The 63038-nt window shown below is 27.9% G+C and overlaps 1 pseudogene across 1 annotated transcript; it reads left to right on the top strand.

Moving 5' to 3' along the window:
- Positions 1 to 3700: 3700 nt before the first annotated feature.
- LOC147810029 (voltage-dependent calcium channel subunit alpha-2/delta-3-like) lies at positions 3701 to 51653 on the top strand (annotated as a pseudogene). The gene is made up of 22 exons (XR_015434059.1): positions 3701 to 4801; positions 8501 to 8560; positions 10459 to 10660; positions 13448 to 13578; positions 14322 to 14385; positions 15903 to 16053; positions 16501 to 16572; positions 20719 to 20832; positions 20942 to 21020; positions 22324 to 22373; positions 23510 to 23593; positions 25169 to 25198; positions 27909 to 27959; positions 28083 to 28163; positions 29862 to 29936; positions 33222 to 33283; positions 35439 to 35518; positions 36706 to 36751; positions 38749 to 40828; positions 42322 to 42396; positions 47929 to 48043; positions 51509 to 51653. The product of XR_015434059.1 is annotated as a voltage-dependent calcium channel subunit alpha-2/delta-3-like (transcript).
- The last annotated feature ends 11385 nt before the right edge of the window (positions 51654 to 63038 follow it).

Genomic DNA, 63038 nt, shown 5'->3' with positions numbered 1-63038 from the left:
GAAAAACAAATACATTATTATAAAAGCGTTAATACATAATTAGTATTGAAAGTTTAAGGTAACAGTACTTTTCATGGTTTTTGAGAGTCTTCTGTCACATCATTAAAATTCATTTCCTGCCAGACATCATATTCAATGCTCATGATTGACAAATAATTAAATCTTTTTTAAATCAAAAAAAAAAAGAAGTGTATGAAGAAGAAAATATAAAGGGATAATAGCTCAATGCCCTGAAACCTTTTGTTTTCGAAGCACTACTCAAGTATTTCGTTCAAGCACTTTTTTCACATTGAAAATGAAAATTTAAAAACTAATTGTACTACTGAACTCCAAATTATCTTTTTCAGTTAAAAGTAGAGAGTGAGAAAGAGAAGCTAGATGATTTTTCGTGGGAAAATTAAAAAAAAAAAAATGAAGAATTTGAATCAAGATTGAAGCTTTAATTTTTTATAAAGGATAGGTTGGGATAGAATTTTTGTTGTTTACAATACAAAATTACTTCATAATTTTCTTACAAAAACTAGTTTTTCATTCACCTGTTATACCATCTATTTACATGGAAGTATTTGTTTTAAATTTTTTTTTAGTGTTTCAGTCTCATAATTCCTTCATTATTATTCTTTGAATTTACACTAGGGAGAATTTCATTTAACAATAATAATAATATATTTTCTAAGCAAACAATGTCATCGTAAAGGAATTTTTTTTATTTAATAATAATATATTTATTAGTAGCTATGAATTTTGATTTCATAAATGAATTTTTGCAATATAAATTTAGAATTATCGTTAATATTTTTTTATTCGCTAAATTTAAAAATTTTAAATTTATAATTACATATTCATAATAATTATTTTAATTGTACAAATAATAATTTTGTATTATTTTTATATAAAAGAAAAATATCAATTTACTAATTTCGTTTTTTAAACTTGCTTCTCAAAAAACAGGTGTGGTCAATACATTTAAGAAAACAAGTATTATTAGAAACACATAATTCAAATTTTCTGTCATATAAAAATTTTAATTTTTTAAAAATAAAAAGAAACATAAAGTATGTTCTAGTATGTATGTATAGAAAGAAACATTTGTATTGTTCTACTGTTGTTGGCTGGCATACAAAAATCCCCTTTCCAAGAATTGTATAGCTGGTGCAGTAATTGAGTAAAACAAACCACCCCTTTAGAAATCAAGTTTCGAGTCCCCTTCTACAAGAACGTATTAATTCAATCATTTGCCACATGCCTTGGGCCAGGCCCATCCTTAAAAACGGCTCTGGATTTGTTAATAATGACGGAAAGTGGCGTCGGCTGGCATCACTACAGCTTCGCCAGCGCCAGAGGGTTAATGATTTCTCTCTTGATGGGGAATTAGGGAAACAGAGAGCATCTCTAAATTATCCATATTTCAAGCAAGAACCATATTTCAAGTTTCAATATTATATGTGCAGTTGATTTTTATATATATAAAAAAAAATAGTAAATAAATAAAACGTTATAATATAAAATTTTTTTAACAGTTTGAAATACGTTTTACTGTTCAAGTTACAATGAGTACTATAGATAATGAAAAGAGTAAGCAAAACATTTATCCAAAGTTCCTAAATCAGATTTTTTTCTCAGTTTGCATTATTATAATAGTAAAAAGTAAAATTATGGAAATAAAATCACTATAGACTATTTTAAGAAATTTTTTTCGTGACTCAGCGAATTTCAGTAGAAGAAAGAAGGCAAAAATAAATAAATAAATAAATAAATAAAAACGAAAAAATAATAATGAATAAATAATAAATGAAAGTACTACGTGCAACATCAAATGTTTTCAATTGGAGAAAATTGTGAAATATTTTCTTAAATAAAATAAACAAAAGTTTTAACTCTACGATGAATATTTATGATACACTGATGTGAAACAAACATTTGCTGTGGGTGGACTAATTCTCATGCATGTTAATTAAAAAAGTATAACAAACATAAAGAATAATTTTATTAATAAAAGGTTCATTTTCCAGTTAATGATCCTTTACATCATTATCTATTAATTTTATAACCAAAAGATAATATGCTAGTGCTTTTATTAATGAAAAATCATAGCAAAAATCTAAGGACAGAAACATGTGAAATGAGACATCTTAAAAATTTAGATACAAAAAGTACGAGAAATCATTCTTAATTCTTATATCCTTGCTAAGTGTTCCGAAAGGAGTAAGAGGGAAAAAACGGAGAGAAAAAAAAAGAAGAAAAAACTATTCCCACTAATTTAGGAGCATCCGTCAAACATCCCCTCCCCTCCCACTAGATTTGACAGTACAGACAAAAAGTAAAATTCCAATGTATCTCAGTGCCATCTTTTGGCGATATACGTCTCCACTAACTAAAAAGAAACTATTATTAATTTTAAATAACTGGTGCAGCCATCTATTAACAGAATAAAAAATATATAATCCACACTAGCAAAGACTCTGTTTTATGATTTAATTCAACTAAATCTTTATATTGTAACATATTTTGTTATCAACTGAATGAAAGAGTATAAAAACAAAATATGAAATGAAATTGATAAATTTGAGTAAAAAACAAATGCATTATGAAGATTGAAACATTTTTAAGTACTTGAATTAAAATTTCAAATGTCTCTTAAGAAGTTATATTTTTAGATTAAGGTATTTTTTTTCAATATTTATTTGGATTTTTTGTTTTCGGAATGCTTTTAGTAATAAAGAATGGGAACGTCACCTTAATTGTAATAGCAATAAAAAAAATTGAAGTTTACAGTAAAAATTTTAAAGACATCAATTTGCATATTTTAAAGTTTTATGAAGTAAAATTAATGAAAAAAAAACCCTATATTTTCATATATAAATATTTAATTTCAAACGAATTTTTGGGAATAAGAAATAAACTCTGAAAATTTAATGTTTTTTATAAGAAAATAAAGTATTTTTTTATAACAGTGAGTAGAAGTTCATTATTGCTTAAATAATATATTGCTTTGATGAAATGTTTTTTTATTTATTTTTCTTATGTCATTTATGGCAATCTTATGAATATTCTATTGAGTCAATGAGTGAACAAAAGGGAACACAGTATTATGAGTAGTAAATATATTTTATTCTATATATTTATTGCTGCCTTTTCTCTATATATTATTAAATGCTCGTTAAATACTATTACAAAGGATTGCATAAACATATTTAAATTTAAAAATCATTCTTTATTCGGGTTTCCTCTGGTAATCCACCAGTCATTGCACATTTTGACATCAAATAAAGATTTTCGTTAGTCAAATATTTTAAAGAAATGATCATTCAACTCTTAAGGAGGTATAAATTTCTAGTGAAAAGGCAGATAATAAATATTTTGAATAAAGTATAGTCACATACCCTTTATGTAATCCTTGATTAGTTTTGGATAAATTTGAAGTAGTCACATTTTTGAAATGCCATTTCTCGCCATTTCTATCGCGTAGTCATCTGACTAGGAAGGACAGGGAGGAGGCGTTACTCATTATGATTAGTATACTGCGCATGCTTGAAAACATGCCTTGAGGGATCATCCTGTTTCCTGAGGATTCACAGGCATCCTCACGCTATACACTACCTTTATTTGTTCTCATTTGAATTGCTTCAAATCGATCAAACTTTGAAATTGCTTCAGATATAGTATATAGTATGAGCAAAAGTAATGGTACTTACTAAGGATAATACTAAGAGCATTTATGAAAATGTTCTGATCAAAAAAAAAAAAAAAAAAACATTATAAGACTGTGTTCTAGTGGTCCTTCTAATTTTTTATTTTTGCGTCAATGCTAAATAATTAACGTTAACTAAGTTATAAATTTGACATAAGATGTATTTTTGAAGATGCATTCATTTTTTATAGTTACGATTAAGAATTTCAATAGTTAAAATTTATAAAAAAAATATATTCTATGAAATCTGCACAATTTTTTCTGTTGGGACATTCTAAGTTTGACTCCAATGATATTAACTGTACTCTTCACCTGGAAAACATATTCTTAATTAGTTGTGCCTTATGCTAACCAAGACGTTTTCTGCATAAGTTTTAATCTTTCTTAAATATTTACCTTTACCAGAAAAAAAATATTTTCAACCCTATTTATTAAACATCAAGAATATTTTAAATCATGAAGACATGAATTTATGTTACATTTAGGGGATTCTGTAATCTGTGTCTTAACTATTTTTTTTTAAATCGTTTTAAAAAAAGTATAAGTTAATATTTAATCTTAGAAAAATATAATAATCTTATGAATCACTGTTTAGGAAAACCAAACCTGCTTGCAGGAGAAAGCTGTGAAACTTAAAGCAATTACCAGAAAATGTTTTCATCTAGTAATCAAACTGTTTTATATGTTCTTCCTTATGAGTGATTTATCAAATTTTGATAATATTTTTTTTCTTTGCTTAAATATAAACTTGAGACCCATAATGTATATGCATTTACTTACTTTTGATTAAGATTCCAAAAGTATATACTGGAGGCTGTGCTTATTTAGTGTCTCTAATAATTACTAAATCCTCTAAGAGTTAAATAAAGCAAAATTATTCAAAAATATTTCTGTGGTGCTGTTCTTTTCCATTGAATGACAAAGGGAATTTATTTAAAACAACAACTAATTATTAAGATTGTTAAATTTTACAATACATCCCTTTTTGTGTTATTTAAATATTCATTCTCTCAGAAATTTAATGACCTAGGTGCTACAGTAGATGCTACAAAAATGATTGAAGAAATGCGAGTGGAATTTCAGAACGTCTTATCTTGGAAAAAACTAGCAGTAACTATTTAATATATTTTATAGCACTCCTTTCCTTTATTTCCAAAGCTATATTTGACTACAAACGGGACGGAACTTATGTCGGATTTTTATCATCATATTTTATGCTCTTAATGGAAAAAAGTTTAGAGGAATACTTAATTACTTACCTTTTATTAATTTACATGGATTTCCTTTTTTATTAAAAGAGAAAATTATAAAAAGTATAATTTTTGAATTTTATTTCTATTCCAAAAAATTAAATAATCATTCATTTCTATACCTACATCATCATAACTAGACAGCGGATTATATGCACTAAAAAACGGACAAAATATGCATGCAAATATGCACTAAAAAACTTGAATATATGCTCTCAAAACTAGAAATATGCATTTAAAATAGAAATTAAAAGTTCAACTTATTTAAATACTTCTACCAACAAGTTTTCCAACAAACACAGCTAAAACATTTTTTTGTTAAAAGGAAGAAAATCAAAATATTTCTTACTTGAATCTACACATTTCTGAAGAAAAAGCCTAAAACTGAAGTATGATAAATGAGAGAAGAAAAATCATCGCATTTTCGGGAAAGATTTTATTAAACTGAGTAATTTTTGTTGCAAAACTAAGTGTTTTTCCAAATTTTCAAGGGTGAATTGATGTCGTCGGTCATTTAAGATCATTTTGAAAGTAGAAAATGACCTCTCCACGTCAACCGTTGTTATTGGACGAAACTTGTACAATTCCAGTGCTTGTACAAAAATTTCCAGTGCTGCTGCAGATTTGACCATATACGGAGCGGCATCACTGACAAAAATCAAAACATCTTCAGAACCATCTCTATCAGGCCATAATAATCTGATAGAATCATTGACAAACCATGCTATGGTTGAATGATTGACTTTTTCAAGGGCTTTGCTTGCTAGAAGATGTGGTCGAGTAGGAATATTATCCATTTTTCCACAAATAAAATGAGCAATATAGCGACCGCACTTATCTGTCGTCTCATCGACATCAATCCATATAGGGCCATCTCCAATATCTCGTCGAATATCATCCAGTTCTTCGTTATATATTGGTTGAAGGTAGTTCTTTCTTAAAGTCGATTAATCGGGAATGATCTAATTGGTACAATATTTTTTTTAAAAACTGTCTTAAGTTTGGATTATTTAACTTTTTTAAAGGAATAATGCTGCTTACTAAGGCTTTGCATAAATCGCTAGAAAAATCACTTTCCTTTTTAGCTGCTTGAACAGGAATAGTTAATAAACTTTGAACAAATCCTTTTGAATTCTGCTTTTTCTTCACGGAGTGAGCATTAGTCTTTATATGTTGATCGATTTGGTACTTTTTTTCCCAGGAAATGTGTTTTTGACAAATCACACAAAATACTATTTCCCCATCGGTCGTTCCCCATCGGTCGTAAAGTCCTTCCCATAGTCCGAAATCCATGTCTTCATTAAATTTGATTTAGTCGACTTAATTTTTGGCATATTATAAAGTTCAGCAGTCAAAAATCACGTTCGAAGCTTCACTAACTACGTATTCAACTGATGGATGTCAAAACTGTCTATCTATCGGATGAACTATCGAAATATGTTAGAATAGCAGCTCTCTCCGAAAATGTATTCACTCCACCTTTTAACTAATCAATCACAGGAAAGGGAGGTCATTTTCTACCTACCACAGAAGCCTTATTTTTATCACACAGATTAACAATTATTTATTCCAGGAAAAGACATCCCTTCATAGAATATCTGACCATCCCTTTCTGAGGTTTCTATGACGAATGTCTGTTTGGGTGGGCCCTTTGTACCCTCTTCCTGACACACACCTCATTTCTACATCTTTTGCATGTGATTGCAATCACCCCCAGCAACATCAATCCAGCTGACCCTTTCAGGTGATAAAGAATGACAAAACAAAATTTAAAGCGTTCCTTATGCTAACATAAAAAGAATAGTGATATGGTTTTAGGAGGGAAAAGCCATAAAATGCTGAAAATATGCAGTTATAAGAGCAAATATACCTTTTTATGCATTTATATGCACAAATGGCAAAAAGTGCTAAAATATGCAATTGCATATGCACGTATGCAATTGCATATTATCCGCTGTCTAATCATAACTTTTGAAGCAAACCTACTTATGTCTGAAAAATTGGTTTTGACCTTACATGAGTGGGATTGTTATGTTATGGAAATCTGTGTTTGCAAATAGCAAGTTAATATAAATATGGCTTCATTTGTAAAAAATAAAAATAAATTATTTGGGAACAGTGAACTAGTGAAATACTTAAAGAATGTGTGCATGTTAATGCAATTGAAGGAAACATATTTTACTCTATGGATTCTCATAGTACTTCAGTGTTATGTACTTCATTGTTGTCTCTAATCCTTTTCTGAATTTCATCAAGTTGTTGACATTTAAAAAGTTGATAACAGTCAAAAGATCTGATGTTATGTTCTTTCTTGTAAGTTCAATTTAGTTTTCTAAACCATCATAAATATATGTGAAAATTAAGTTCTCTAGCAAAGTTCATGACACCCGGTGACTGAGTGGTAGCGCTTCGCGCTCCCGCACCACAGGTCCTGGGTTCGATCCTCAGTCCGGCCAAGCATGCTTGGGAACTAAAAACTGGGGGTTCCGCGTTTGGCTGACAACCTGACTGGAACATCTGCTCCTGCACCCCAGAGCCCAAAGTCAAGAAAGCTGAGGTAGTCCTTGGCCCTCTATGGGCTGTCGCGCCACTGAGATTAGCAAAGTTTATTGCCTGAAATAGTGACTGCGTTTCAAACATTGCTAGTAGTCACTCTATTCGGAAGAAAAAAATGACTAGTTAACTACAAAAAAAAAATTAGTTTTTCTGACCACTGATTTTGTTTTATTTATATATGTTCACAGTTTACAGAATTACAATTATTTTTCACTTGTATTTAATATGTACTTAAGTCATTAAGAATAAATTTGTGTAAAATTTGGAGTATTTTACTTTCTTATGAAAATTTAACACTTTAAAGGAAAAGTGAGCTATTATTATACTATCAATCCTGAAAAGATATTATGTCCTTTATTTTAGTTACATGAAAAAGAAAGTTCTATTTATATTAAATTAGTACAATATTAAATTGGCTATTTCAAATAGCTTAGACGATAATATGAAAGTTTTATAAAAAATTTACAAGTTTGTAATTTTCTAATATAATATTTATTATTGCTGTACATCATTCAACTTTCCTATTTAAACCTTTCCAATTGACGTAGTAAAACCTTGATTATCGAAATTGCCAATTAATTTGTAGTTTATAACATTTTATTAAGTGTACAAACTCTGATTTATTATGAAGGTGCTATACCTGAAGCTAATAATAAAAAGAGTCATAAGTATAATTAAATATTGCTTTTTAATACTAAATCACCATTCATATTTTTATGCTTTATAAATTGTAGATGTTAGATGATTTGAACATTGTAATTTATATGAATAATGATTACTGATTAAGCATTGGAACAGTAATTTATGAGTGGAAATCAGAATATAGCTAAAAATAATGGTTGAGTCTTTAGCAAACTTTTCAAGTAGGTTTGGTAGCAAGTCAACAAATGTCTGGAATAATTCGGGTACTACTGTTCTTTTATTTCTTGCAGAAAAAAAATTCAACCTAAAATATATGCATTCATATTTTATGCCTTATGTGGATTTTTTTTCCCTTTCTCAGCGAATTGCAGAAGTGGCAGAACATGCAGCTGCTGGATATCAATTTGATGAAAATATTAAAGTTAGTAATAGTTACATTTTTCATTATTGTTCCATGATTATTTCGAATGTTTATTAGGCTTCTTTCTTGTTTTAAACTTAAGCACATTATTATAAATTCATTGAAAAATTTATAAAAAAAAAAACATGTTAAGAAGTTAGTGTTCACTAACTTTAAATAAAATAAAAACTGATTATAAAGTTTAAATGTTAATTTTCAGCTGACTTACCATTATTTTATCTCCTATATACTTTTAAATGGCCTATTTAAATTTATTACAAATTTTTAAAATCTCCCTTTTATGGCATTTTAAGCATTAAAACTGCTAAGTATATATATATATTTTTTTATCATTTTAAAAGCTTTTAGAGAAATTAGAATTATTTTACTTTAAAAAAAAAGTATTTAATTGAAATTAAAAAAGTATTTTCTGAATCTTAAAAACTTCCTTTTAAAAAAGGAAATGATGATTTTCTCAAGTTTATTTCCCCAGTCACTTTGGTTTTAGATTCTTGGATTAGGCTTCTTTGTATCTTGTTTCAAACTTAAGCTCATTATTATAAATTCTTTGAAAAATTTATGAAAAAAAAACATGTTAAGAAGTTAGTGTTCACTAACTTTAAATAAAATAAAAACTGATTATAAAGTTTAAATGTTAATTTTCAGCTGACTTACCATTGTTTTATCTCCTATATACTTTTAAAAGACCAATTTAAATTTATTAAAAAATTTTAAACTCCCTTTTATGGCATTTTAAGCATCAAAACTGCTAAGTATTTTTTTTATCATTTTAAAAGCTTTTAGAAAAATTAGAATGATTTTACATTTAAAAAAATATATATATTTAATTGAAATTAAAAAAGTATTTTCTGAATCTAAAAGCTTTTTTTTAAAAAAGAAAATAATGATCTTCTTAAGTTTATTTCCCTATTCACTTTGGTTTTAGATTCAATAAATATTTCTTGAAAGTAAGGAGAAAAGTTAATTCAGCTGGTATTAATTTGACACCTTAGGGCAAATAAAAACAAAGCTTCAGCAAATATGCTTAAAAAAATTAAAAAAAACATAAGCTGAGTGGGCTAATATTTTTATCTTGAAAGGATTTAAAGATTAGATCGGAAATGCCTAAAGGCATTGGTAGAAAATTGATGCTACTTTTTATATTAAAGTCCTTGTGTATTTATTATGTAATTAAAATATCGGTTATAAGGAGCTTAATTTTTATACCATGCACATTTGGAACAAAAATGTTAAATAAAAAATATTTCTTGCATTGTCATATTATGATGCTTATGGATATTTTAATAGATAAATCTTTATTTGTGCTTCCTGAAATGAAAAAGCTTTTTTGTTTTATTTTAAAACATTTATTGTATGTTTCTTAAATGTTTCTATCTCTTTTTATTTTCATTAATATTATTTAAGCATTGTTATTCTACATTTAAAAAAAGTGTTGCTTTATTTAACATTAAATTCTATTTAAGGATGATATTTATCAAGCATATATCTCTTTTAACAAACTTTTATTTCGACTTAGGAATGTCTCTGTTTCGCAGTAAAAAAAAATATCCCTCCTATCTTTTATCGGCCTTTGCAAAGCTTGTTCTCTAAATGTTTTGAGATTTACAAGTTAATTTTTAGCAGCTGATTTACGTGTTTGAGGGAATTTTGAGTTAAGATTTTTTTTTTTTTAATTTGACTTTATTTACCTGATATTTTTACTTTATTTTCATGTTAACATATGTGATTAGTTTGATAAAATTTAAGAAGAAAAAAAGAAATCAAATTCGAGAGCTAAACACAGCATTTATGAAGGGTTCAAATATTGTTTTTCCACACATTCTGTTTAATGATGCTTTCTTAAGTTTGTTAAATAAAAAACAAACCATATACAATAAAATAAATTTTTGTCATTTCAGCATGAATATTATAATGCTCGAATGGAAGAGAAAGAGGTTGAAGTAGAAAATAATGAAATTGATTCTAATGATGTAGTAACTAAAAGAAAGCCCAAAAAGAGTATTAGAGATCTAGATATGAAACCGCACAGAAATTTTGCTAATGCTCCTGTAAATTTTAAACATAGCTCTGTTCATGTACCTACAAATGTTTATGATAAAGGTAATATAAACATTCCGCATTTTTTAACTGAAGTTTTTTAAATAAATGTTGTTGTTTTTCCTACACATAATATTGTAGTCATCTCTACTTTATTTTGCATGTAACTAATTATAAATAAAAAACATGTAACTTACATTAAAGAAGTAAAAGTCATTAATAATAATTTTTATTTCTTAGATATAAACAGATTTTACTGCCTGTCCACCATTGGAAGACTATTTATTTTCAAACAACTTTTGTGACTGGAATGTCATTTTGCTAAACTATCCTCATTGGCACAAAGCTTTCTTCCAGCTTACTATCATTTCTTTTATCTTCCTTTGGTTTTAGTTTTTACTAAGGATGTAATTAACGGATATGGGAGAATTTTGATCCTTTTGCGTAATATTCGGTTGGCATTGCCAAATATTCGGCAAAGTATTATCTAGAAATTTATTTTTCAATAAAATGTTTTTTTTTTTTTTTTTTTTTTTTTTGGAAGAGTAAGGTTAATTTGAATAGATTTAATAAAGAATTATCTGAAATCGAATTTTTTACTAAACATTATTTAAAGATATTTTTACGCATATTTGTAAGTTCAAATTAAGTTAATTAGTTAGTATATGTTCTGAAAGACATATGGAAAAACGAAATGTGAAGAATCGCAACTAGATTACTTTATACTGAACCATGAGCTTCGTAATGCAGATTTTTTTTTTTTTTTTAATTTACTTGTTTACATTCAGGCAAATCAGTTTTGCCGTGTTTTAAAAATTTTGTGTCTTAAAAATTGAGAACTTTTTCTTAATTTTTCATTTTTATCTTTTTTTTCTGTATTAACTATAGCAGAGCATTTTAACAGTGCATTTCCAATAGACTTAATTCTTTTATTGTCACTTTTTTTCCTGTACAATAAGACAGATAACCAATGACATGGAAAACTATTATTCTCAACGTTAAAGTTATATTTCAGAATTAAGAAGAAAAAACATTTCTCTTTTGCTAACTTTTATTTTTATCGTCGTTTTTATTATTACAGCATTTTTTAAAGAGCATCTCTAATGAACGTTATTCTTTTATGGTCACTTTTTTGTAAAAAAGTTGAATTGAGATTTTTAGTATTAAATCTTTCATTTAAAAATTAGAAAAATTTTTGTTTTGACTTCTATCTAGCTTTTTCAAAAATATTTTTGTTTTTATTATGGCACGACAATTAAGAGTATTTCTATTAGTCTTTTAAACTTCATTTTTTCTTGAAAATAAGGTAATTGGAAAACTGAGATGCTTAGCTTTGAAATTTTCTTTCAAAAAGTCATCGATTTTTCTTTGAGAAATCATCGAATTTTATTTTTTCGGTTTTGATTTTTTCTATAACCTTTTTTTTATATGGGCATTTTTATGATACTGGTGCTTTTTTAAAAACGTTTCTGATACAGTTTTTTTCTCTTTCAATGTGTTACAGATAATTTTTTCTGGAAAATATTATTTTTAGCATTAAAATTTTGTTTTAAAAATGAAGACAGTATTTTTTTTCTATTTTTTTTTCAACTTTGCAATTTTAGTTTTTTTAATAGCTGTTAGATAGTTTTTTTTATCTTAAATGTTTTTAATTATTTTAATATCTAATTATCTTTATTATCATAAGCATTTTTATTGAAGTTTTTTTTCCTTTACCCCATACTAATAATACGGCTAAATATTGATTATTTTTCAATAAGGACTAAACTTATTTATGTATAAAAACTATAATTTATTAATAATTTTAAAAAAAGGTTACTATTTGGGCGCCGAATATTCGGTATTTGGCCAATATTTTTGCCCGAACATTTGGTATTCTGCCAAATCACTATTCATTACATCCTTAGTTTTTACCTAACCACTACTTTAATTAAATTACTTTAATTAAACGTCTTTTGACTTTCAATTAGCTTATTCTTGTTATAGTAAAGACTGTTGTCATATTGTATTTATTTACCAATTGAACTTACTCAAAAAATTTTGCTACCAATTGTAATGGTATGTTACTGGTACTTTTGAATTTAAAATCTTTTAAACTAAGCTGCCTGTACTCTACTATAATTTAACTTTCAATAATCTTCAAATGGTGGTAGAGAGATTACTTTTGTCATAATTCGTAATTAATTAAACTTACTTGAAAACTTGTACCTCCAATTAAAGTGGTACTTTATTGGTATTTATAAATTAAAAAATAAAAAACTTTTAAACTTCCTTTAAAATTATTTATTCATACCATGATTTAACTTTCATCTGTCTTCTTAGGTACAACGGGCTGTATATTTCTGCCTTATTTTCTTTATGCCCTAATTAAATTTTTACAAAATCTTTTTCTACTAATTTACTACCTAAGGAATAAAAAATTATAACCAAGTTTTTATCAAAACCTGATTAACTTAAGAAACTGTTTTGTCCTATGACTCTATAATAAATTGTAAATGTAAAAAAATACTTTATTATTTCTTTTGTTATAATCTGCAAATTTCCACTTTCACTTAGTTATCTTCAAATGGTTGGACTTGAATAGCCATAAATATTCTTGAATAGCCATAGATAATAAAATGTTACTTCTTGATTAGTTTGTAATTTTTATTTTATTAAACAAAATCATCTCTTTTTTTTTTAAGCTGTGTCTTTTTCAATTTATTTGATTTTTGAAGAATGTTTTAACTATTTTTAAAGCTTCTCAAAAGCTCCTTCTTTTGGAATTTTTTATTTATCTATTTTATTCATAGTAGTTAGAACTATTTTTTTTAGTGGATATTTTTGTTACATTGCTATTTTCATATTTAGATCCCAAGGTTCTCAACTCCATAAATGGTCAGAATATCTCACTCCTGCATTTCGAAATAATCTTGCCGTTGATCCATTCCTTAATTGGCAAAATTTTGGGAGTAATAATGGTTTTTTATGCTTATTTCCTGGTAAGGAAAAATTTATGGTCATTTTTTTAATAAATAAGACTTATTCTTGTTGGGGCAAAAAATATGTAATGTTAACTTTTAGCCAGTTAGGTTTCTGAAAATATGATTTAAAACCTAGCAATAAACTTAGACTTTAAAATAACTATTGTGTGTAAAGCAAAACAATTCCCTTCTCTTATTGGTATTAATTTTTTTTTCATGTGTGTGTATATGTGATTAAAAAGTAATTTTCCCTAAAATTGTCCCTAAATATTTTACTACTATCATATTATATTGATTTTGCATTAAAAAATAGCTGCAATTAGCTATTGTTATAAATAAGACCATGACAAATTATTTTGTTGGATACTTTTTTTTAAGTGCAGAAGCATTTAACTATAGTTATAATTGATGTATTCCTAGTTTAAAAATGGAAATAGTAAACTAGTAAAATTGACCATATTAGTCTCTGATAACTTATATCTAATAATGTCACTCCATGTTTTTTAAATTATCTAATTTTTTTGTGTTTCTTTTATACAAATTATTTTAAATTAATTGTACTCAAATGTAATTAATAAGTGCTTTATATTAGTTAACTAGTTTTTGAGTAATACTGTTTCAATTTATCTTTATTTCATATCCAATCTCTGCAATATAAAAAATTAAAAAAATCTTAAATTTTTCCATTTTGTTAGGCAATTAATTATTGTTACTATTTTTAAGCTACCTTCAGTTTCAAAATTTTTTCTTCATTTTTACAGCAACTACTTGGGTGAAAGAAGGCAGGGAAAAGCCAGACATTTATGATTGTCGAACTCGCTCTTGGTGAGATTTAAAATTTTGATGAGAAATCTAAATATGTATTTTTACAGGGTTCCCAGAGGTCTTAATTTTAATAAGTGGTGATAAAAATTAAATAATGTCACTTAGTAATGGTGTTACTTTATTTAATTATTCTCATAGCATCATTATAAGTTATTTTACATTTCCCATGTTTCAACCTTTAGTATTATGCTTCATGGTTGGGACATAGTCATCATTCCTTCCATGAAGCATATTAGTATAGCACTACATATGAATATTAATATAGGGCAATACCATCCTTTATATATTTGCAGTCTTCAGATGTATAAAACTTTAACCTAGTTTAATAAAATCAAGCAGTTCTACTAATATTTACTAACCTTTAGAAATGTAATTTTTTTAAAAAAAAAAAGAATTAAAACATGGCTTTTACAGTTTTTACATATCATAACATCTGGTTTTTGTTTTGTTTTTTAAACTTATGAAAGATACTATAGATTGGAGTAAATATAAATGATACTAAGAATTGATTTAACAAAAATTACTTAAACTGCTTTTTTTTCTAAACTGAGCTGTATGGTTTTAAAATCCTCAAATCTGATATTTGTATATCGTGAAATTACCCTATTGCAACTAACTATGAAAGAAATGCATTAGTTCGTGAAAAAAATGAAAAGGTTTACAAAACTGTAGCTTGTAATAAGGTATTCGTCGACCACAATTTTCTATTTTTTTTATGAAACTGATATATATATGTATAATTGGAAGAAACCTAATATTTCAAGTATAACTATTTAGATTGCAGATCAAAATGTGTAAAATTTAGGAAGTTTTCCTCAAATGCATTAGCAATTCCTCAAATGCAACACACATACAAATGTAGCTTACAGGGAGTGCCAACTTAAATTTTTCAGTTTTAGTTTGCAACCGACTTAATATCAGTTTGATTCACATTTAACGTATGTTATCTGTCTTTGTTTTAAAGATTAAGTTTCTTTACCTTCATGCAGATCTCTTTATTGCTTTTCGCTATTTAAAAGTTCTTTAAGTAAGATAGTGTTAATTAAACATATTTTGTGCATTTATATAAATGTGTGTATATATATAAATTTTGTTTGTGAATCAGCCTCTCACACTGCCTTTTTTTATGCTATTGTATTGATATATTTTGTTTTTGTTATATTAATGTAATATTAGAAAGCACTAGGTTTGCAGCTATAATTGTTTGAGCTTATTACTAGATTATATCTTTTTATTGTTAAATTTAAATTTACTTTTTTAATTTTCAATAATTTTCACTTTTTTTAATTTACAATAGTTTTTTTCTTTTTTTCCTTAAAATTCTCCCTTTTTTTTGTTTGTTTCCTTGTTCTCTTTGTGTTTTTAACCTACATTATGGGTTCTATGTACTTGCAGCTTATACACAGTTAATAAAATCTTAATTTTTCTTTCAAACTTTCTCTTTTCTTTTATTTGTCTCTTATGTATAAAGTTAACTGTATCCTCTGTTTTCTGATATATTTACTTTGTATTTTCAGGTATGTAAAAGCTGCAGTCTCAGCAAAAGACATAGTTATACTTGTTGATAGTAGTGGATCTATGACAGGAATTAGAAAAGAAATAGCAAGGAATGTTGTGGCTGATATTCTTTTAACATTAACAGAAGATGATTTTGTCACTATTCTTGGTGTAAGACAACTTTGTATATTAATTAGAATTATTAAAAAGTTTATTTCTAGATTTCATTTAATCTTTGTTAATAACTTTTAATCCAAAAATGTACTAATGATAAGTAATGGATCATCTAGAATAATTACTGTGACTAAAAATATATAAAGATTCCAAAAATGCTTTTTAAGTTTTTGCTCATTTGTCTAAATTTATTTTTATCATTTTCTGCGATATTTGAAACATTTATTCTATTATCATAAATGTTTATTATGCTTTAAAAAATAAGTGCTTGTTACTTATGTTGTCAATTTTAAACTTGTCTACTATTTTCTGTTATTGCTATTGGTTCATAAATTTATCTTTATTGTTTAAATTATTTTCATTATGCAAACTAGAAAATTAAGACAAATAAGAATTGTTCCTAAAGTTTTGATTATAATGAATGATAACTATGTTCATCCCTAGTTTTCGGACGAAGTCACTCCTGTTGTTCCTTGCTTTGAAAATGCTTTGGTCCAAGCAAATGAAAATATACGAGTATGAGAGTTAAATTGTTTACATGAAATTTATTTGTACATTTCAATTATAAATCTGTCTTTTTTTTTAAATGAATAATGTTTTGAAACTGTATGTTTTTTAACTGTTCACATTTTATGTATTTGTCATTTCATTGGTCAATTTTGACCTGATTATGCTCACTCTGGTTATTGTTTCCGTTTTTAAAAGCGCTATATGTTGAGCCACCTCATGTGACATTTGCCATGTGACATTTTTAGCAGCAATCATTGGTCGATTTTCTAACGTTGCCATTCGGGGAATTGTAATGAGGCTTTTTTTGGTGCCGTGTAAGAGAAATATATAGATAGATTATCATTTGCTTGCTGAAATTATCATTGAAACTAATATTTTGTGCAGTGATTGATTTGTAATTTTTTTTTCTTCTGAAAACAGATATAAACATGAAATATATGTTTTCAATGGTTGTGAATCTATCAATTCTATAATGAATAAGTGATAAAATATTTTAATTTTATTATACTGGGATATAATAAGTGATATTTTTCCTGAAATTTTTAGCATATTTTCTGTGTGTTTTCTTCTGATCAGAACAATAAATATGTAACTCATATTACTTTTACAAAAACCTCTAAAAAGTTTGATAGAAATTTATGAAAATTGATATTTTAAAAATTAGTGTATCTTTTAGCCTCAATAGTATCATTTCACTCTCTGTTTTATCTTTTTTGTCCATTTAATTCTCCTTGTTTTAACCTAACAGCCTAACATTCTCTGTTCACAAATATATATGACTAAAATTTCATCTATCCCTTTTAACTGTCAATTCTAAACTCCAATCAACATAAGACATAGTTTAATTCCTATCAAACTAGTATCTCACTGCTAGAAATCGTGAAATTAATGCCATGCAAAATAGTGTATCATGTGAAACTTTATTCTCAAATTTTCACGGTGATAAAAAGTTGTCCCTGTGGTTTTAAATTTATCAACAAAAAAAATTTTTATCTCTAAAAATATTATTTATATAATCTATTATATATAATTCTCTTACGTGGCTCCCAAATTTTGGCTGTATTTCTTTTCCGCCGGTGACAACGTTTGCTTTGTTTTGTTTACGTTTTGAAAACACCAAAGCATTCTGCCTTTTAATGATGTGTTTCTGATCTAATATATATAATTCTCTTACGTGGCTCCCAAATTTTGACTGAAGTACTTTGTACAACTAAATAAGGTTCTTTTCACAACACTTAAATATTTACTTTATTTTCTTCATATATCAGTCGGCAAAGAATTCTGTTAGGTTAAAAAACATTTCGCTAAAAAAATAACAAATTCTAAAAGAAATAAAAATAAACAAGTTAAAAAATAAAAATGCTGTTGCCAGCCATAGAATTTTTTGAAAGTTAACTTAGCAACATAAATCAAAATGACATAGAAGCGCAACTAGATCAAAATTATGATACCTGAGCGCTTGACGTAACAAATCCTTCAATTCTATAAGTGTTGTATCGCCAAATGCCCAAATTAACAATTGTGTTTTTAAAGAAATTCTATAAAAAGTTTTAAATAAACAACCTACTTCTACAACTGCTTCTTGAAGAACTTGGCTCATTGATTAAAAATATTGTTTTAATTTTGCAATACTAACTTTACTTCTACTTTCATTATTGCTATGACCCTCTTTCATTACATTTTACAACTTCATGCTAAATTTGAGGACTTTAAGTTGTTTTGTGGTTGAATACTGACGTTTAGAAATGTATACATAGAAAAGTAATATTTAGAGATTAAGAGTTGCCTCAGAAAAATTTGAATTGTTGTCATTGAATTTAACAATGGAAGCAATCGTTTTTGTGAAAAATTGAATTGTATTGTTGACATCAAAACTAAAAATATTGTGTTTCAACTTAACAATACTACCTTAATTTATACTTTAGAATTGCCTCAGAGAAATTTGAATTGTTAGAAATGACTTGAACAAAAAGTTTTATTTTTACTGACAAATACTATATTATAATTTTAACTTTTTCTATGACTATACTCATTTTCTTATTCTTTTCTTTGTTTTTTATACATTTTATATTTTTGTGATAAAATAAAAAACTTATAGTTGTTCTGCTTCTGAACACTGATGAAAACACACAATGATGGGCTTCATCAACAATCAAAAATATCTACATTTATTTCACAAATTCCGTATTAATAGGGTGGCGCCCTTCAGAGAATTAAAAATACAAAATTATCTTCATCAAAGCCGATGCTTTACATCCGGCGTTCAGTGGCAGACTACTATTTCATATTGTTTTACAACACATAGCTTTAGCCCTCTGGTGGGAAAGACTTTGAAACAAAACTTACAACAGTTACTTTTCTCAACAACTGAAATTTAGAATAGTGTGATTAAGAAAAATATGTGAACTGCTTGGATTTTTAAAATAATATTGAAATGTACAGGTTTAGAATTTTCTACAGTGAAAAGTTTTCGAAACTTCAGTATTAAAAAAAGTATGCAAAAGCTAGACGTTAAGAATGTATCCAATGAGCGAGCATTGGATTGCGAAGCAATCCGAAATGAACTACGAAAGCAGTTCCGGGGGTTGGCGAGCGCCAGCGAGCAGGGGGCGAAGCCTCCTAGTCATAAATATAAGACAAATTTTAGTTAATTTATTTAAAAATAATAATAATAAGTCATTTATGAAATGCAATGTTTAAGTTTCTTGGAATTGTTATGAAAACCTCAATCTAACAATTATAGTTTTCAAATATATTCCAAGTTTTAAATATATTTTATTCATCGATATTTTGTTCTGACATTTTCACTCTAAACTTTGGTTTTGAACTTATATACATATTTGAGCTTAAAAACTAAAATGTGTTGTATATTTAGATTTTTTAAACATTAAAAGTTTTTTTTTTTTTTTTAAAGAATAAACTTAAGACTCATTCCACAATAACTAAATGTTTTTGAATTTGACTAAAAAAAATATTGTGAATATGTGAGTATAGAGATCAATCTTTTATCTATTTAAAATTTTGAATTTCAAAAAAAGTCTTGAAAAAAAATTTTTTTTACTATACTTGGAAAATTTTACAGTTGAGAGAAGATTTTATTCGAAGCTGACTAAAATGCCTAGATGGTGTTTAAAAAAATCAATTCCGAAGTTGTTTTAGTATATTGCCTACTATTGTTTCTGATGAAATGATTATGCTATTAGGAAAAATGGTAGTTTGTGGAATTTGGAGGAATTGGCTTTGAAATATACAAAAATATCAAGAATCTGTTTATTAGACATCTTTTTTTAATGATATAATTTAATCATTTAGAAAATAATATTCTATATTTTGTTTTTTTACAAACCACATAATTACAGAAATTTGAGTGTTTTCAAAATATTTAACATGTTTTTCCCCAAAGCTGTGAAATCTGCAATCAAATAATATAGAAAATAATTAATAAGTTAGCGAAACCTGTTTACTTTCTCCAAATGTTTCCTTGTGTTAAGGATCTGTTCTACCAAAACAACTTAATTGTAACCGTCTGTTTACAAACTTTCTCTTTACCTAAATTTAATCCACTGTAACACCTCAACTCCAGTGATCCATAAGGCACTACTAAGAAATCTAATCATGTATGTTACATAATATATTAAATTTCAACACTAAAAAACTTCTTATAGTCGCCTTGACAACAAAAGAATAGGGGCAACCATATTTAGAAATTTAACTAAATTGATATGTTCATGTTGTGAAGAGTAGTGTATTTACTGAGTGTTTGGACTGTTTTCCTGTGGAAAAGAAAAATATGTTTATTGTTTTGTACGTATAATGTGAGAGGCCATAGTAAGATTAGATATTAATCATTAGCAGCCTTGCATTAACAGAGTGGATTTGGATGTTGTAAATAATGGTATTATGGCTTTGAATTTGTTTTGTGCGAATTTTATGATTATTGAATAATTGCTAGCAACTTCACTTGTATCATGATATCTAATTTGCTTTACATTACAAAAAATTTGACTCCAGGAATGCACTATTTTTTTAATGTATTTTTGCATCAACTTTGGTATTGTTAACAGGAACGGATATTTTATCATCATCAAAATATTTTTGTTTTTCAATTGTTTTCAATCAGAACTAAAAATAAATTTTACTTTATTGTTGCAGTACAATCGATCTGGATTGGGCACTCAATGTAACCAAGCCATTATGATAATTACCGATGGAGCTCCTAATACATTTGAAGACATATTTAGGCGTTACAATTACCCAAATTTACCTGTAAGTTTTCTTGTCATTATAAGACAGCAGTTATCATTTAAATATAATGTTTTTTTTATAATTTTATTAAATGGAAGCAATCTTGCTTAATTTTTCTACTAATTTATAGGTCAGAGTATTTACATACCTAATTGGTAAGGAAGTTACTGAATCACATGAAGTAAATTGGATGGCCTGTGCAAATAAAGGTTTGTCTTTTTTTTTTTTTTACACATTTTTTTTTGAACTGTGTTAGTACTTGGTTTTATCCAACCTAGTCAAATAAAATCAGGTTTGCATTGAAATAATGCTTGATTATAGTATTAAATTTACACAATCACCTTGTACACTGCTAAGCAAAAAACTTGAAAATTGAGGAACATAAGTAATTATGAATTTCATATGTTTGTAACTTTTATTAAATTATGTGTAACTGACCTAACAGAAATCATAAATAAAACTTTAATCCTACTTCTCTGCAGTGGTACAAGCTTCATGTGTCCATTATTTACATTTGGGGCTCTGTATCTAACCTTCCTATGATTTTAACTTGGTCTAGCATGTAACTTATAGCCTTTTGTAATACTTGATTTTGTCCAACTGACTAAATCTCAGTTTTATTCTACAGTGCCATTTAACAGAAAGGGAGAGTTATATTATTTTAAACTTGATGCGAAATCTGCTTAAATAATTGCTAAAAAAAGGCATTATCAGGTGATTTTACTGAAAATAAATCTTTAAAGAACAAAAAACTACAGAGTAATATTGATGATGTAAAAATTAAAACTTTTATGATAAATATTTCGAATAATTACTATTGACAGAGAAATAGTCTGCACTCTCTTTCATTCATCTCTGAATAAAATGATGAATACCTACTTCTAGTTTCATGTCATATCTGATAAATGTCAGCAGTAATTTAATCAAAACTGACTGCTCCTTATTTTATTTTTCTTCCCAATTTTGCCCATCTCTCCTATTTACAAAAAATTAGTGATCACGGAAATATTCATTTTCGTAGAAATAATTATTTTCTGAATTTTGAAATAAGTAGCATTAAGAGAACACTGAAATATAATGCAAGTTGTTTTATAGTAATCAATAAATAAAAACTGGAGAACAAATTTTATTTTTTGTCAAAACTAGACTCAGAAAACTTAAGAAATTTGATTGTCACATTGTGTGCTGTCAGATTTTTATTCCTCCTCCTTTTAGTGATTCAAATACCTGTCTAGATATCAATGTTGTTGAAATTTCCATTGCCTATTATGATATTTTGACTGTGGCTTCATTTTGTAATTTATAATAGAATCAATGCAAATGTCTAGTTGCGTTAGTACAAAAATTTTTTTACTCTGGATGTGTTTCAATATAAACATGGCTTTGTGATTATTTAACATTTTCTGAACAAAAATTCATTTTTTTTTCAGTTTTTCATTTTATTCATTATGTATGTGTATGATTTTTAGTCTTCCACTCTCAAGGGCCTTAATATATTTTACTGTTTTCCAGGTTTTTATACACACATGGCTACACTTTCTGAGGTTCGGGATAAAGTTCAGGTCTGTGTATATTTTTTATGCAAACTTATTTAGTCTCTAGATTACTTGGTTCAATGGTCATTTTTTTATTAAAAAATGTATCACTGGTTGTCTTATATTTGTATTGCATAAAATATTTGTAAAGGGAAATAACCTTGCATTATTGTAATCTATGACGAAAGTTTTCTACCATTGGAATGACAAAGTTTATGTACCTCAGAAAAAACCTGAAAAACTCAGGGGGTATAAATTTGCTTTTTAAAACCTGCAGGAGATAGAAACTGGTTACAAAAACCAGCAAAAATTGAAAATTCAGGAAAGTTTGTAAACAACTTTTTCAATAAAAAGTAACAATTTTGTATTAAACCTCCTTTTCACAAAATTTGTAATTTTATAACACAAAGTCTTCACTTCTATTGACATTACAATTTTAGGTTAGAAAATATCTTTTATTTTGATTTAATAAGAAAATATTAACTGTATTATTTAAATTAGTTTTTTAAAGATGCAATATTACTTTAAGAAGGAATTTGATTTGTTTTTTTGAGTTAAAAATAAAAGTTTTTAATTTTTTGTGATTAGGAGCTTCTTTGGAGGTGATTAGGGCTTATTCAAATATTATGAAACCATGTTTTAGACTAACCCTCCCCCTTGTCAAATAACAGTTTATTGTTTAAGGATTACTTATGAAAAATCTGGTTTTACATGCATGAGAAAATAAGTATTTTTTAGTATTTGTGCAATATAGTACATGAATCATGCTTAAAAAAAGTACCTAATTGGGTGTGATTAATTGGAACTCGCTAAAAACATAAAATTTTTTCATATGCATCAATTCATAATCTTAGATTCTAAACCGGAATAAAATTTAAAACAAATGTGCGTGAGATGAGGTGAATATTTTTGATAAGAATTTAATGGTTAATATTTCTTAATATTAAGACTGCAATGTAATCTCTTTTTTTATTATATTCTACAATTTTGTTAAAAATCATGTAATGATTTTTGAAAGACTCATGAAAGCTCTTTTGTCACTCGTATCTTTTTCTGTTATCAACATTTGAAATGCATAAATCTTTTTAAAAATATTTTACCAAAATTTTGGGACAAATTTTGTCGGGTATCAATTTAATGAATTTCTATTCTTACTGTTTCAGAAATATGTGCCAGTTATGAGCAGGCCTGTTGTTTTGTCTGGTACACGACCATTTGTATGGACATCTGTCTATGCAGATGTGCCGGTGAGTTGTTAATTTAATCCTTTTTAGTATTTAAATCTTGATTTTTTACGTACATGTCTGTTTCTATAACACAGATGTTTTTATCAATATATTTAATATGAACTATAATTAATAATTGAATAAATGTTTCTTAATGTCTCATATTTTGCGAATATCCAATATATGAATAATGAATGTCCTCTATATATTGTAATACAAATATAATTTAAGAAGTTTTACTTCACTATCTTTTATTATTATTATTATTATTAAATTAATAATTTTTTATTTAAAGTTCATAAGTTAAATATTTCCACAATATCCAATATATGAATAATGAATGTCCTCTATATATTGTAATACAAATATAATTTAAGAAGTTTTACTTCACTATCTTTTATTATTATTATTATTAAATTAATAATTTTTTATTTAAAGTTCATAAGTTAAATATTTCCACAAGCGTTTGACATATTTTTACATTTTTCTGCTATAAAAATTTATTAAAATAATAGTATTTGAGCATGTATCGGAACATCGTTTTTAAGTAATAAGCTAATAAACTCAGCTATATCATTTTAGCCGCAATTTTTATACCACTTCAGCTATACTACTTTAAAACTTGCATGTTTTTTTGGATTTCTTTTAAAGCTTTAAGGATCTTAAAAATCATTTTTTAAACCTAAATTATTTTATGCATAATGCTTCATGATTAATAATTTTACACTATGCACTAATCTATTTTTTCATTGTTAATTTTGATGAAATTTTATTTGAGTCCTTATTACTATTTTTCTCATCAGTTTAAGAAAAAATTAGAGCCAATCTAATTTTCAAAAATAGTACTTGGTATAATTTCTTATATTTACTGCTTTCAAACAAAATTCATCCAACTGACCTCAACCTAGCAGAATGGAAAGATAGAGAATTTGAACAAATTCGTATCAAACTAAATCAAATGCGAATTCAGCAGTGGCATTCTGCCCAAGAAGATGAAGATTATGCTGATCCTGATAGTACACCTGAGCCCGAACACGAAACAAAAGAGATTAGGGTTTGTGTTTTGTTCTAAAGTTAATGACCCTATGTTTTGCTTGATTCCCAATTCAAATCCTGATGTTTGTTGTTTCTAGTAAATTACTGAACAAGCAAATGACTCCAAATTCCATGAATCCATACCCTGTAATTTTAAAGTTTACCTTAACATTCACTGATTCACTTTAGGGTCTAGAAGAAAACCTTTAATCTCCTTTAGACTGATGAATTAATTTTAAAAAATTAACTATAGCGAAGGAAATTGTGTTTTTTAATAAAAATTATAAAAAATAAAATTAGTTTTGAACTAATCTTATTATTTTAACTTTCTTTGATTTTTTATAACAAGCAATGAAAATTGTGTGTAAAACTAAAATTTGGAATGATGCTTTTTTTTTGTTGCTTTTTTGCATTATTATAACGGAAGATGTCTTTTGTATTACTTGAAATATTAATTGATAACTCTTTAACAGTGTGCATTTGTTATATTTCTCTACATGCTGCATTCTGGAATTTTACATTATCTCATGAAACATTCTGCGTGTGCTATTTATGTATTAGATTCCTCGTAGTAGGTTCAAGAAAAAACAGGTGTGTACCCTATTATGTTCTAATTGTAATTTATACTATTTTTACCCTTAATTTATTCTATTTACCTGTTCGTTACGTAATTTACATAATTACGTAATTTATTCTATACTATTCTATTTATTCTTATTTACCTGTAATTTATTCTATTTTTACCCTTAAAACCTTTTTAAAAATTTTGTTCCATTATTTGGCTTGTATTTTTCCTGAATTTTTAAATGAAATACATCTCTAATATGATTCTGTCTTTAAAAAATGAAGTTATGATTTATTTATATGTATGTTACTGGAAATATATAAAGCATCTACATAATGTAGGATGCCTAGTGTTTTGAGGCAAAGTATGAAACATGAAAATTATTATTACAGGGAAACCTTGGTTAAGCAGACACTCTTGAGACTTAAAAAATCTTCTGTTAATGAGAGTTGCCCATTTACAGGAAAGGTACACTAGCAGCGAAGGCTAAGGCCATTAATTGTTTGGAATAATTGATGGCATTAATTGGATTTGAGATAAAATAATTAAATTATCTATAATAACTATTCACATTGATATTTATTTAAACTTAACATAATTATAACAACAACAAAAAAATAGCATTTAATATATACCTTTGTTTTATATTTATCTAATTGAAAATAAAGATGTGAAGTTTTTTTAAGCTGCTGCATATCACTATTTCTTCGTGATACAGTTTTAAATCATTTAGCATTTTTATATCGATTTCATCAGTTTTGGATAGATAAAAATAGATATATACCCTCTAACACCTCTCCACCACTTGATAGAAAGCATTGCAATACCTCTTTAGAGGTAAACCATTCTATATCTCTTTGAAGATAAAACGTTCTATAGAATACTGGTACATGCCAGAGAATGCCTGAATATTATGTAAAATAATGTTTCATTCTTTGTGGGGCAATTCTAGGTATGATGTAAAATACCGAATTTCATACATTGCTAGTAGCCTGTACAGTAGAACCTCGATTGGTCGTTTCCCGTAGAACAATTCATTACAATGTATAGATATGGGAAAGTGGCGAATGCAGGTCAACAAAAATATTAAATAATGACCTGAAAACACATAAAAAGTTGTAAGGAAATAATAGACTGGAAAATCAATAAATTTAAAATAAGTATTAAAATTTTAATTGAAATTTACTTGCTGCAAAAATATTTAAGATGCAAAGGAAAGAGGAATAACTGATTTATATATTTATTTAAAATATTTGGAACTATTTGATTGAAAACAACACTCCTCTAACAACAACTAACTTTTGACATTTTCGACAGATTGTTCTTCGTCTTCTGTATTTCCGTGTGGCTATGGAAAGTCTCTCATTATTTTGAAAGCATTTCGCAAATGTTGGCAGCGGTTGTGGTTCCATTTCATTCTCATCAGTATCACTTTGCACTTTTTCAGCTTCTGCAACCATTTTTCAAGCTGACAACTCCACAAATGTCACCATTTTTATGAAATGAATTCATAAACATCAAGCGTGATTATTGAGGCGTTTTTTCCAAACTGTAACAAATCCTTATCTTCTCCATCGGTATCATCAGAAATTACTTCTTTTTCTTATTGATATTTTTTTAGTGTTGTAAAATTTCTGAAAAACAGATGTGGGAATCTGCCTGTTTCATAACAAAAACTGATATTATTAACATTATAAGAATAGCATTTGGGATAAAACTGTTCAAACAAGACGATACATGGGGGAACATTGGATTGAGGTTCTACTGTGTCATATTTTATTTTTAAGAGTTTTCAATGTGATTGACAAAGCTCTTAGACAGGAAATTATAATATTACAAAATTATTATAAAAATGATTAATTTTTGAAATCAAAAACATCAATGTCATGTTTATTATTTCTTAAAATAATATGCTAAATATATTAAAATTCCAAACATCATTAAAGCTTGCACTATACTTTCTTTAACTTTGTATGTAACTATTGAGTTTGTAGCAATTAGTCTAAAGTACTGCAATGGTGTATTTTGCTCATCATCCGAATTATTAAATTACTGCAAAAAAATCTGAAAATAAACACCTGTTTTAATGAATTCCATACAATTTGATGTATTTAGTCATCTAGGCTCTTTGTTTATAATGTCTTTTTTTACATTCTGAGTTTTTTTCTTAATTTTAATTCTCATTTTGTAGAATGCATAGCCTTGGATAGAATGTATAAAGTAGTATAAGAAAGCGAAAGTAGATAACATCAAACAACAAACTAAAACAAATGAAAAAAGAATCTTTTGTTTCACATGCCATGCATATCACAGCATGAATTTTTGTTAATAATCAACTGCTTTAATAAGGATTTTATTTTATTATTATTGCATTATCTCAGTCTTTTATTGTATTTATTTATTTTTGCATACCATGAATCTTCCACGAAATTTGATTCTTTTTTTCCTGCAACAAATTTCAAACCCTAGCCTGCACATAGCATTTTAATACATTTAATTTAGAAAATAAAATTAGTTAATTATTATTTAGAGCATCTAAAGACAAGAATGCAAAAAGACAAGTGGTTCAATGAATGTTTGCTTTAACAACGTTTTGGTGTTAATAATTGTTGTTTTTTTTGCAAAAATCTTTATTTAACAAATCAAAAAGTAGTGCCATTAATCTCTGTAATAAAAAAGTTAGGTTATTTTTATGTAAATAAGTTTATAATTCTAATGAAGTGTTGCTCTTTTCAGCTTCTTCAATTAATGACTACAGTTGCCACTCCAGTATTTGATAAACGAAATGTAAGTATACTGGCCTAACGTTGCAAACTGTGAAACTTGCCGCATATTTCCCTTCTGTATTCTTGTAAGAGTTTTTTCATTATTTATTTATTTTTCTGTGAGTTGAAATAAACTTTCTCTTAGATCAAGTCTGCTAGTTTATTGGGAGTGGCTGGTACTGCTGTTCCTATCAGGGAAATTACTAAATTAACAAGAGATTATAAGGTATCTTTCATATTCACTCTATATACATTAGTATAATTATTTGTGTCAAAAAAATCAAATCAGCTTTAAACTTGATTTTCTTTTTACAGTATAGTAAATTAAATATAAAGAATTTTTTAACATTGTTTAAATCAGTATGTTTTTAAAGTATGTACTGATTTTTAATAACTAATTTTTTCCTAAATTTTTTTTACCAAAAGTTTTCAAGTTTAGCTATTGAACCTGAAAAACACTATTGCTTTGAATTGTTGCCCTTATATAGTTTCATTTATTGCGTTTTTATTTTATTTATGCTTTTTTTTTTAATTCAACATTTTTCAGCCAAGAAGCTATTTTTGCACATAGAAACAGTTTTTCATATCAAAATTACAATGAATTACTAAGAATCAAAATTTATTAAAATTGCATAGGGTTCTCATTTTCTGATAAAACTTGATTCAAGTTTTAAAGGCTAGCATTAGTTTTGCATGAAAAAAAGGTCAATATCATCATGATACTAATTGCAACTGATTCTGAACTCTGCATTTTTTTTCATTCAGAATGTCTTTTATATCGATCACTCAGTGCGATAATATTTAATGCGCTGAAGCAAATTTTGACCAATCGCAGAATTGGTTCTGTTCATATAACTTTTTTCTATTTATTTTTTAATTTTGATAATCATGGCAGTAAGATTGCATTTTTCTTCTTATGTGGAATTTTTAGTACTTGATATTAAGTGAGGTTTTTTTTTCTCTGAAGATTAAGGAAAGTATTAGCGTATGGAAAACGGCTGTTATTAATAATTGCTGTTTATTATTTTTGACAATCAAATCTTCTTAATCATATTTTTTTAAGAGAATTTATTTTAGAGCATTAAAATATTCACTACGTGTTTATGAAATTTTTATGCATTGATGGAAGAATATACTTAATCAAGTTATTCACTTCTGCAATATTTACTGTTTGCTTTGCAAGTTCTGTCCTGTACACCACTTCACTGTTTATTTTCTGATTTCACAATGCAGAGCAAACTACAAGTCATTATGTGACTTTCTTTTTCTATTTCTAACTGTCATAGGGTCAATAAAGTTACCTTACAGTTTTTACAATGTATACAATTCAAAACTGTACATTTGAAAAGAAGTTGAAACTATCTTAGAAATCCGATTATCAGCAAAATTAAATTTTTTGAATGATTCTTCTACAGAAAAAAAAATTTAATCTACTTTGTATGCTTGTATTATTTTTGTGGTAGATAATGTTGAGTCTGTCACTCATTCTACTTCTACTACATGTTTGAAATTTGGTGTCTTTAACTATTCTGTAAATTTAAGAAAAAAAAATATCTGTATTTTCCTGTTTGACTTTAAATAAAGTTTCAAATTTTAAAAACATAATAATTTGCTTGCCGTAAAAACACACACACACATCCCCTTATTAACTAAAACAGTTTTACTAATATCTTAAGATTTATATTTAAAATTATCTTAATTTTACTATCGCAAAGTAACATATGCAATTATTTTTATTACATTTATTTAAGAAATTTTAGGGGCAAGAACTAAGTTTCAAACCTATGTTAAACATTTTTACGTTGCTTTTTTTAGACACTTGTTATTTATAATTTCATATGGCGGTTGCAGTGTGTGTCGTATTTTATGTATTGTTAAAAGTTTGTATTATGTGCATAAAAATATTTATTCTTTTTTTTTTTAGATTGGAGTCAATGCTTATTCATTTGCAATTACAAATAATGAGCATGTACTTTTTCATCCGGAGCTTAGACCATTTGTAACTTTTTTTCAATGCTACTTAATATCACTTGTTTATTAAAATGTTTTGAACTAATATCAGCACTTATTTCTTAAATTAAATTCATTTCCTATAACTTTTTCTAAATTTTAATGTAATTTCTTTTGTCTCATTGAATAATTTCTTCTATTACTTTAAAAGAAAATGTTGCGCAGAATTTTTCATTCATATCTTAAACAACTCAAATAATTTCTCAATCATCAATTTATTGATTTCAAATTTTGTAAATATAGCACTTTTCAACGTCCTTCAAATTACTATTCTCTCCTTTCTTTGTTCTTTATTATTTTACGCATTAAGCAAACTGTGTATTTCCTCCTCATATTAGGCACTGTAATAATTATTATATTATAGGCACTAATCTAAATAGGAATGAGAGTTAAAATTTTTGAAGAAAAAAACTTTTGTCTCTTATAGATTAGCTTTATATTTCCTATTTATTGTTTTTATTATTTATTTTCCGACCAATTTTTACTTTTTTTGAGATTTGACAATATAGATTCGAACTTGCATATATGTTATCTATATTAATTCCTTTAGTAGTCTTTTTTTTTTAAAAAAATTATTCTGGAATTAGATATGCTCATAATAAAACATATGATATACGGTAGCAAAATAAGAAAATGGAACGCTTTAATAACTTTTGATCTGAGTTTCGTGTACTACAACATGCCTGCCAAGTCTCCTGTTTTTTTAACGAAGGCTCCTGTATTTTATGACTATCTCCTTTTTACCCGTATAGTTTTCCATATCCAAGTTTCTCCATATATGTTGAAGAAATTTTTTTTTTCAAAAAATGGCGATAAAATATTTGTTGATGTCAAAAATACTTCTTAGTCCTCAACAGATGGTGCTATTGCCAGTAATGCAGTATGTTGAGTGTTAATAGTTTAAGTAATTATAAATCATGATTTAAAAAGATCTTCTTTAGATTAAGATTTATTTACTTATTTTTTACTTCGTTAAATGTAAGTGCTTATATTATTTCCAATTTTTACTTACATGATTATGCTTGATGTATCAAAACTTTACTTGTAGCCTAAAAAAATGTCACTAGTAAAATCTCCGTTATTTTATTTCTCCAATGTTGGCAGGTATGCTACAATGCAATGAGTTGCAATTTGAGGAACTAACTTTAAATACGCTGAAATGCTTGTCAATTTCCTTAAAATTTAAATCAAACACAAAAATATACTTTCTTTGATTAAACCATAACTTTTTACAGCTCATTGGAATTCTTGGCACTCAAAATATGGGGAAAGCTGAAATCTTGAAAAATGGTTTCAATGATTAAGAAAGGAGTGTGATTTAGAATTTGGTCCCTTAATATTAATTTGACTTTTTGAATATTTCACCATATCTCTTCAACTAATTAAAAAGTCAAAAACATTTTACTCACATACACGTCGAGCTCTCGTTTATTCAAAGTAAAATCTATGTAAAACAAAATAATTAAGCGTCCATTGTACGAGAAGCATCTTAATAACCATTATTTTAGCAGTTTTGAGAGAAAAAAATTAAATAAAATACATTGCAGTAAAATACATACATTTTTTATGACATCAAGTAACCAGAGAAGTTTTACAACTTTTTTTTATGTCACTCATTTTTTTTTAGTGTTGTATTCACTTAGTTTCGACATTTCCCCCAGTTTTTGTTGGTGTGCTCAAATTGTTTCCTCAGAAAAATGGAACTTATTTCATTTCAGAGAAACCCTTTTTGTTAGTTACCCTTTTTCTTTTTACAATGACTTAAGACTGGAAGGAATTTGAGATACCCTTGTGTAGTATTTCACCTTATTGTTTTATGCAGCAATGTTATGTTTTATAAAGCAATAGAAGTTAAAATAATACTTTAAAAATGTTTAAATGTCCTTAGATCAGTATTCGTAAAGAGACATACAAAACTACTCCTGTGCAAAACTATTAGATGCCCAATCCTTATCTATACATCTGAAACTTAGACTCTCCCATAGAAAGAAGCTTATGTTAACCATCTGTGGAAAAAAAACATCTTGCAAACCATTTTTGGCAAAGTCAAAGAGGGCACTTTCAACAGAAATTTCATAATTTATGAGAACATAGATATAATAAAATTTGAACAATGAGATTTGTTGGGCACATTTGTTTAGATACAACTAGTCCAACTCATAAGATATTCTTACACAAACCAGTTGTTAGTAAAGCTAGAGGACATCCAAAACTTGAATGACTCAATCATTGGGATTTTAAAATAATCAGCATTTTGAACTAGTAAGATCTGGTGACAAGAAAAATGACACGGAGAAATCTTCTGGAGAAGTCTATGTCCCACCCTGGGCTGTCGTGCCAATGATGATGATGTCATTAACTAAAATTTCTTATGGGGAAAATGTAGCCAGTCCAAGTGTATTGAAATTAGCTCAACTCAAACTAGTGAGCTCAAACTCACTTTTCGAGAGTAATCCCAAAATCTTTTGATTTGCGCAAAAGATTTGATAAGTAAAAACGCTGAGAATTTTTTAAAAGCTATTTATAAGGCCAATATTTACTGACATATAGAATACATTATTTAAAATTAAATATTTTCAGGCCATGATATTAAAAATTTCTAAATTCTTAATGCTCTTTGCATATATTTTATACCAAATAACTTAACTAAACAGATTCTTGTATGTTGAAAAAAAATATATTTAAATTTTATAGGAAGTTCTCCATTAGTTTCTGAAAACTTTTTTTTTGTTTTGTTATAATGCTGGTATCGGGGTTTGGTTGAGCCTGTCTCGTCTGTAATGCATGCAAGTAATGTTATTTGCAATTCGCCTCATCTAAACGAAACTAAAGTTTTCTAGTTGCTTAGCAATTTCTAAGAAACTGTTTACATTTTATTCTGTCACAGATTTATTTGCTGGAGAAAAAAAATTAAAGTAAATTACAATTTTTTGTGAACATGAATTTTTTATTAAAATATTATTCATAACCATATTTAATTATTTAAAAAAAATTTGTAAAGATAATAATGATAACAAATAATGTATTATTTTTCCCAATAGATTTCATAAATTAAATTTTTGCATTCTTTTAATTTGTGATAATGAAGTGATCTAATATGATCTTAGAATTATCTTGCTATTTAGCAATCGATTAAGATTTTAATATAATTCATTTTTATGAATTTTTCTTACCTTTATTACTGCTTTTGTTTATTATACAAATAATTTTGCTGTTTTCTTGGGTTTTTTACTTTGTTACTTATTTTAATGTTCTTTTTTTTTATCTGGAGCAGAAAAGAATTGTTACTCGGAATAATTCTTACTACTATGGACCTATTGATGACACTCCTTTTTCGTAAGTGTTTGAGTCTTCCTTCATATTGTCTCCAGAAATAGTTATTGTCTAGTTTCTATGTTGTTATGTTTCTCATATTTTATTAATATTGTTTATTTTCCTTTAAACTCTTCTATAGTAAAGTTAGCATGCTTCCCTTTATGATATTTTCTTCAAAAGTATTTTATTGTAATTATAATTATAGTATAAGAAATAGTGTAGAATGGCGAAGCAATTCTCCTGGGTAGAGAGCTGGAGCCAGATCACTCCTAAGCTTTATTTTCCGTGGAGCTGTAGCCCTAAATTTCTCCCATTGTGCTAATGCTATCACAGCACCCCCACCCCCACCCACCCCGTTTCAACCTTCTGGCCACTGCCTAATTTTCTTAAATTACTTTTCCCATTGTGCCTAGTACCTACCATTTAACTGTAAAGGTAAACCATAACAAGCTCAAATACCTGGATCGACGCATATTCCATTGTCGATCGTGCTCGAAGTAAGATTTAGCTTAGACTTAAATTTATGCAGCCTAATTCATTTGGATAAGTTAATCACTTTTACACATAATAAGAAATAGATTTATTATATAGCGTGCGTAGAGGGGAGCAGATGCTTCATCTGAGGTTCCCTTTGTCACAATGGAATTTGTGAACATTCCAGTGTCTCTTCCAAAATAATGATAAAAATTGAGAGAATTGTTTTTAAATAAAGTAAGTTCCCTTTGAACGAATCTATTCTCCTTCATCTCCACACATGCAGGGATAGTCTCAACATGGAAGTGGGAATTGACCACTGGTCGTTCCTAGTGTGATGTTTTTTATGATGCGGCCCCCTGTCTTGGGATTTTATAGCCAACAGTGGCTTCCTTGCTACTGCTCCTTTTTGTTAGAATCAAAGCAGTGACAGCTCTATCATACTCATGCATCAATGTTTCAGAAATTTCATCGTGTCCTACAAACATTCAAGAGACCTGCTGCATTGTAACTACATTGTCTGTTACCCAAGTTGTGGTAGAAAAGCTATTCTTATAATTTAATGATTTAAGATCAGTTCTAAATGAAAGTTTATTAGATTCAATTATTTTCTTTAGAATGAACAACTATCTGAACTGGGAATTATATTAAATTTATATTTTAAGTGTGAGCTGATGATTACGTTATTTTTTATTTATTTGCTTATTTTGTTTCTCTTTGTAATAAAAGTTTCAAATCTGAAATTAAAAATCACATATAAATATATATTAAAATTGTTGGAGCCTTAGCGAAGCCATAGCATTAAAAAATTTTCTGTTATGAGTCCCTTTCCTAGCGATTGATGAGTGTTAGAAAACAGGAGGCAGAGTCTTTTACTATATCTGATGCCCCTATATCTATACTAAAAGTTCCATTCAATGTACGCTTCACAATTTTTTTACTCATTTACTGTAATGAAAAGTTTTATTACATTCAATTTCAGAATATCTCTAGACATCGTAAGGTCTTAGGCACAACATTTAGCAGGTCCTGAAGTGTTCTCTTTCTCTGCTGTCCCTAAGAAAATAAATCATTTAGGACCCAAGATTTTTGCCAATATTATCAAAATAAATATGGATATTTTTCTTTTTCAAATTCCAGTCCTGAAAACTAACAGCATTTTATTGTAACATTTATCATACATTTTATCGTAGCATAACATTTTATTGACTTTTATTCTTCAAATTTCATCATTCTCTCTCGTAGAAGTATGGAATTTTGTCTACAAGGGTTTGTTCAAATAATTATGTAAAGATATAGAAATAAAAAATTTCTAATTCTATAATTTTAACTGGGAGTTAAAGCTTAACTTCCTGGAATATGCAGGATAGATGTTTATTCCTGATATTTGAGCACCCAAACATTTTGATTTTCTACATTACTTTATTTCTGGAAAAAAAGAAAAAAAATTCATTATTTTTGCTAGCAATTGTGAAAGTTAATAACAAAATGCTAGTTGTCCATGAAAGTTATTTAAAATAAATATGAAAAATTCTCTTACCAAATGGAAAAAACAAAATAGAAAAATTTGTTTTGAATTCTTAACTTCTATTTTGTTACCATCTGTTTCGATTCTTTCATGCTGAAAATTTAAGTTTTCTATATTACTGTTATTACTTATCAAAGTGTTGACAAAACATTTTTATTTTATTGTATCTTATAGATTAGCTGTTTCTTTGCCTGAACCTTATGGCCATTATAGAGTAATCGGAAAAGTTGAAGTGAAAAGAAAAGAAGAAGATTGTAGGTGTTACTTTTTGTCACCAAAATTATATTTTATTATGTAATTTTTCAATATTTGAAAGCATTTAGATTTTAGGGATAAAAACATTTTGATTATAAAATATTTAGATATTAATTCAATTTTAGAATGTGTTTTAGGATTCTATTTAAACATAAACCCATATGCATATAAGAAGCAAAAATCGAGACATAGTTTATAAGCATTTAGGTAATTTGCTGCTGTTAATAAATTTCATGTTTGCTGTGATGAATGTGATTTTCTGTCCATGCACTAAGAGCAGTATTTATGGTATTGATAGAAACAGCTTTATATTATACTTTAACCTTTTTATTATTTTTGTGCTACTTTTCGTTATGGAAAAACATATGTATATTTATAATGACCAATGCATCAGCAATTTTTACATACAGGATATTACTTCAAATGTATGTATCTATCTCTGTTGAATTAGGATCAAAATTATAAAATATTTGGATAATTGAAAAAATTTAAAACTCACGCAACATGAGCTTCCTTGGATAAAAAGTATGATTAACATAAATAATTCATTTTTTGATTAGTTGTTCTCTCTCAAAAGTTAAAACTTAATATTTAATATTCTATTATACTTAGCATGACCTAATAAGATTTCATTTGTTATTTGCTGAATACCTATTAGATTGTCGCAATAATTTTCTTTTTTAATAGTTCACTATCTGTTATTTTCTACTTTTGACATTTGTTTTCTATTTAAACTCGTATTATCAACAAACAATGCATTTTCATTAATTTGTTATTTTTTAACTATTTTATGAGGATTATGAGTTCAAATTTCTTTAATGTGCACAATCTTGCTGATAGAAAACCTTTTTCGACTTGCATTTAGAAGAAAGAAAGTTATAATTGATCATAGAGATTAATCATTTGTCTAAATAATGTTTGGAGAGTTACTATTATTTTAACACATTGACTAGTTTAAACTAGCTTTCCATAAGTAAAGAAAAGGTGCTAAATTTTTTATACTCCTTTTCTTCATGGTTTATATTTATTTATGTTTAGAAAATCAAAACTAATGTAAAATTCTTCTACTTTTTTTTATGTCTTCATAATTTAACCTTTTTTAATTAAAATTTTCATTTCAAATCATTCTTGTATTTTTATTTTTAATTTGTTTGACTGTTCACATAAATTATTTTCTTTGTTTTAGGGATGGACTATTTTCGTGGTGATAACTGGCGAGTCCATCCTGATTGGTAAGTATCGAGATTCAAACTAAAATTAACATGCTAATACTATTTATTCATTTATTATTATTACTTTCTCTCTGTTTATTAAGTCATTGTGAATAAACTTACCAAAGGCATGTATCCCTTAAAATTTTTAGAAATATTTTTTGAAATTCTTCATGCATTGATAATGAATGCATTAACTCTGCCCATGAATCTTTTTTAAGGATACAAAAATATTTTTAATTTTAGTCATATACTATATCTTTATTTATAAATTTGTGCATTTTGAAGAAAAATTCAATTGATAATTAGATGTTCTTAATTTCTTTGAAAATTACAATAGACTGAGCTCTAATTATTTCATTTTTATTTGTGTTTTATTGAACAATTTTCATTTTTAATAATGCTTTAATTCAATAGTTTTAACCAATCAACTTTTAGGCTAAAGTGTTGTAGTTAAATTTAAAAAACTAAAAGGGTGATAGGTAGCTAATGCACAGCTCTATACTTTGCAAAAGTTTTTATTAATTAACAAGGGGTTTGCAAACCCTGCTCACCATTGCTCTTCAACCCATGCAGGGCCTGTGCTAAGTATTTGCCACCTCGCCAAATGCGATAAAATCGTGAATTTGATTAATTAAATTGTGTTTTGATAAATTATTTTTTCCACTGGAAAGAAAAATTTATATTTAACTCTACCCTCAAAATGAATTTTTCTAAACAAATCAATGTTTTTATTCAATTGCGGTAATTTTAGGGGATGCGCAACATAACCAATTAGAATTGGGTCCAAATAATATAAGCTTAAAACAAATTACCGTAAAATAATTTTCAGTGAGAAAAAAAAATGAATCATGAAAATTTAAGATTTGCATTTGGCAAAGACTTTGAAAAATTGGCAAATACTTAAGATATTTGGTTAATTTACTGGCTAATAATTTGAAATCTTTATCGCAGGCCATGCCATGGAATAATTTTCTCTGTTAATTCTTTTGAATCATCTCACAAACAACTTGTTTAGCTTGCTGACTAGATAATGAAGCATAATAGTATATTATTCTTATTCATGCAGTATTTCAAAGACTATATTCTGGCTGCAAATGTATGCTTGAAAAAAGTTATTTCCTTCCTTTATACAAACATTCTGAATTGAATTTATCAAGTAGTAATAAAAAACTATTGTTGTAATTTTTTTAATAACTTAAACTATTTACTAATAGTTATAAATATTATGGTTATTATGATCAGTTACAAATAATATCATACTGATGTCCGTCACTTAAAACTAACACCTATTGGACATCAGATATTAAAATTCATCTCAATATGATAAAAATGTATACATTTGTGTTTGTATAATTTAAAATTAACAATTCGACACTGGCAACTTATGCTGATTTGCCATTTTTTATTTATTTTGGGAATGACACACTTTAAATTTTTAAAAATTCTACATTTCCACTTAACAAAGGCATAAAACTTTTCTTTCATATGTGTTTAATTTTGTTTAACTTAGATATCCAAAATATAAGTTTGAAAATGACTAGTGCAAGTCATGGAAATGTTTTGCATTTACTTCTGTCTTTCTTGCATATTTCAATCATCTATATTTTACTGGTTTCTTAACTGAATGAAAAGGAACATAATTCCACACATTTAGGCCTAAAAAATTTATTCAAAAATTTTCATTTATGTCGCGATAAATAGTGGCAAAAACTGAATTATTCTATGACTTTCAGTCCTGATCCTCAAATTTCATTAAGTCATTGCTATTTAACTTAGTGCTCGCGATCAGGAATTATTCGTGTTTCGTTTCTTGATGCAATTGAGGCATTGTTGTGGCCAACAGAAAGAAACGAATCCATCCCTTTTTTTAGGGTTATGTTAGCCTTTTATGCGTACAAAGTATTAATTTAGAGATGTATATTTATTCCAATTCTGTATTTTTTTACACTTAATTTTCTACTGTTTACCATTTTTTCATTATGTAATACATTTTTGTTAATTTCTGTTTATATTAGGGTATATTGTGAAAACCCCCCAAAAGAGGATGATGGTTATACAGGGTTCCCACGGTCCTTGAGAGTCCTTGAAAGTCCTTGAATTTTTTTGTTGCTAAATTTAGGTCCTTGAAAGTGCTTGAAAAACGTCTTAGGTCCTTGAAAAACTTGATAGGTCCTTGAATTTGTCCAATACTGCCGGCGGCCCTTTTTATAAAACACCCACGGATCTTTCTGTTTTGTTCCCGAGCTCTCTCACGTGGTTTTTAACGCCACCGTTTCTAACCGGGCCTAGCGTCTTGGTGTCTGCCAAGTGCGCGGAGCTCAGCAGACAATCAATGCGTTCGGGGCGAGACTCCACTTCATCTTCTGTCGCATATGCTTAGATCTTCTTTTTTCTTATCGAAACTAGAATACTCTCGAATTTCGTAACAATATGTACCTTGTAGTTTTCAATAAATTTGCCGTTTTACCATCCGCACTTGTCCTTACGTTTGCGTCATTTCAAAACTTTATTGTAAAGCGTATTCGCAAAGGCACGACTTCGTATTTGTGTTATGTAGTTTAGACTAGTTATGCTTGGGAAGTGCTATTTTAATCCCCAATGGATGGATAATCAAGTTTATAAAGAATGGATTTTATCGATGCCCGAAAAGAAGTTCAGAGCCAAGTGCCGATTATGCATGAAGGAGATCGATATCGCAAAAATGGAAGAATCTGCTCTGAAATCACACATCAGAGAAAGGTAAAGCAAAAAATCAGTCTCATGCCCTGAGTTCTCTTTTTCCAAAGACATGAACATCTAATTCATCTGGTGTAAATACTCCTTCAACATCGTGTGCCCCATGTGAAACAGAAACTTTAGTGGCCGAGGTAACATTGTCTTCTTATCTGGTCAAAAGGAATGTGCTTGATGCTGAAATTCTCTGGAGTCTGAAGCGCATCACTAGTAATTATTCATGTAACTCCTGTGAAGGGATTAGTAAATTGTTCTCCAAAATGTTTACTAATAGCTGTATAGCGAGACAATTTTTTTGTAGTGCCACAAAGTGAGCCTATTTGGGCTCCTTTGGATTGGCACTATACTTCAAAGGGATTCTTATAAGTGAGCTGAAGAATGTTGATTGCTACACTGTACTCTTTGATGAGACGTTAAATCAGTCTCTACAATCTAAGCAGATGGACATTATGGTAAGGAATTGATAATAAAGTTTGCACTAAGTATCTTACCTCCCAATTTATGGGTCATGGAACTGCAGAAAATATTTTGTCCTCTTTTTACAAATGCATGGATGATGGTTAAAAGCTCTCTAAAATACTTCAATTATCCATGGATGGACCCTATGTCAATTGGAAATTCTATTAGAAGCTTCAGTGTGAATTAAAAGAGAAATATTCCCACCAGGTCATATTCATTGGCAGTTGTGGATTACACATAACGAATAATGCTTTTAAACTTGGTGAAAATGGGATATGTTCCTTCTAATTTTTATTTTTAGAAAGAATTGTTGCTGCATAACATTTAGAGAAAGTTGTGTAAATTATGGATGAATAATTTCAGAAACGATGTTTAATGGAGGAGAGGAGGGGGTTATGGAATAGTCATGGAATATGAAATACCTAAGATTTAGCTCTGTCTTTCATGCAGCCTTCACATGGAAATACACAGGATTAAAGGATTACACCATTAACACCTCATTACCATTTGATATAGATTGTGCTGAAAATGATTTTGTGAATTAATATGTAAAACCGGTAGGGTTGTTTTTAAAAAAATATAAATTTTAGTCCATAATACATATACTCTCTTCTCTCTATATAGGCAATGCATTTAGGTATTATATTTGAAATTAATTATTGCCACAACAAGCATTGTTGCCTCTAGTAAAATAGAAGAGAATAATTTTTAAAATTGGTCTTAGATTAAGGTCCTTGAAAAGTCCTGGAAAGTCCTTGAATTTCAATCTCATCATAGAGTGGGAACCCTGTTATACATCTGCTGAAGACAGTATTAGAAGGTTTTTAACTGACTCTCTTGCTAATCAAAATTTTAGATGGAGAACAAGCAGCATCCGTCCCCCAATATTTGACAAACCAATATGTGAGTGTATAAATGTTTCAATGTTTATTTGATTTCGTAGGTATTAAATAATTATTTGTTTGAATAAAACAATTTGCTTTAACTAAAAACTTTTATAAATTTTTAGTTTCTTTGCAATTAAATCTTTATGTATCAATATAACATTGAAAATTTCTCTTTTCGAACCCATTCTTATTTTATATTTATTTAATTTTGTAGATATTAAATAATTATTTATTTTAATAAAACTATTTGCTTTAACTAAAAACTTTTATAAATTTTTAGTTTCTTTGCCATTAAATCTTTATGTATCAATGTAACATTGAAAATTTTTTGTTTTGAACTCATTCTTATTTTATATTTATTTAATTTTGTAGATATTAAATAATTATTTGTTTTAATAAAACAATTTGTTTTAACTAAACATTTTTAAAAATTTTTAGTTTCTTTGCCATTAAATCTTTATGTATCAATATAACAATTGATACATAATATTGATTTATTTGAGAAATAAGCACTTAATTACGTAATACAGTTGTAAAATTTCTCTTTGTTAACCAATTCTAAAACCATAAAAAATGAGGTCATTTTCAAGTAAGAAAACTGTAGTATTTGGAAGAACATTTGTTTTCTATATTGCATAATAGCTCATAACAAGACATAAAAACAAAATCAGGAACATACTAATGTCTTGAGGACAGACATTTATATAATTTAAATAATCACTTCAGGAAAATTAAGACATAATTAATTCAACTGGATAACTGGTTCTTAAACGGGTTAAATGTAAAAAACACTAGCTTAGTAAAGTTATTTGTAGAATCAATAAAAATCAAAGTTTTGAAGAAAAAAATGTCTGGTTTATAAACTTATTGCAAATGTTACATTTTTAAATTTATATCTTTAAAATTAACTATTATACCTGCATTGATTGTTGAAACGATGGATGGATGAATATATTTTTTTCTGATTGGAAGATATAGCAAAAACAATTATTTAATATTAAATTTAAAATTATGGAACACTAGAGCTCTGTTTATTCCTTTTGAGCTCATACTATATTTTAATTAAAAAACTTAAATAAAGTTTGTTATTTATTATTTGTTTAATTTTTTCATATTAATAATAATTGTAAATTGTTTGCTTTGTAGCTTCAGTTAAATTATTGAAATTGTGAAAATTTCTGATCTACAACACATATAAATATATTTTTCAATAAAAAACGGTTTTTGAATTATTTAAAGTAACATTTTGCTAGTTGCACCCCCTGAGAAAAATTTCTGTTGATGCCCTTAACTCCTAGGTGACTTTCACTAACTACTGATTGGAAGCAAACGTATTACATTTATTAATATTACTTTTAACTATCTTCAAATTTATCTATATTATTATGACATTGCCAAAAAAGCAAACCTACTGCTTTTATTCTTTGTTTTGAAACTGAAAAATATTTCTTTCTGTTATGGTCAGCCTATAAAAATTGAAATCATTAAATATTTCCTTCTTCGTTTTAGGTGAAAAAGATTTAATACAAAGTCTGATGCTAAAGCAACTTCTGTTGAATGTGAAAAAATAATATTAATGGATGAGTAAGCAATAATTTTTTCATATTATTGATAAAGAATTTAACGAAAAGATTATTCTTTTATCAGCTTCCTTCAACATTTTTAATTTTTGTTTGAAACATATGATGTTTACATTGGTTACAAGCAGCCATTTTCGTTAAATAACATACCTCCAAAGAAATACTTAGCAAAAATAAAATTAAGAAGAAGAATGTTATAAATACTATGTGTTTTTATTCCAAAATAAGCCACTTAATCACATTGCAAAAGAGTAAATGCCACCTTCAAATGAAAAAAACAAGATTCATGAATTAATTGAACGTTTCTACAGAAATTTATAAATGTTATGAATGCATACAGGTGTGACTCCGATTTTCGTATAGGAACACAATATACGCTTCAAAATCTCTATAATGAAAAGTGATCAATATTTCACCCTCTTTTTGACTATAAAGTAGGCCTGACTACTTAGGGTAAGAATAAAGTGTCCTTTTTTTGATTTATAGAGATTTATTGGCATAAAACTATTATAATATAGCATCAAACTAAATATTAGCTTGAATTGTTTCCTGGAGAGAATGTTTACTTCAAAAGCACATAATAATATTTAGCCTCTGTTTTTGAAGTAATTTTCTTAAAATTAAGCAAAAGGATAAAATTTCAGGTGCTATATTGAAATGAACAGTTCAGTTCGGGCTCTCTGGTGGACATTACAATAACATTACGTCTTATGGAATCGAAAAGCTTGTGATACTTCATATATTGGTCGTTAAAATGGAAGGGTTGTAGTAATAGAGAGAGTTGTGCTAACGAGCGTTAACTGTCTTAATTTCTACTAGTCAGCAAAACTAAGAAAGTTGAATGCTAGTTCTGAGCACTAACATATTTTTACAAAATTTTAAGCAAACTCCTTGTCCTGGTATTATTTTCAGTAAATAAACTTCTTGATTTGGATTATTTTATGCTATCTAATTTTTTTATTTCCGTTACTTCACGTAATTTTTCATTTTTCTCTTTTACTAGCTGTATTCCAATGAAGTAGTTTTGTTTGAAATAATTTTGCAAAATTTTATTATTCTCTTATCAATAAGCTCTTTAAAGAAATAAAAAAATAAAAACTGAAATCTGTAAAATACTTTTTTTTAAATGTTTATCAAATCTGTGGTCATTATGCCTGATTACAGGGTTGCCACAGGCGACCAAAATGCAACTATTTTTGACATGAAGCGACTATGGCAACTTTTTTTGCCTGAAAAGGCTAAAAAAGCAACTATTTTCAAGAAAAGGAAACTATTGGGTGACTTTTCTGTACTCCTAGAGATGTTTTTTTTCAAGCATAAATTGGTGGAAAAAAATAAAAATGAATAAAAAATAAAAAATGTTAAAAATTTTGAATTGCAAATTTGAGTCTTCACTTTTTAATTCGTTCAATCTGCACAAATTCCATTGTAAGTCTATTTCATAGCTCGATCACCTTTTCAATGATTATCACTAAAAATTCTGCATGATTTTTTTTCTTTCTTTTTTTTTTAAATTTTAACGGTATTACATTGCATGAATTTCGAATTTTAGTAATCACTTTATATATATATATATATATATATATATATATAAACTCCTGTTTGTGAAAATTGCAACACCATGAAGGAATCGTCATAATTGAATGAAATTTAATACACAGTTGAGTGGTAGTGGTACAAATAAATGATTAAACTTTCAAGGCAAACAAACAATAACAAGAGATCAAAATCAGTATTTTATGTAGCCACCACGCTCCGCCATAAGTGTTACTACACGACGTGGCATGGAGTCAAGCAAACTTTGAATGTCTGTCTGAGGAGGAGAATTCCATACTGTTTGCATGTGTACCCAAAGTTCGTCTGTAGAAGCAACAGAGCGAGGATTACGAGCGAGACGCCGACCAACGAAATCCCACACATGTTTAATCGGTGACATATCCGGGGAATACGCCGGCCAAGGAAGAAGTTGTACCTGTCGCGATGCAAGGAAGGATTGAACAGTCCTAACAATATGAGGGCGGGCATTGTACTGTTGAAATACAGCACCTGGCAAGGCTTGAAGGAAGAGAACAGCTTGGGGCTGTAGAACTTCACTGATGTACCGGTTGCTGTTCAGATTACCCACAATTCGTAGCAATTGAGATCGTCCATGATATGCTATGGCACCCCAGACCATAACTCCGGGTGTTCGTCCACTGTGGCGTTCGATAACGCACTCCGGAAGATGGCATTCACCGGCATAGCGTCTGACACGAATGCGGCCATCATGGTACCTCAAATTGAAGCGAGATTCATCAGAAAACACGACACGCTGCCAATCAGCACGCCAGTCCCTATGCTGGTTGTCCTATTGCAGCCGCAGGCGGCGAAGGTTTAGCGTGAGGGGATCCTGTATAAAGGAGTCCTTGCGCGCAGTCCACGCTGCAGCAGACGTCTACGAATTGATAAAGCACACAATGAAACACCTGTAGCTATTGGCCACCGTGCTGCTAGTTGTCTAGAGGGAGCCGTACGGTCCGTTAGCGCAACGCCGAACAAGTGTCTATCATCACGAGCTGACGTGACATTTCGGGGTCCACTCCCAGATTTCCGAGTTGTCCGACACTCGTCCTTCCACTGCTTTCAAACACGCATCACTGTGCTGCTGTTACGCTGCACACGAGGGGCTACTGTACGATAAGATAATCCAGCTTCACGAAGGCCGATGATTCTCCCCTGTTTAAACCCCGTAAGTTGTTGAAATCTCGCTCTCTTTCGTCCAATAGGCATAAGTAATGACTAAGCTAACGTTTACCACTAGCAGATAGCCACCGATAACCATACTAGCTTTGCTACAACCGTCTATTTATTCGGATCCATCCGCCGTTCAGAGGGCGCTGCTCAGCATACGCATGCGCTACGGGTCTGAAATTCTAATCATTTGCATATCATGCTCTACTTAAGATTTCCTGAAAATTTCAGCTCACTCGCGTAAGTCCTTCATGGTGTTGCAATTTTCACAAACATGAGTTTATAAACATTTATATGAAAATTATCATATTTGCCACCAACTTGACTGAATGGATGATGGTATATGACAATTAAGTCATTAACAAAATTTTAGTCATATTTTTGATGAATTTTTGTTCTTATTAGGCAACTATTTTCCTAGTTTCTGGCTACTATTTTCATGCTTTAGGCTACTAAAAGCAACTATTTTGTTCATTTTTTTCTGTGGCAACCCTGGATATGTTTTCAGCCTTGAATTCCCAAAATAGAATACCTCTATGCTTACTCTTTAACAAAGACATTGTATGAAACCGAAAGAGTTTTAATTCTTTTATTAATACAAAAGTATTTATAATTTTTGTATTACATATATATATATATATATATATTCATTCTTGAATTTCCTCTTTTTTACTTTCCAACTGCTCTCATCCCTGATTCTTAAAATATCAAACAATTTTAAAAAGTTAACATTTTATAAGTTCTACTATCTTTATTCTCTACTATCATTATTTAAATAAAGATTTTTGATATCATTTTTTTAAAATAAATTGATAATTTACTTATGAGCTCATTGTTATAAAAAAAATTTTAAATTGAATATTTCACATACATTCTTTCTTTTAATCTAAGTCATTTATCTAAATGTTGTAAATATTTTCAAATTTCGTTTAACAACAAGTGTTTATTTCTAAACACAGATAAATATTAAAAGTAATATTTATTGTATTTCTAAATTTTTAGTATATCATGAGTTTTGTTAATATATCATAGGTATCACAAGTTTTTCATATCATCTTTGAATTATATCACTTATTTTTTTTTAAAAGAAATGAGTCTGTGTTCTTAAGCTTTTTAATTAGTTTTTTTTTTTTAATTTTTTATTACCTACTACTTGTTAGTTTCTAAAATAATTTTCATAATTTGTTTTTCAATGAGAAGTTTCTTATTCTGTATTTTGTGAATTTGCTGTTTATTTATACGTGAAGAAGATGGTGTTTTGGCTAAAGTTTTCAGTTTTTCACCTGCCTAATATTATACCCAACTGCAATTTTTGTGTTGATGAATTTTTTTAACAAAATATAATTATAATTTAAATGTAAGTATAATTTTTAAAGATAAGTTTTAATTAAGGAAATAATTACTTTAAACCTCAGTGATTTTAAAACAATATTTAAATTGCAATTTTTATTCTGATCATATGATTCATTTTTTATGATTGGCCATGAGAAACATAAAGAAAATATCAGGTGTTGCAACTTTAAAAAATTGAAGGAGAAGAAATTTATGTTAGGAAATTTGTTAATAAAGACTTTTTAAACTATGATCTAAATTAGCTTTCAAATTTATTTTTGATGTATCTAGAGAAAAAATTCTATACTTTGAAGGGAAATTTATTTCAAAAAACAGTAGTAATTATTTTGACACATCAGTTCACTGAGTTCACTTCATTGCTCACTGAGATCTGTATTATTTATTATAATGAATTCATGTATTAAGTATAAATAATTACCCTATTTTTATTCAATATATGATTTAAAACTATCCATTTTTTTTGTAAATGTGTTACACAATGAATGTAAATGTTTAGTATTAAATGAGAAGACAAGATAACAAAGAGTATTATGAAAATATTTCTAAATTTAATATACTTCTATTTTTTATGAGATAATAGCAAAGTTGATATTTCCAAAAGAAATTTTCATTTACGTAAAAAAAAAACTTTGGGGGGGGGGAATTTTTTCAGGAAAAAAAAACATTATTTGACGAAATTTTTTAAATGCTTTATGTGTATTTTTAATAGGTTATTTGTCTTAATTAAGGACAATTGCTTGTTACCTAATCATTCCCCTGGTGGGTCAATATTATTTTTGAAATATTTTTTGTTAAATTAAATTGGATTTTTTTTTTTGTTCAGAATTTGTTTTTATTATTGTAATTTTTTTATTTAAAAATGTTTAGCAAAAATCTGCATTACTCACAAAAAGAAATCTTATGGGTAACTTCTGTGTAGAGCAGCCATTTTTACTAAATATTCAGATTGCATTTTTGATCTCTAGAATGCAATTGTTATATATATATATATATATATATATATATATATATATATATATATATATATATATATATATATATATATATATTCAAAATGAAGATAAAACAAAGGAAAATAATAGACATAGGAAGAAAAAAGGGGGGAATAATAAAGAGAAAAAAAGTTATCCCCCCCCCCTTTTTTTTTCTTCTTCTTATGTCTATTATTTTCCTTTGTTTTATCTTTATTTTGAACTTATCTAATGAGTTCTGTTTACTTGCAGCTTATGCACAATAAATGAAAGTTATTGTTTTTCTTAACTTTCTTCGTGTTTTCTTGTATTTATTTATTTTGTTGTGTATATATATATATATATATATATATATATATATATATATATATATTATTGCTGATTCAATGTGTTAAACTGTTTTATTCATTACACTATAAAACTTAACATTATAATTTTATAACTTGTAATATTTCATTACAGCTATATGTTGTTTCTTTTAGGAATTGGTGTATAATCGGAGGAATATTTTTCCAATGATAGTAAAATCTCGTGAACTTACTGAAAATATTCTTTGTAAAATCAAAACTATATTTTCTAATCTTGGAGATGCCAAAGGTATGTTTTTTTTAAGATAAATTCATTGCAGTTTTGAATATAAACAGTAAGGGCTAATAATGTATAGGTAGAATCCTTTTTATTTATCTACGATTATTTTTTTAAATATATTTGACTTATTCAATTTGATTTTTAAAATTCATTTTAAATTGGGATTATTGGGAATTTCTGTTCTTATTAGGCATGTGTTTCTTCTGTTAATTTGCAGAATTCCACGATTCTTAAGATTATTGATTAACGGACTTTCGTAAATCAATAATTTATATTTCAACAAAATTTTCTCGGAATTTCGCTAATCAAAAATTTAAATTTCACCACTTACACAAAATCTCCTTAATATGAAATTTATACCACCTTTACAAGCACCTTTTTTTTTCTTTTTGAGTTTGTATGCTTAATATCTGTAATAATTAACTCTTATAAAACTTTGTATCTGTAATAACTTCTTCAGTTAAAATTAATGAACCACGGAGGCGAAAAGAAAAATAATTAAGTTGACGGTCTTCAAAGTAATTCTGAAATAGCAACATTTAAATTATTGTTCCCTAGAAAAAAAATGGTGTTTTTTTTTATTCCTTTTAAACTTTGATTTAAAATGTGTAATAAATTCCGATTTGCAATAAAAGAATTATTTAATCAATATTATATATTTGCTCTCGTTTTTTAATTGGATACAATTAGTTTGAATTTTTCATAAGATAACTGTAGATGGAGATTTCAACTCGCTGGATATCATTATAATACCTGATTTTGATGTCGATTCTACTGATTTTTTCTTTTGCAGTTACTGCTACTGATTTTCTCATGGTTTTTATCAATATTATTATGACACGCAAAATTCAATTCATGTATTTATTGTTATCGTTTCTTTTACAAGGACACAACCAAGTTTTAGTTGAGGTTTTTAAAGTTTTTGCTACTTGATATCATCATGATTTTTTAAATCGTGATATTTTTATACAATATTATTAAGAAGCGAGAAATTCTAATCACGTATTTATTTGTGTAATTGATTTTTCGCAGACTTGATTTGGGTTTTTTTTTTTTTTTTTTTTGCAGTTATTGCTGTTGATTTTCACATGATATCTTAAAATACAGATATTACTATGATACAGAAAATTCAAATTGCGCAACTGAATATTAATAATCTGATACAATAATTCTACTGTTGTTTTTCTATCAATTTTTCAGCTGTTGTCACTGCTAAATCTTGAATATTTTTAAAATCTCAATATTTTTAGTACAGTATTATTAATTATAATATGTGAATCTTGAAACATACATTTGATTAACTTCTTTTTCACCTGCTCGATTTGTGCGATTTCGTAGTAAATACTTGAGGTTTTTATCATCAATCTTTTTTCAGTTATTGCTATAGATTTTGCAAACTTTAATATCTTTTTTTCTTCTTTTTTTTAAAAGCCATGCTTAGTTCAATTATGGAGGAATTTGTTTGTTTTAATGTTTCTTTTGTCTGTAAGTCTTTTATTTATTTTTTATATACAAAAAGAAAAAAAATTAAGCACTAAAATAAAAAAACATTGAAGAAAATTCAGATAATTTCTTCTTTCAGGAATCATTTGTCTATCTTATAAATAAAAAAAAAATACACTAACATTTATCATGTCTGAGTTTGAAACTTTGGTTCCTCAGTGAAAAATACAGTATTTTTGTTATCAAGTACTATTTTCCATTCTTTGGAGTTTGGTGTGGGGCTCATTTTTTTTAAAGTTCTTATTCCTTAAAATCTTTCTTCATGCATTCTGTTTAATTTCTTCATTTTAAACATTAAGCATTTTTCCTCCTTGATTCTTATTAATTTTTTAAGTACTGAAATTGTTTTATTCTTATTAATTTTCAAAAATATTTATGTGTAGTCTATTGTACTGTCACTTAGTTTTTGTGCATCGGTCATTTTGCCACAATAGGCATATATTTTGCATTCGCTCTCATAACTCAGTCTGATTGTGATAAAAAATAGTTTTTAAACTTAAATCAAAAACGTTGAATTACGAAGTGAAATTTTCCCTAAGAAATAATATATATATATTATTTCTTATGGCTATATCACACGAGAGAAAATATGTGCAACTGCAAGTGTAAGTGCAACTTCTCCAAAAATTGCTCGTGTGATATAGAAATTACGGTTGCACGAAATATCTGCAACCGTTCAGGCAATTTCTTTCATGAACCAATCATATCGTTTGCTTTTTATGACGTTTCAATTTTATGTGATGACATATACAAATGTAAATAAAAATGGCGGCGACGTTAGGAAGAGGATGATCGGATGAAATTTTATTATAGATGAGACGGAACAAGTTTTTAGTTTAATAATAACATTTCCTTTAAAATGAAAGCATTAAAAATACTTTCGCACTATGAGATGACCATCTCAATGCAGTTGATGTACTACCATAACAGGAACCGGCACACGATTTTAGTATCGGTGAGTATAGTACATTATTTTTGCGATAAATTTTCTTTTAAAATATTTATTTATTTTAAGCTAATAAAATTAAAACTTATTATAATTTCTTCCGATCAAAGTTTTAATTACTTTAAATAGAAATAATTTCTATTTTTATATATGTGAAGAATTATACTGGCGAAAAGCTTTACTTTGAAATATTCGCCAAGCAACTCGCCAAACTTTTTTTCAGTATTATAACATAAAATATAGTAATGATTATATTTCTTTATTTTTAAATTTTAATCTTTGTTTCTGTTGATTGTAAAAGCATGTGTCCGATTATTTGAAAATTTTATAATTATTAGTGAAATAATTATTTTATTCTTCCCTAAGAATTCTTTTAATTTTTGAAAATCTCATTTTAAAACAAGTTAGAAAATATGTGTGGTAAATATTTACCTTGTTTCTCACAAAGTTACCCCATTTTCCAGTAATTATTGAAAAGTATTACAAGAAAGGTAGTATATTATATATAAAAAGTAATTACTAAAAATGCAAATTCCCAATCTCCTTGTCTGTTTCTACATTCATCCCTTCTATTTTTTTTTTTTTTTTGTGTATGATGATTTGCATAATATTTTGTTTATAATTATTCAAAGTTAACTAATGATACTTTACTTTTTATTTATACTTCACATTTATCTCTTGATACTTAACTTTTCTATAATGACAGTAAGTATGTAAATGTACCTTACTAATTTTTCAATATACTTACATTTTTAAGAGTCTTCGTTTATAAATACAATTTATTTTTCTTGAAACAAATTTCAATCCAAACATAAGAACTACAAAACTAAACACACCTGCCATCTTTCATTAGTGTATAGAATAATCTTAGAACTATAATCAAAATATCTGTCAAACTTAAAATAAGTTTAAAAGGGATACCTAAGGACTTAAATGATTTCAAATTAATGGCATTTAATCTTCCTTATTCTAATAATGTGTTGGTAAAATTTTATCATGAAAGTGATTTCTTTCTTTTATTTCAGATATTTCGTATAATCCTGTAAGGTTTATCTGGTAAAGAAGGAAAGAGATGTAATACTGTTTTTATGGAAGAAATTAAAAAATAAGAAATAAAAATGAATAATGTTCTAAATGTTTCACTTGACAATAAATGTTTTATTTTTTAAATTGATTCTTGTATTATTTAAAATGCAAAACAAAACACGTAAAAGGCTATAACAAAATAATATGATACATAAAAAGTATGTTCTTAATAAAATATTGTTTTTTTCTTAGTTATTAATAAATTTTAATCTATATACTGTATATTACAATAAATTTGTCCCAAAATAAATCCTATAATTTTTAATTAAATTATCTTATACCAATAATGAATGTTTTAAATTTTTCAATAATAAAATGTAAGTATGACATTGAAAATCCTCTTATATTTAAAAAGCAATTTTACTAAGTAAGTGGAAAAAATAATTTTCATAAAAGTGATATTCCTGATATGCAATGCGTAAATGAATAAAATTGATGATCCCTTCATGTAATGTAAATTAATTTGATGAAAATAAAATTCTGAGACATTGTAGTATAGACAAGTCTGACATTATTTATTATGTATTTTTTAGACTCAATTTAAAAAATAGAATTGATTTGATAGATCTAATAGTTTTGATGTTATAAATATTTTATGCGTGAAAGGTAATTCAAAAATTTTATATTTCATACATTAAACCATCATTTCTTCTACAGAATTATTTCAAAGGACTATGTTTTTGAATTAAGCTTAAAAAATAAATTTGAAGAAATGCCTTACTTGATTAGATAGCAATGTCAGTTGCATAAAGTGGTATAAGTTATAAAATTGTCCTTTCTACACATGAAACTTTTCATAAATTTTCAATTTGTTAAACTATTAAATCAGACAGCTTGTTTTTATTCTCATTCGATTTAGTGTTTACATAGATAATGATACCGCACTTGCCTAGCTAGCATGTTACATAGTAAATATATATAAATAAACTATGCTTTTACAGGGTGCGGAGCCAAATCTTTCAACAAAAAATAAGCAACTTTTAAGAACATTTTAGGCACTCAAAAAATATTTTAAAGCTCTAGGTAAATTGACAAAATGCAAAATAATTCTCAGACTTTACATGATCATGATAAAATAACTAGAATTTGACAAAGAACTGTTTTCTTGATTATATTAGCCATTAAAAAAATGATCAAGAGATTTTTCGGTTCGATTTCAGAGGGTGGAAAATAAAGCCTATAATTGAGAATATCTTGCAAAATACAGCATGAGAGAGCAAGAATCTCACCGAACCCAGCTCACTAGACGCACATGCGGACTCGCAAGTATTTCACCAAACCTGTAAAATGATTGGCGCTTTTATACGCTATGGACTGACGGTACGCTGAAATTGATCATGGTTGAATGAATTCTGCTGTTGTTGTTAATTTACGTCGCACTAGAGCTGCACAATGGGCTATTGGCGACGGTCTGGGAAACATCCCGGAGGATGATCCGAAGACATGCCATCACAATTTTGATCCTCTGTGGAGGGGATGGCACCCCCGCCTCGGTAGCCCGACGACCTGCGAGCGAAGTTGAGCACTTTGCGGTAGCACAGTTTAACGAGGACCCATACCGCACACCCTCGGTTCCTACGCAGACTGATCCAAGTGGTCATCCACCCGCACACTGACCATAGCCAGTGATGCTTGACTTCGGTGATCTGCTGGGAACCGTGTCTTAACGATCAGTCCAGTGCGGGACGAATGAATTCTGAAAACGTGAAATAGAAAAATGTGAAAAGTACGTTTTTACATAATATGTGGCGAAAATCGACATTCCCTTTCATAAATCTCATTTTCGAAAAAGGAAAATAAGGCACTTTTTGAAAACACTTATTAAGAAAAGCACCTTTAAGGGCCTTTAAAAAATGAAAATCAAAAATAAGCACCTTTAAGCACTTTTTAAAAACGCTACGCACCATGTTTTATACCTTAGTCACTCAAATCAAGATAAAAAAAATCGTCAAAATTCTAGATAGTATTTAAGTCCATCCCCCTTTCACCCCCTTATCCTTTTAGGGACACAACATGAAATTCATTGATATCTTAATATCATTTTATATTATGAGGTAGAAATCATAATCCTTTTTATACTATGCTACTTCACTTAAAAATCACTTTTTAAAAATGCTACGCACCATGTTTTATACATTAGTCACTCAAATCAACGTAAAAAAATCGTCAAAATTCTAGATAGTATTTAAGTCCATCCCCCTTTCACCCCCTTATCCTTTTAGGGACACAACATGAAATTCATTGATATCTTAATATCATTTTATATTATGAGGTAGAAATCATAATCCTTTTTATACTATGCTACTTCACTTAAAAAGCACTTTTTAAAAATGCTACGCACCATACATTAGTCACTCAAATCAACGTAAAAAAATCGTCAAAATTCTAGATAGTATTTAAGTCCATCCCCCTTTCACCTCCTTATCTTTTTAGGGACGCAGCATGAAATTCAATGATATCTTAATATTATCTCATATTATGAGGTAGAAATCATAATCCTTTTTATACTATGCTACTTCACTAATGGGGAAATAAAGTTTTCAGAATTTTAATTTGCTGCTGAAGAAAAGACTTAACACAAATACAAATGTAAAAAAATAAATCAAAATCAATCAATATTCTACAGCATCTTTACGAACATCGTTGAGAAACTATGATATAATAGAATCATATGATAAAATTAAATATGAGCCAAAAGTAAAGATAAATAACAAAATATGGTAACCCAATTACATGCAACCGTTCAGGCAATTAAGCAACCCTTTCGGCAACTCCGAACGGAGGAATTTCACTTACAGTTGCACTTACACTTGCAGTTGCACATATTTTTCTCTCGTGTGATAGAGGCATTAGTAACACAGATGTAGCCCTGTTATTATTTCATAATAACAGGGCTACATCCGTGTTATTATTGTTGTATTCCTTTTTTAATAATGCAGTCATAAGCCATAATAAGTTATCAAAAGGTTTATTTAAAGGTAGGCTGGTGGCTATAACATTTCACACCCACTCTCCACAAGGGAGGGGGTGGACAAAACTCCGGATGATTCTGGCAAATGTTTATTGGAACACATTATTCAGCAAGAGACATGCGAAAACCAACTCGCATTAAATACTTACAGATTTTGAAGTAATTAGGTTCCATTCGTACATACCTTGTAACTCTACGCATTATGGAAAATCATTTAATGCTTCCTAAAATGGAAGTGAAAGAGGGACAAGATTCTAAAAATAACTCCTCCTTTGAAATATAAATCTAATTATGATTCAATGGTATGTTTTCAGCCTTGAATTCCCAGAATATAATATACAGTGGTGGCCAAAAGTGTGGACACTTTTTGAAAGTTTCATCTTTTTCAACTTTGTGTGCTTGTAGAATATATTAATTTTCACTTAAATACAAACGTTTATATATCAAATTGAAGATAATTTAATGTAGAATTTAATAATAAATACAGTATTACAATATCTGTATTACAAAAAAGGTTATGCAACAAATAATCAGATCTACCTTAGATTTGCATTTTTTTAAAGTGATACTTACACAATCAATACTTAGTAGGATAACCCTTAATTTTTAAGACAGCTTCATAGCGTCTTTTCATCGAGTGAACGAGTGTTTGGAGTTCATCTTTCGTAATCACATGGTGCCAAGAATCAATTATAGCTTCAATAAGTTGTCTTTTATTGGATGGACGTTTTTTTCGTGTAAGAATTTTCAAACGTCGCCACAATTTTTCAATTGGATTGAGATCAGGGCTGTTTCCTGGCCATGGTAACATATCTATGCCTTTATTTTGAAACCATGCTTTGCATACTTTTGCTGTGTGGCATGGAGCTGAATCCTGCTGAAAAATAAATGGTGCGTTGTTGGAGAAGAGATCCCTGATTGAAGGTATCAATTTTGGTTTCAGGGGCAGTTTCGATGTATTTTTTGGCATTCAGGATGCCATCAATCACTTGAATTCGGCCCACACCGTCTGCAGATATACATGCCCAAATCATGACATTTGTTGGATTTTTTGTAGTTGCTTCAATGCAATCAGGATGAAGCGCTTCACCTACTCTACGTCTCTCGTATTTTCTACCATCACTTCCAAAGAGCGATATTTTACTCTCATCACTCCAGATTACTTGCTTCCATTGATTTTCTAACCATTTAATGTGTTCTTTTGCCCACTTAACTCGTTTTTCGCGTTGCTTTTGATTTAAATATGCTTTTTTCCTTGGAATTCTAGCTTCTAGTCCAAATCCTGATAACCTTCTTCTTATTGTTTGTGAACTTACTGCAATACCACCTGCATTCATTTCACATCTAATGGCCTCTGATGACATTTTTCTATCTTGAAGGCATAGCCATTTAATTTTTCTATCGGCAGTAGCACTTGTGCATTTTTTCCGGCCTGATTTGGCATCCTGAATGCCAAAAAATACATCGAAACTGTCCTGAAACCAAAATTGATACCTTCCATCAGGGATCTCTTCCCCAACAACGAACCATTTATTTTTCAGCAGGATTCAGCTCCATGCCACACATCAAAAGTATGCAAAGCATGCTTTCAAAATAAAGGCATAGATATATTACCAAGGCCAGGAAACAGCCCTGATCTCAATCCAATTGAAGATTTGTGGCGACGTTTGAAAATTCTTGTACGAAAAAAACGTCCATCCAATAAAAGACAACTAAGTGAAGCTATAATTGATTCTTGGCACCATGTGATTACGAAAGATGAACTCCAAACACTCATCCACTCGACTAAAAGACGCCGTGAAGCTGTCTTAAAAATTAAGGGTTATCCTACTAAGTATTGATTGTGTAAGTATCACTTTAGAAAAATGCAAATCTAAGATAGATCTTACTATTAATTGCATAACTTTTTTTGTAATACAGATATTGTACTACTGTATTTATTATTAAATTCTACATTAAATTACCTACAATTTGATATATAAACGTTTGTATTTAAGTGAAAATTAATATATTCTACAAGCACACAAAGTTGAAAAACATGAAACTTTCAAAAAGTGTCCACACTTTTTGGCCATCACTGTATATATATATATATATATATATATATATATATATATATATATATATATATATATATATATATATATATATATATATATATATATATATATATATATATATATATATATATATATATAAAGCACTAGTTTTATCAGAGTTGAAAACTTGTTGCATCTTGAATCATTGTGTAACACTTAGCTGGCAAAATCAGTTTTAGATAAAATTTATTTAAAACTTCATCTTGTAAAATACTCATAAATCAAGTTTCTTGTAAAGTTTCAAAATTAATGACATTGCTCTTTTTTAAAATGTTCTTACTTAACCAATTCAGTGTATTTTGTGTGTTTTTAGTTATTGTCTCTAATTTTTTTTCATAATTATATTTATCTAGGTATAGAGGGAACACCACTTGATGTTTAATATTACTACTCAGAGGTGTATACTAATTTGGTCGAGTCAGCGGTACTAATTTGGGTCGCATCAATCAAGTTGAAGATTGTTTCCGTTGAGTCATTTCTTTGTACGATTTTAAATGACTCTATTTTAAAATAATTTGAATGAAGTAATTATTAGTAATTAGCTTTATTTGCTATTGTGTGCATTTTTTATTTTCAAAAGCAAGATCATAGAATGACTCATCTTATTTCAATTGCGCTTTTATAAATAGCTTACATTCTTTTTTGTAGGCTTCCCTATTGCATAGACCTCTTCATTAAAATGTAAGATTTGAAAGTCCCATTTGCTATTTGATGCATGCAATGTTATTTTATTGCCCATTCTGTCAGAAAAATGAAGGTGATAGAATTAGATGCTTTGCTACTGTTCTTAAGAAACTATGTAATTTTTTAGTTTCAAAATTAGTTGCACATAATTGAACAAAAGTTCTGATAATATTAAAAGACAACAGAAGGAAATTTTTTCTAAATGACTACCATATGTAGCAAAACCTGCTCATGTTTAAGGACATTAATTTAGAAAAACTACTACTGTTGGATGATAGCTCGGGATAGATCTGAGATTTAGCATAAAAGAAGATCATCAAAAATAAGTTTCAGAGGAAAACGAGTATATCCTTAAATAGAAACTTTTCTCTTTTTTACGTTACGTTTAAATTACCAATATGTTCTTTGCTTGTTTTGTGTTTGTTTCAAACTTTCATGTACACATACACAATATTTGCTATTCTTGGTCAATCGTCAATTTTACATAAGCTATCTTAATGTAAAAAAATTAAAATGGTATGTTGGTGATTTTCTTCCCGAAACTGATGTAAAAAGTTTAAACGCAAGGAACTTATTGTTTTTCTCTCGACCAGAGGTGACTTGTGCGGTCTGGTAACAGTATTTTTTATTCATTTTAACCTATAAAAAATTAACTGATAGCTCAAAAATCAATTTTCTTTCACAAGATTAAATTTAACATAGATCAAAATGAATGAAGATAGCAGCTATCAGATAGTACTTGAAAAATTGTTTGAGAAAATTCCTTTCTAAATAGGATTTTAGTGAAGACATTAATATCGATTTTACAAAAAATCCTAATGTGATTAGGAAAAATGAAGATCATTTTCGAAATCAGCACCAATAACTTCTCTTGTATTTTTCAAAAACTTCCATTTCGCAGGCTTGTGTTATTAAACCATATTTTTGTTAATATTGGTGTGATGCTTTAGTTATTTTTTGAAGATTTATTTTTTCTCCATTAAGGTTAATATTGTTCTTGTAACAGAAAGTTAGTTGCTTATGTTAATTTTTTAAAAAGTTAGTTGTTTCTGCCATCAGTCTGTAAATGTGTCTGTTCTAAAAGATCAGAATAAAGAATTAAGTTTGCAAGTTGTGAGGTATAAGAGCAGTCTAAAAGAAATATGGGTTTTCTTGTTTAATGTTCTATTTAAATTTTACTTGATGATGTAGTAAACTCTCTTTAGCTTAATTCATAACACAAATATTTATCATATTTTTAGATAAACTTCAGTTACAGAGTTTGGACATAGTTATCCAGTTGCACATTTTATTACTAGCAGTTTAGATGCAGAAACCATTAAGTATTTCTTTCTCTTAAATCTAAAATTCCAAACCTAAATTGTAATTGTATAATGACTAATAATAAAGTTACAGCTCATCCACTCAATACGATTTTTGAAAAGGTTTCACATTTGCTATGTAAATGGCACATTCACAGGACCTGGCAAAGACAATTATCAGCTAAGGTTAAAGATGTATATTTACAAAATGAACTATACACAGACTTATTATCTCTTACAAAAGCGAAATCTTTTATCATTTTTAAATAAACTTTAGTTGTTTATACAAAAGCACAAAATTGTTGCTCTGCTGTTTACCTCTTATTTTGTACAAAATTATTGTTCACCACAATTCTGCAACTAGTTTCTACCGTAGGCAGTGCACCCGCCGATCAAGCAGTTGACCGTGAGCTCATTTATGTCATATGCAACGAAAATAAATTTTAAAAAATCTGTGCTGTGACTAACTATTAAATGTTGTGATGTAATATCCTGTGATTGTCTTGTTCTTTAAATGCTGTTATTGATGTCTAAACTCTGATGGATTCTGCAATAGAAATATTAAATAAGATTAATCAGACTCTACCCCTCTCTTTCAGACGTAAATAACCTGACTAAATTGGAGACCCGCAAAGGAATTGAAAATAAGAAACCGAGCAGCAAACCTGTTGTAACAATAATTTATTTAATTTTAACAATTTAACTCTCAATGTAACTTTGTAACCCAGTAACCTATCAACACTTAGACATAACTTAAAATTTTAACAATGAGAACTATCTTCCTTTAGTTTTTACTTCTTTTACTAGACTGTAACTATGTGATTCAAAAATTCATTTTTGCAATACCCATTATAACTATAATACTTGAGTGAACACCTGAATGCTAAAAGATTGAGTTGAGAGAATTAGTTCAACCTCATGACAAGTTAAACATGCATGGAGGAAGTGGGCCAATTTTTTATTGTTAGTAAAAGCTCTTTGGTTGACTAGCAAAGCACGAGAGCGATTGCCTAATTGTGGATGTGTGCTCCAATGTTCTGTTAACTGCGTCAACATGCCTTCAGATATTAACACCCTTTTCAACTCCTTTTTTATGTTTTGATTTTTTTAAGTGACGAATGCTCCAAATCCCAAAGTATGAGTTGGAGTAGCGCTTCCACCCAAAAGTGTAGTGAAACTACTCTGACGGTGTCCCAAGTATTCCCGGAAGATGTTGGATGAGCCAGGTTTAATAAATCGTGGACATTTTTTATTTTATATATATATAATTGTATGTGTGCATGCTTATAACACTTTCCTGGTTATTAAAAATATTCTCTTAAAATGTATACTTCCTTGTTAAATGATCCTCTTTCACTCTGTAATTCCTGTTGATTTAAATTAATACATGAAATCCTTTGTTAGATTTACAATTTGAAAAGTTGTGTTTTTAATTATATACTCAACCATCGGTTGAAATCTTAACAAGATATCTTGATTGCAATTCAAGATATCTTGTTATCTAATTGAAGCAACTTTTTCTCGTCTGTCTTTTGCCGAGGAAAAAAATATTTAACATTTCTATGAATGAATGTTACTGCTTATATATAATGTGATATATTTAACATTACTGCTTTGTAATAATGTTTATTATGCTTTTTAATAACGAGTAGTGAAACTTCTCTGAAGGTGTCGGAAGTTTAATAATTTGTGGGTATTTTTCTTATATATGTAATTGTATGTGTGCATGCTTATAACACTTTTCTGGTAATTGAAAATGTTCTCTTAAAATGTATACTTTTGTGTTAAATGTCCCTCTTTCACTCTGTTCACTAGTTGATTCGAAGTGATGTATTCAATCCTTTTTAGATTTACAGTTTAAAAAGCTGTGCTTTTAGTTATATACTTAGCCATCGATTGAAATTTTCACAAGGTATCTTGAGTGCAATACTAATTTGAAGCAACTTGTTCTCTTCTAGCTTTTGCCTGGATTATATAAGAAAACTGATGATTTACATTTGTCCCGGAGAATAATCTCACAGCATTGTCTGCTTAAAGCTTTTCTGTGAGATGTGTTTACCAGGACTTCGTGTTTCTACTATGATTTATGCAGATTCTCATTCGCTTTTAAGAATATCTCTGTGCCATAACAAGTCAAAATTTAGTCATTAATTTTGTTATATGTATTATATATAAGTAAATATTTTAAATTCATAAAAAATAATTAAGCTCTTCATTATGTGGCATAGTTGTCAGATATTAATATAATTTATGTCTTAGATTAGATTCTGACCCACTGCAGAACTTTAAGGTAACACGATTTAAATTTTTTTATCAAGAAAAATGCTTCTATTTTACAGCTGAATAAGCAGACAAGACTTTTAGCTGCTCCTTTTCTCAGGATGTTGCCACTAGTAGCTGTCATAAACCTTATGTGATTGCACCATCATAGAGTCAAGCTGTCTACCAATACTCTTTGTCTATTGTGTAAGAACGGGGAAAAAATAGACATGCTTCAAATATTCTGATGCACATTATTTATTTATTTATTTATTTTTGTGTCCTATTTTGTACTTTTTACATATATGCTGTACTCTTACTTTCCACTAAAAAATAAATAAAAAGGTAAAAATAAAAATTATCAAAAAAAAATGTATCTCATTTATTTATCATTTCTTGAAGATGAAGGGAAAGCTGCTATTTTATAGAATATCTATCCAAGGTACTTAGTTCACTTTCTATACAAGCTTACTACTATTTCACTGCAACTGTTTCAGTTTAAATAAATTTCAATTTAGAATTTAATGCTACTGTATTTAATTTAAAACTTCTTAAATTTAGAAAATATGTCCAATAGTACGTTAGTAGAAGTCATTTGATTGAAACACTGATAAGTATTGAACAATAGAACACTTGACTTGAAGAAAAGCCACAGTTTTGGGAAACTAACTTTCATTGAAGAACACAACAATTTTGTGTCACTTTGATGATTGTTCTCTCTCTAGAAATTAAATATTGTGCCCTCTTTCCCTGCCTAAGACCTGTTTTTATCCTTCCTCTCGGCAACGACGTTATATATATATATAAAAGAATGCATCAACATGACACATCAAAAAAAGCAAGATACTAAAAGATAGAGCCAGAACAGATTTAAAAAGACATATTGTCACCTCAAACATATTGTTACCTCAAAAGGCATAATATAAAATTTATCATTTAATTCAGTCAATTGAGCATAAAAATATTATACAATTGTATAAACTTAAAATACAATATTCTGTTAATCTTTAAAGACATTCTAATTTATAAAATTTGAAACACAAGAAAGATTTTTTTTTTTTAAAAGTAGCTGACTCAATTTTAACTGTTAGTCTTTAAGATAACTTTGTATGAATGATATGCTAGACATTCCAAAGATTAATATTTTTCAGAAATATTTCAATGCCCACCACTTTTGGCAACATATGGCACGTGACAGGCACTATTGTTTATTTCTGTTTTGTGGGTCCCATTAAGGTGGATCAACGTCACCCTTAAAAGGACAGATAGATTACACCTATGCACTAAGCGGGATTCGAACCCAGAACCTTCCTGGTACAAGACCAATTACAGCGTGGTCAACACTTTAAAAAACATAAAACACCATATTTGAATTAATTTATTAACACAGAAAGAACACGAAGAATAACACAGAATCAATGACACAAAAACTGTTCTACACGAACAGTTTCTGTGTTAATAAATTCGATTAAAAACACAATAAAATTGGACATATGTCCAAATTTTAGTACAGTATTTATTTCAAATAAATGCTTGAAATAGGTTAGGATCAGTGACTTTCATTTTCAACCAATATGAAATTTAAACATAAAATGCCAATTCTCTACATGTAATTATATTCTTCTCAACAAAAATTACAAATTCAATCGTATACAAATCTTACTTTCTGTCTTAAATTAATTGTAATAAAAAAAAGTTGTGTTACCTGCCATAGTAGGCAAAAAAGAAACGAAACTTGATTTGCAGAATTTTTAAAAACATTGTACAAAAACAGCTCCTTTTTTTAAATTAACTTTTATAGAGTACACACTTAAGTACATTAATATTGATAAAAGTGATCCAGAAATTAAGCATTTTTATTCCCATTTAAAATAAAATTGATTTATTCTAAGAAGAAAGAATACAGTTTTCCACTTTATTAAAAAAACAAAGCACTATTAATTCAGGTTACGAAGTAGCAGTAAAGCATAAGCAAATAATTCATATAATGAGCATTAAACGGTTCAACTCTATTTAAGTTGATTTGTCCAAGTTAAGTTGATTAAGTTAAGTTGGCGCTTTTAACAAGTAGTAAAGGAATGGAGTATAAATGCCCTTTTAACATAAAAAAGACAGTCTTACAGTAACAATATTTTACGAAATCAGACACCAAAAT

Source organism: Parasteatoda tepidariorum, chromosome 5, assembly GCF_982258835.1.
Source record: "Parasteatoda tepidariorum strain Cologne lab strain chromosome 5, Ptep-v5.0, whole genome shotgun sequence".
In the NCBI taxonomy this organism is placed as follows: domain Eukaryota; kingdom Metazoa; phylum Arthropoda; class Arachnida; order Araneae; family Theridiidae; genus Parasteatoda; species Parasteatoda tepidariorum.
Note: the sequence above shows the minus strand (reverse complement) of the source record. Positions and strands in the feature narration are given on the sequence as shown.